Here is a 72,089-nt window from a genome sequence, read left to right on the forward strand (position 1 = left end):
AGCTCGTGATGTGTGCTGGTGAACTTGTGCAGAATGTTGCTTGTCTGCTGTGCAGGTAGCAGCAGGTTCATGTGCTTCTACACCATGCCTGCCTCCAGGATCCACAGCTGGTTGGACATCATCAAGTTGGGTACACATAGTACAATTACTGTTTCTAGTGCCTTGTTGGGTTTGATGTCTGGTTCTGTGGTTGGACCCTTGGGGGGCTGCAGCACTTCAATGGCAGGAGGATGGACTGCCTGGGGCAAAGATGGTTCCTGTGGCTCTGGCTAGGAAGCAGCTGCCTCAGGCTCAGTTTGGGACTCAAGCTCAACCACCAGCTCCTTGTATTCTTCATCTACTAGCTGCATGAGAAGCTCTAAGGCTTGAAATTCCATCTTGGTCCAAGCATAGGCCACCAGCTTCCTCAGGCAGCTCTGATCATGGGGCTGATAGAAATGCCCAGCTGCATTTCTATCTAACGCTGCAGCCAGGATTCCAGGAGGGAGCAGAGGGCCTCCTTACAACTTTGATTTTACTTTCTTCCTTCTTGAAAGTTGTGGTACCTTTCGAAGAGCAGTTCGGGGACCTGGTGGGTGGTAGTGAACCTGCAGTAGATCTTGAGGAATGTAGGCACAAAGAAGGGGTCCACCCTCTGCTGCGCAGGTACCAGCTGGTACACGATTTTCTTTACCATGTGTGCATCCCTGGTTCTCACAGGGCCAGTTGCAGCCACCGAGGATGCAGATGAATCGGCTCCTGGATACCTTAGCTCCACGACTTGTCCTAGTTCCGAGGAAGAGGGCACAGGTGACATTCATGCTGGTTCTCTGGCCCCAGGACTGGTCCTAGCTCCTCAGCTGCAGCCACCTTGGCAGGGTCAGGCTCTGCTGCAGTTAAATGTTGTATTGTGGCCAAGAGCTTGACCTCAGGCCTGCCTGTCTTGATGGTCTGCACTCCACTGGAGTCCTTCCTCTTGGGTGTCTTAGGGTCACTGTCGTTCTGGTTCCCTGGGTTACCCATGCTCTGTTCCATCATTGTCCAGGGAGTGATGTCACTTCCTATGCCCACTCAGTTGAGCCTCTCCTTAGAATAGCCCTCCCCTGAGTCCTCCCCGTCCTTAGATTAGACCCCTTACAGGCTCTGTCACAGGTGCCATGTTTCAGGGACTTGGACCTATCAGCAGTCTCTGTTCGGGCGCCAGTTCTCAGAGTTTTAGTCCATACCAGCAGGGCCCAGAGGATACCAAGTGTGAGGCAGACAGTGGCTTTCGACCGCAGAAACCACCAGAGACAGGCTGGTGAGGAATGTCTGATTCTGTCTTCTAAATGTCATTCAGCTCTGCTGCCTTTTCTCCATCACTGTTTCTATCGCAATGGCTTAATGTATCATCATCTTCTTCAAGAATTATGGCAAACGCCTCATAAATGTTTTCCTAGTATCCTTGTTCTGAAACCCTATTCCATTCTGTCCAACATTCAAGCTGAACACCTCCTGGAATCCTTGCTTAGTGGAGGGTTAATCTTGTGATAATAGAGAAAAGTGAAACTGTGACAGTCTAAAAATTAAAAGGGAAGTAAGAAGGAGGGCATGAAAAAAGAGAAAGGTGGGTGGAAATATCAATATATGCCTAAAACTATATATGAAACAAATGAAATTTATTTGCTTTTTATAAATGAATTTTTAAAGGAAACTACACCAGTATTAAATATCTATCTATCTATCTATCTATCTATCTATCTATCTATCTATCTATCCGGCTGGTGCCGTGGCGTAGTAGGTTAAGCCTCTGTTGTGGCACCAGCATCCCATCCCGTATAGGTACCAGTTAGTGTCCCTGCTGCTATATTTCTGACACAGCTTCCTGCTAATGGTCTGAAGAGGCAGCAGAAGACTGCCCAAGTCCTTAGCTCCCTTCTCCACCATAGGAGGCACAGAAGGTGCTGCTAGCTGCTGGCTTTGGACTGGTCCAGTACGGGACAATGAAGCCATTTGTTGAGTAACAGAAGATTAAAGATTCTCTCTCTGTGTAAATCTGCCTTTCAAATAAAAATAAACATGTTAAAAGGTTTAAAATAATAAAAACCGATCTGATCAGATTACATATGAACATTCCAATTTTGAGTATTTTAGTAGCCATACCAGAGCAGACTAAAATCCTGTGCAGCCCTACGTGGTCTTGTCTTTTTGTCTACCTCTCTACCCTCATCTGGAGTAGCTTTTGGCCAGTGTTTTGTGCCCTAACTGGTTGAATTTCTTTACTTCCTTATCAGGACTTGGCATATACTTTTCTTACAGTTGGGAACAATCCTCCCCTGCTCTCTAGCATGTCCCCTTTTGATAATTGACTCATATCAACTCTTTAAAAATACTTATTTTTTTATTTTTTTTATTACAAAGGCAAATCTACAGAGAGAAGAAGATCAAGCGAGAAAGATCGTCCATCCACTGGCTACACTGACTCACTCCCCAGTTGGCCACAACAGCAGGAGCTGAACTGATCAGAATCCAGGAGCCGGGTGTTTCTTCAGGGTCTCCCACATGGATGAGAGGTAGTTCTCCACTGCTTTCCCAAGCCGCAAGTAGGAAGTGGGATGGGAAGTGGAGCAGCCAGGACTTGAACTGACGCCCACATGGAATCCCAGCAGACACAAGGTAAGGATTTAAACATTAGGCTATCACGCTGGGCCTTCACATCAACTCTTTATCATTAGGTATATCTCATCACAAAATATATCACTTTCTGACTAAGTCCTCTCTAAGTTCCCAGGGTAAATCAACCTTCCTGCTTTATAGTCTCATTGATGATGAATCAAAGCAATAATTTATTTACATAGTAACTGCTTTTGGTTATGACATATAAAATCATCATTAGCCTCTGCAGTTATGTACAACATCTGTGACTTGTTTTACTTTAGTTTTTGTTTTCATTTATGTTGTTTATGGTGCTAGTCTGTCATAAAAATTTCTCTCACTTTTTTTAATATTGAGGCATAATATACAAAAAGTCAGTATGTCCATTTTAAGTGTGTGCTTCAAGAAATTTTGATTAAATGTAGCCATATAAATAAAACAACAATTAAAATGTAGAACATTTATTTCTTCCTAAAAGTGTCCAGCTTATTTCCCCATACTCTCAGGCAAAAATAACAATTTGTCTTTTTTTTTTCAATCATTACATATCAGTTTTGCCTACTTTAGAATTTCTTTACAAGTTAAATTATGAAGTAGATTAAGTTTTGAGTTCAACTTCTTTAATTCAGCATATGCTTGTATTTATGCAGGTTGTCGTGTGTCTCAGTTGCTTAATTCTTTACCTTTATGAATATAGCATACTCTAGTTATCCACCCACTGATGAATACTTGGATTATGTCCAGTTGAATAAGGCTTTCATAAATATGTGTCAACAAATGTTTTGTGGGGATATATATATATATATATATATGAAATATTTTTCTGGAAAAACAACCGTGAGTAGAATTGCTAAGTGACTTCATGAATTTGTATTTACCTTTGCAAGAAATTGCCAGACCATTTTCAAACATGATGGGGTCAATTTTCACTTTCATTATCACTGTATGAATGCTCCAGGTGATGACCAACTTCAATCACACTTGATATTGTAAGTTAATGTAGCCTGAAGTCCCCCCAAATGTCATGTATTGAAACAATCCTTACTTTCCTGCTATTAAGAGATAGGACTTCAAGTCAAGTCATCGATTTGTGAACAGAGTACTACTGCCTTTTTAACCAGCTAGAGAGAAATAATGTGGTCCTATTTTGTACTTTCTTCAACTATATGAAGACACAGTGTTCCTCCACTCTGGAGGACACAGCAACAAGGTACCTACCCTTGGGAGAGTACCAATCAGGTGCCAGACACCAATCCTGCCAGCACCTTGATCTTGCATTTCCAACTTGCAGAACTGTGAGAACCAAATCTCCAGTGTCATCAAATCCCACAATCTCAGCTGCTTCACTTCTGATCCAGATTTCTGCTTATAGACTGGAAAAGCAGCAGGGAATGACTGATATTTAAGTCAATATTTAAGTCAAAATTCCTTTTATTTTGCTTGGTTCATTTGTTGCCTCTGGAGATCCATTATCTCCAGCACTTCTTTATGAAAAGCTTTCATTTATCCATTGAAATGCTTTTGCATGATTGTAAACACTAAGTTTAGCATATGTGTGTAAATTCATTTCTGCTTTTTCCCTACTTAGCTATATATCTATGCCTCAGTAGCGCACCATCTTGATCACTGTACTAATAATAATAAGCTGTATTTTTTTTAGAGACTCAGAGAAACATACAGGTATAGAGGGACAGAGGGAAAGATAATTCTGATCTATTGTTTCTCTTCCCAAGTGCTGACACCAGAAGCCAAGAATGTTTTTAATGTTTCCTTCACAAGAGATAGGAACCCAGTAGTCATTACCACTGCCTCCTACTCTTCACAATGCATGGAAGCTGGAGTTAGGAGCCAGAGCCAGAAATCAAACTGAGTATTCTTTTTCCCCTCTAGTGAGTAAAGCAGAAATTTCACTGAAAGCAAAAATTCTCCTGATGCAGCAGTCAGGACAGATGGTAGGGGGGCAAGGAAGGAGTTGCCACAGCCCAGGTTCTCTAATGTTGGATATGGGTGTCTTAACTGCTATACTGTCTTTCATAATGGTTGTAATAGTTTACATTGCCAGCAAAACTGTATTAGGATACCTTTTGTCTCCACATCATCACCATCATTTGCTTTGTTTTGTTCCGTTTGTTTTTTTTTTGGGGGGGGAGGGGTGAGCCATGGATGATAGTCATTCTAATTGGATTTAGATGAAACCTCATTGTGACTTTCCTTTCCGTATCCCTGATGACTAGCATTCCCGGATATCTTTTCATGTATCTATTGGCCATTTGTATTTCATCCTGTGAAAAATGACTGTTAATATCCGTAGCATATATGTTAACTGGATTATCTGTTTTGTTGTTGAGTTCTTGATCTCCTTAAGTATTCTGAAAACTAATCCTTTATTAAATGAATAGTTGGCAAATATTTTCTCCCATTCTTTCAGTTGCCTCTTCGTTGAATGTTTCCTTTGCCATCAAGAAGCAGCTTGGTTTAATGTGAATCCCGTTTATCTATTTTTGCTTTTATTGCCTGAGCTTCTGGAATCTTATCCAAGAAGCGTATGCCTAGGCCAATGTTTTGCCATGTCTTGCCTATGTTTTCTTTCAGTAACTTGATTTGGGGTCTTGATTTTAGCTATATAGATATGAGCCATTGTGAATTGATTTTTGTATATAGCCCAATAAGATAGTGATCTTGTTTCATGATTGTGCCTGTGGAGATTCAGTTTCCCCAAAACTGCTTATTTAAGAGATTATCTTTTCTCTAGCAAGTGATATTAGCTCATTTGTGAAAGATTAGTTGGCTGTTGGGCCCTGCGCAGTGGTCAACTGGCTAATCCTTCCCTGTTAAGCACCCTAATCCCATAGGGAAGCCAGTTCATGTCCCAGCTGCTCCACTTCTCATCCAGCTTTCTGCTGTGGCCTGGGAAAGCAGAGAAGAATGGGTCAAAAGATCCTGGCCTTAGATTGGCTCAGCTTTGAGCATTGCCACTTGAGGAGTGAATCAATGGACAGAAGAACTTTCTGTCTTTCCTCTCTGTAAATCTGTCTTATAAAAATAGAGAGAAATCTTTTTTTAAAAAAGAGTTGCTTAAAAATGGTTAGTTGTTTTAGATGAATGAATGAATAAATTCCTTAGGTTTCCAATTTGTCCCTTTGGTTCATATGTCTATTTTTCTGCCAGTATATGGCTGTCTGATCATCAGTTCCCTAGAGTATGTACCAGAATCTGATATTGTGATCCCTCCAGTTTTGTTTAGGATATCTTGTTTTTACGTATAGATTTCATATTTTCTAAATCTGAGAAGAATGTTTTTGAGTATTTTGTATTTTATTTCAGTTTTGTGTGTTTCTACTCTGGTTTTTATTAATGTGTTTTCTCTCACTGTTATAGGTTTTATTTACTCTTGTTCTTGTAGCCTCTAGCAACACACAGGTAGATCATTCATTTATTTGAGAACCTTTCAGTTTGTTGATGTAGGTGCTAATTGGTATTAACTTTCCTTTTAACATTGCTTTTGCTGTATCCCATAAGTTTTCAGGTGTTTTCATCTTCATTTGTTTCTAGAAATTTTAGGAAAAATTAGGGAAATTTTATGTTATTCCTTAATAAGTACATACTAAGCCATTCTGTTTTTTCCATAGCTCAGAAAATCTTGAGACATGTGTTTTGGTCATTTGATAGTATCACGTAGATCTTTGAAACTATTTTCAGTTTTGCCAATTTTTTTTTTATCTGCCAAAGACATGTCCAAAGATGTGCCTTCCTACTTAGACATTCTTTCATTTGCTTCAGCAAGTCTATTATTAAGACTTCTGTATGTTTTTATTTGATATATTGAATGCTTCATTCTAATATTTCAGTTTGATTTTTAATAGCTCAGTATCCTAGGGTTATTTCTCAGCCATGGCATGCACAGATTTATTTAACTTATGCTTTTAGTTTTCTGTGTTTTTTGAGCATTTATGGTCATTCTTTGAAGGCGCTTCATCTTTTTCAGAGTCTTCCTTGTTTTTTATATTTCTACATTTGTTTTTCTGCATCTGGATGAACACTTGTTGATATCCCCTTTGAAGGCTTTGTTCTTTGAAGTGTTCCTCTATGGCTTAGTGGAATGCCTGCCCCTTTCCAAATATCCAGAGGTATGTGCTGCGTGGGGACCTGGGAATTCAATCCAGAGGTCCAATGAACAGCAGCAGAAGAAAAGGTATGATCAGTGCCATCTGGTGAGTTTACAACCCCAGACTCTATCTGTCATTGAGAACCAACTGCTCAGGGGCAGCTTAATTTTCAGGTATGCTTACCCCTACTATTAATTCCTAAGATGACCTAATGTCAACATGTTTTTATCCCGAAAGAGTTTGAGGCTGCAATACCATTGTATTTTCCTTTAAAATCATATAAGTATTCATTTGATATGATAGGTGTGATAAGGTATCTACTTAGGTTCTATTATCTTAATAGAATTTTTTGCACCACATAAAGCACAGATAAAACCAGTGGTATTGGCTCTCAGTACATGTCCTTCTATGAAGAGTTGCAACAGTGGGTTCAAGTATACTCTAAAGTATAGGGGCAGGAAAAAAATGGCTTTCCTTGACTCGCTTATATGCTTTGGCTGGGATACAAATAAGTTGATATAAGATAGATGAGCAAGAGAAAAACAGCATTTTAATGACAACAATTAAAGAAGGACCAGATGATTGAACCTTATATAGCGTATTGAGCTATGAAAAGGAAGGGCTTCAGAGAGGTGATGAAGACAAATTATGGAAGGGTAAATGGAGGAAGTATGTAGTGAATAAAGATTATCGTAGTATGCAGATTAAAGTTTCTCAGGTGATGAAAATTGTCTGGAACAGATTTCATCCTGATACATTTGACATTACTAATGAAATTTCTTACACAGTTAGAAATTTCTTTTAACGAAAGTTTTGGATTGGGGTAGGCACAACGGCTCAATTGGCTAATCTTCCACCCAAAAGCACAGACATACCAAATGGGTGCCAGTTCATCTACTAGCCACTCCATTTCCCATTCAATCCCCTGCTTAAAGCCTGGGAAAACATTGGAAAATGGTTCAGGTCCTTGGGAGTCTGCACCTGCGTGGAAGAACTGGAAGAAACTCCTGACTCCTGGCTTCAGCTCAGCTCAGCTCTGGCAGTTGTGACCATTGGGAAGTGAACCAGCAGAAGGATCATCTTTCTCTGTGTGTCTGCCTTTCCAACAAAAATAAATATATCTTTAAAAAGGAGTCTTGAGTCAGCAGTCTCTCAAAATATGCCAACAAAATATATTTCAAAGTAGTATAGTCTAGACTCTAGATGTATTCTTGGGCTATGTATCATGAGTCACAACATTACACAATCTTATGTAGTTTATTTTAATGCGTAAGTCACCTGTTTCCAGTAGACGCTAGCCACTTATGTAGGTGATATTTTAGTGTGTCCATTTTACAAAATAATAAACAGGATAAATGAATTGGTTGGCAAATTGCAAAGGTTATAAAACAAGCAAACAATGAAATTACCATTTTTACCTGGGCGGCTTGGTAACAGAACTACTGCCCTCTTGACTTGGTAAAGTTTAATTATTTAATAACTTAATTAGAAACAGTGAGATGAGAGGGAGAAGAGTGAAGGAGAGAGGGAGAAAAAGGGAGGGAAGGAAAGAGAGAAGGGATGCTCTCAAGATTTGATTCACCCTCAGATACTACAATGGCAAGGACTGGATCAGGCAACATAATCCAGATCTTTTAAGTGGATGGCAGGAACGCAACTATTTGATTCACCACAACGTTCTCTCATACTTGGCATTATCAGAAAGCTGCATCCAGGATACAAAGTGAAAAGTTAAAATTGGCTAATCCCCTATTGGCTGTATGAAACAATCCCAGTTTTAAGAGTTTGAAAGCTTATAAAATTCAGACACCTGTTTATTCAGTTAGGGAGCCATTAATGATTGTGTTAACATAAGTGTCTATTTTGTCTCTGTGCTCTTGTTCACAAGAGCATACAATAACCAATGAAAAGACCCAATATTGCATAATTTATGGAAGATTAAGAACTAAGCAAACAGTAATTCATCAATTGCAAGATAAATTTGGCAACCTGGAGTTTTAATATAAACAGGAATGACAACATTATCCAATTTCATTGCCAGTTTGAGTGACAATGTCCATTGGAGACATTTCCTTGAATTTAAAATGAATCTCAAAAGCAGCTTTCCTGAATATTGCACCAGGCAGAGGTATCACTAGAGGAAAATGTAATTCCTCTTCCAATATCACTGTCTTAGGTTTTAAAGGTGTTGATATTTAAAGCATATTCATTTATCACTGTCTTGTCTGACATTTCTTATCTTCAAGCCTCTGCAGAAAATAGCTTCATCAGGCGTCTTCATAATGCCTTGGAATTTCTGTAACAATTCTCTACCTTCACCTAATCACTAATCATGCTTACAGCTGTGTGTCTGTCACAGGCAGCTGTGAGGAAAGCAGAATGTTAAAAGTTAATCAGTTCACAGCTGGTTTGAAGTTACTTAATCAGATTCAGATAAAATTTATAGATTATACAAATCAAAAGCAATGTAAACAGTCTACTATGAAGTCTAAACAAAAAAAGATCTAAGTGAATGTAAATCCATCAGAAATATAAAAAATAAATGTAAATTCTTTCCTAGTGATCATATAAAATGTTAGTCATGATGCTACTTATGTAAAAGAGAAAATAACTAAAATGTGTTGAATTTTCTGGGAAATAAATGAGGCAAACATGAGTGGAATATGGCTTCTTGAAACATCTCTGAAGATGTAAGTGCCACAAAAATATAAAACTGTCTAAACGCTTGATTAAATGTAATCTTGCCCATTTTGTTTTCTTGACTTGCCAAGCTAAGTATGGGAACTGCAGTGCAGCAAGTTTTTACATAATTTTATGCATAATTTTGCAACTAAAAAGTACTTCTCAAATAATGTACCCCATGACCAATTTAATGCATACTATTGACTTGATTCATTCACATAATCATTTTTGGAATATGGAAAGCACAGAAGAAAGAGAAACAAAAAAGCAAAACTTATTCTGGGGCCTACCTGATGATTCAATTAGCCAATCTTCCACCTACAAGGACTGACGTTCCATATGGCTGCTAGTTCGTGTCCTGGCTGCTCCACTACCCTTCCAGCTCCTTGCTTATGGTCCAGGAAAGCAGCAGAGGAGGCCCAGAGCCGACCCTACATTTACATGGGAGACCTGAAAGAAACTCCTGGCTCCTGGCTTCAGACGGGTTGAGCTTTTGTAGCTGTGGCCATTTGAGGAGTGAACTAGTGGATGGAAGACCTTTTTCTCTGTCTCTTTTTTATCTATGCAAATCTGTCTTTTCAATAAAAATAAATAAAGCTTTAAAAAAACTTGATCTGATTGATAATGGTGAGATCATGATTTCAAGCATAAATAAGATATATAATCTATGTATTTTTTGAGAAAATCAGACTTTTAAACTGTATGTGATTTTCTGATATTCCAGAAATATTCACCAAGAGGTCAGAAACTCCAACATTGAATTATTGATTCAGCAAATCATTGTGAAAGTGAAATATTGATAACATGATTAAACCATACCAAAGTATACTGCATTATGAGTCTTCTAAAAAAATAAATGCATCATTTTACTCCAATGTATTTTGAAAGAATTATACATCTGGTCAAAAAAAGATACAACATGGTTTGTTTTTTCTACAGTTCTAAATTCGTTTCCATTTTAATGGTTACATAGCCATTTAACTCATCTTGAGCTTCTGTTTACAGAAGGGCCAACAAACAAACCATTTTAAATGATGATTTTACATATGATGTTTTCCCAGTTGTAGGCAACTGCCTCGGTTGCTTTGTATCTAAGCAAGTGTTACACTGCTAAGAGAAAAGCAGCCAGTAGCTGGCAGGCATTCTGGGCCTGCTTAATGCCAAATCTGTGTTAACTATACCAGTGTGCCAGAATTATTCCTTATTCAGTTTTTAATTCTTAAAGTTATATTGGGAAGGCAAGGAATGCTGGGTTGGGACATGCCACCCCAGCTCCAAGGTGGTGGTGGGCTACAGATTGGCTGGAAGAGGGAGTCTGGGGATCAGTTGGAATAGGAGCACTGGGAGCATACTTGACATGAGGAATGACTTCTGGGGTCTTTCATGGACTGGACTACTGCAATTTCAGTTAAGCAGGGGGGGTTGAGACAGAGTGGTTTAGAGGGGGAAAACTGTCTAGTTTGGGTCAAAGAACCCACCCGTGTGGGAGACCTGGGCTTGGCTAAGTAGCGTCATCTCCCATCTAGTGGCACATGAAAAAGCTGGGGCTTGGGCGCATGCCTGTCAGAGCTAGGCTTCAGTACCCACCTGTGAGTTTCAGAGCAGGGGGTAGTCCATGTCAGACTGGACTGCAGATCACCAGAATGCTAGAGAAATTGATCTGGGGAAGATTTTGTGGGGGCTTTGTGGCCCAGGCTCTGTGAGAGTGTGGCACCAGCTGGTTTGCATGGATAGCTAGTGACAGGCAGAGCCATGTGGAACCATAGAACTCACCTGACATGGGAGCCAGGGCTGGGAAGAGGCTGGGCTGGGTCAGCCCTAAGCATCTACTGGCACATGAAAATACCAGGAATGAGGGCAGACTATGTCAAGTAGGGCCATGACATCTGCTGGCATACATGGGATCCTGGGCAGGAAACAGGCCTGGTTGGAGAACTTCAGGAACTCCCTGCTAGGCTGCACCTCCTGCTGGGGAGCCTAATATCCATATCCGGGGCTGTGTGGGCCAGGCTAGGCAAGGTTGCAGCACTCAACAGCATTTGTGTGGGCCTGCTCTGGGAGTAGGCTGGACTAGGCCAGGCCTCATCACCTGCTGACATGCATGAGATCCAAGACAGTACATGGGGCATGCAAAACTGGGCTAGACTACAACAACCACCAGTGAGAGCTGAGACTATGGGTAGGTCATGTCAGGGTGTGTTGAATACCCACCAGCATGTGCAAGATTCTGGTTTGGGAATGGGCCTGGTAGGGGAAGTTGGGGAGCTCCCTTACTGTAGCTCCCACTGGCGAACACAGGAGGTAGGACTTGGGCCAGGCTAGGGCAGGCTGGGCAATGCTGTAACACCCACAGACATACATGTGGGCTGGGTCTGGGGATGGCCAAACTAAGCTAATTCAGCATTCACGGATGTACATGAGAGCTAGATGGGATGCAGGATGCATTAGTCCAATTTACAGTACATTCCAGCACACACAAAAACCAGGGTTGGGATAGGTCCATTGGGGGTTTTAGGGGGTCCTTCCAATTAGGTCATAGCACTGGCTGGTGTTCATGAAGATCTGTTCTGTGGCTGGCTATGTTGAACTAGGCCATAGCACTCATTAGTTCATATGAGAGATGGGGCTGGGACACAGAACTGACCAAGCAGCTACATCCAGCAATATGTGTGACGGCTGATGTAGATGATGGACCAAACCTGACCATGGCTAATCCACACAAGAGTTAAGTCTGACGTCACCCCAGGTGATACTTCTTCAGGAATTGCTCAACTAGATGGCTGGACTGAAATGCTAGCCAAAGGGAAAATGACAATATATGTGGTCTGACCTTGGAGTGCATGTGTTGGGACTCTCCCTTCTCATTGCTGATATGTGAGAAATGAACAGTATGCTGTGATGCACAAGGGGTAGCACAGGGGGTGGCATGCCATGTAGTTCATCGAGGTCAGTAGAAACTATGAAGTGCCGCATCAGAGGATGGAAAGCAGACAGGTTGGACAATTCTCCTGGCCGTGCTTAGCAGCATATTCCTGGCCTGTGGCTGCACTAAGGGGACTTGGTCAGCTAATAGTTCTTGGAAAGATTTTTTTCCCAACCTTAATGTAACAAAGCCAATTAGGACTCAGAACTATCAAAACTAATCAAGTCCTTGGAACATTCTTCCCCACATTAGAGGCCCTAAGGTGTCATCAGATTACCATACCTTATCCCTGGGTGCTAATGTAGTTTAAAAGCGGAGAGTAGCTCTGTCCTCCTCCCTCTTCGTGCACACAGGCAAAATAAAAATAGTAAGAATTTTTTTGAAACATTTATCCCATCCTCCTTTCTCCATACCTCAACCCTCCCTACCGTAATTTGAGACCCATATAGACATACACCACTCTCAAATAAGTAAAAACTATTAAAATAACACAAAATAAAATAAAAATGAAAAAGTAAATATAAATGGAAAAATAGAACAAATATGGTGTTAACACTAAGCCTGTTAAAAATAGAATTACAAATGGGATAAATTTTGGTGATGCATACCAATTTTAATGCAGAGATAAACATTTTGAAATTTTTATGTTTCCACAATAAAAGGCGAGTATTAGTGAGAATGCTATTAATGTGACAGCATACTCATTTCTATTTCAGTAATCAAATATTCTTTTAGAAATTGGTGTGAACTTTCTCAGAGTGATAAAGGCAACTTCATGGTTTTATTTTAAATGTAGTACTCATTTATAGTGTTAGATTCTACCAGCCACATCATATAGGGACTTTGATTACTAAAGCAATGTCAAAAAAGCCATGTGAACACATTGTGGTATTAAGTCTTGAAGAACCATGTAAATTAGAAATACATTTTCTCAAAAATAAGACCTCGACCTGTCTTGACTGCTGTAGAAACTTGTAAAATGAACTGGATGTTGTAAAATCTCTTCCTCTCTCTACCCTTTAAATAAAAAAGAATAATTTAAAAGGTATTTCCCATGGCAACATTGGCTAATAATTCTGACAGTACCATAAGTATATACTAGAACTGAACAACTAAATACATGGAGGACATACACTTGGAGCCAGGTTTCTCACTGTGAGCATTAAGAGCTCACAGATCACCAAAACTGGACTGGTTCATGAAGTAGTGGATTAGAGTTGAAGATATCAGAATTACCTCATTTTAGTTTAATGTAAATACAGATGTTGACATGTAGCAATTTACAGATATGTGAATATGCATGGATTATTATATATACAGGGTTCCTTGCTCTGTCAGCTGAATGAAGCTAATACCAACAATCAGAAGCAATGAGCCTGGTTATAGATCTTGATAGATGCACTCATTCCCCAACTAAGGCAACTGGGGAATCGCCAAAAAAGAATCATTCTGGGACAGAATATAGGGAGTTAGCATAATTTGTACCACAAGGTAAGAAATTTATTTTAAAAGTTCTTAAATGAATATCAAATGGATACAGGAAAAAGGTGAGGAAGCTCTTACTGTACAAAACAGAACAGTAATGCAGACTCTAGGAGGCAGCTGTGATCATTCAATTATGAAGTACTAAAAAATATGGGACCCAGAGGAAAAAATAAATATCAATGAGCTTGTTCTGATATAAAGAAATGATTGAGTGAATAGATGAGGAAAACAGGCAAATTTCCTTTGTGGAAGAATTTTAAACAACTTATGGGATCTATTTCACATTCAAGGAAATGGAGCTTAACTTGCCTCTTAACTGGGAGTGTGTACCCAAGAATATTTTTCAAGACTATGACAAGTAAAGGAGGGAAAGAGGGATAGTATAGTGTAAGATTTTGACAGACATTGCCTCAGCCTGGCTTTCAATGTCATCATGATCGATTTAAGTCAGACTGATAGTAAGTATTCTTTATATGACCTGATAAGAATTGCAATTTATCTCCAGTCCTTTGCTCAGGAACCCATAACACTACATTAATCGTCAGAAAACTTCAAATAAATCTCAACAGAGGGACAGTCTACAAAATACATAACCAGTATGTTTTAAGGTTTTGAAGATCATCAAGGGGCTTATGCTGTGGCATCAAAGGTTAAGCCACCCCTCATGTTGCTGGTATCCCAGAGTACCTTTGAGGTTCCAGCCGCTCCATTGCCAGACCCTTGAAAATGGACCAAGCAACGCAACAGATGATGATCTAAATATTTGAGACCGTGTCATCCATATAGGAGACAAAATTCTAGGATTCTGATTTTAACCTAAACCATCCAGAGCCACACAATTGGAAAATGTGTGTGTGTATGAGTGTGTGTGTGTGTGTGTGTGTCTGTCATGCTGCCTTTCAAATAAATAAATATTCTTAAATTTTTTTAAATTCAGAAACAAGGAGAGACTGAGAAACTGTCACAGCTAAGAAGAATCTAATGTGTCATGATAGTATGCTGTGTTGGATAAGATTTTCAGATTCAAAGAAAAAAGATATTAGACCAAATTAAAGAAATTTGAATAAAGTTTGGCTTTAATGAATTAGCATTAATATCTTTTGTTAGCTGTAACAAATGTAGTATCCTAATGAAAGGTGCGAACAATTAAGAAACAGGGGTTTATGGGAACTATGTAGTATGCTCATTTTTCTATCAGCTAAAGCTCTTTGAAATGCAAAGTTAATTTAAAATAAAATTAGGGGTAGATGCTTACCTAGTAATTATAATGTCTACATCCAAAGATATAAAACATCAGACTGAGTTTGATATCTTGCTATGAGTCCTGACTCCAACTTCCAGCTAATGCAGATTTTCAGAGGCAGCTGTGATAGTTCAGGTACTTGGGTTCCTGCAAACTGCATGGGAGACCCAGATAGTGTTTCCAGCATCCTACTTCATTCTAAAGCCCAGTCATAACTATTACTGAGCATTTGGGGAGGTGTCGCTGTCCTGCAGCAGTGGACTTGGTGCACGGAGCCGACAATAACATGCTTGGACTCTGACTGATGGTCAAAAGCCGAAGTTTATTAGGGGCATTAGACTTTATACACTGAAATTCTGTATGGGGTAGGGGAGGAAGTATTGAGCTCATCAACAAATCCATCAACTGTTTTCACACTCTAGATTGGAATTCCTTTTGTTTTGTATATTACACCAGGTGTTCTCATTTACATGCTGTTTACTCGACCCATAGGAACTATCTCCCAACAGGTATACAAAAGGTAGCCATTTGGTTGTTTTCATGCAAATACTGTCCAATGAACTGCAATCCTGTGCTCGCTGGCCTTCCAGGGTCACAACGTCCTCCTACAGGGAGCAAATCACAATATGAAAGACTTCTTCTCTCTTTCTCCCTCCTTCTATCCATCCCTCTCTCCTTGCATTGAAAACATACAATATTTTATCTTCAAGAGTTTTGTAAAATATATATATATATATATGATAGATTAACATTATCTATTATCAACTTCCTATCCAATAGAACCCTGGAAATTTTATGTATACCAATATATTCTTTCACCAGGCTGTAAAAATTTTTGTGCATGGTGTCATACTACAATTAGGGTTATGCAGCTTACTTGTTTTCCTCAAACTAGTGAGTTTTATTCACTTATGATTATTGATAAATGTAATGTTTACTGATAAATGTAACTGAAGTGGGTCATCTTGACTGTTATATAATATTACTCATATGATATGCCTCAAGTAAATTTTTTATCATATTTATTATTAGAAGCAATGCTGAACTACTCTGGTAAATATCTCCTTATGCTTAGAGGTAAGGAAACCTATAGTGTATATACTAAGAAGCAGAATTTCTGTAAGTAGTACATGCACATTCTTATCACTTCATGAGTGTTGCAATTCTTCTACACTTATGTGTTAGAATAACTTTATTAATTGTTGCAAATAAACCATATCACTTTTTGTTTTATTTTGATTCTCTTGATTCGCATTGAACAACTATTCAAATGTGTACTAAAGTTATTAGTTTCTAACTCTGAATTTCATATACTTTTGTTAATTCTCCCTTTGAATTCCTAATGTAGTTTATGGGGGTACTTCAAAAGGCTCACAGAGATTGGGATTAAAAGATATATTCATTCTGATACAAAAACTTCTAAATTCATGAATATGAAGATCCTTCATAAATGGAGTTGCTTCACAGTATCTTCAGATAATTCATAAAATATACATATTATTAAAATATGCTTAGATGTGAACATTTTCTCATGTAAGTAATTGTACCTTTTAATTAGGTTTGGGGAACTTTTGAAGTGTCATTGTATATTAGTAGTGAAAACAGAGTAACAAAAATCAACTAAAATCAGAATAGCAATTAATTTTTGAAAGGAATGATCAGGATTTAAAGAAATCTTTAGTACATTTTCTTTGGAAAAGACAACACACAAGGAGAGAAATGGTTGTACTATATTCACTACAAAACTTTATGTCCTTAAAATACACTTCTAAATTACTTCTTTACATATTGTTATTTATTTTATAGACAGACAAAAGTATCCACCATTGGTTCACTTCCCAAATGCTAGCAACACCAAGCTGGGCCAAAACCGGGAGGTAGGCACTCAATCCAGGTCTTCCATGTGAATGGTAGGTTCGATTCCTTGAGCAATCTCTGTTGCCTCACAGGCAATGCATCAGCAGAAAGCTAAAATGGAAGGCAGAGCCAGCCAAGACTCAAACCTAGGCACTCTGATATATTGATATTCCAAAGAGCCGTTGACTGCCACAACAAATGCCCATTACATAAAAATAGTACTTATTTTAAAAAGTGAACTAGTGGATAGAAATTCTCTTTCTCCTTCTCGCTCTCTTTTTCTCTCTCACTCCATCTTTCAAATAAATAATAAGACAACTCTTCAAAAAGTAGTAAATGATGCAAAATAAGAAAAACTGACTATGATGAAATGGAGAGTAAGTGCAATGCTTTGCCATCAAAGAAAGCAGAGCAATAAAATGGTTGCTGTAGAAACAAGTAGTATTGTAAGAAATTTCCTTATTTTGCTTTAATATTGAAGTTAATAGAGTACATCACTATGTAAGGCCACGCAGAGTGAGGACAGCCTTACCGACTCTTGAGAAGGTGTGTCTCCCCAATGATCAACGAAGACGAGGCTTGATGCAAAAGCAGGAGGATTTATTCAGATGCCAACGCGCTGGGACGGAGGCCAGTTCCTCACGCAGGAGGGTGGCACATCCGTACCAAGCCGCTACACCACATGGCTTTTATAGGCCAAAATCACTTATACAAAGGGCAAAGGCTACAATTATGAAGTTATAAAATTAGGGGCTTTCCGCTGACCATAGCCTCACAAGAATGCTGTTCCTTATCCCAATTCCCCTCGAGTTTGCTTTTCTCAGACCTTTGGAATGCTTATCGATAAGTCAGGGTCTTTCTGTCTCTGGGGACTTTCCGTCCCCTCTCAATTTCTTAATCTTGTTTCCTTCTGAGACACCCATCTTCAACTGCTTTTGTACTTTGTACCCTGAGTTTCGACTAAGCCTCATTATTTACCAAAGACATCCTATTCAGCTATTCTCAGCAAGCGAGATACAGAAAGCAAAAAAGCAAATAGAACATCTTTATTCTAAATTTTCTCTCCTTCAAGTACACTTATGTGAATAATCCATCAGTTAAAGAAAGATTGCTGATGCAACAAAGAATGGATGGTTGTGAAGCAAAGCTAATATGAAGAGAGAGAGAGCAGGCTCTTGAACACATTTGAGGAATTGGGGCTTTGATAGGAGAGTGTGTGTATTTTCTTTATATTACAGTATGTTAGGGGAAAAATAAGTGTGATTCAGTTTTTCTTTGTCCCATAATATTCAGAATTTTAAATCCTGTTTAAACACCCCAAATCACCTTCAGTTTGCAAGTACTGTTAGGGATGTAATGCAGCTATATAGCCCTTTCTCCAAGGTTCCTGTTTGGTTCCAAGCATGGCTGGTTGAATCATCCAGAACAAAAGGTTGCAACCTGATTATTGTGCTGAATGCATAGTGGGCAGTATGTTTTTCTCTGATGAAAGTGATTTCCCACATTAGCTGGAAACTTACGGCATATTCTCAACAGCCTGATTGTATGTTTAAATAAACACCATATGATACTATGTGACACATTCTTTTCTGTTCAAGCTCAAGCTCAAGTTCAAAGAGCAAAATGCAAAAAAAAAAAAAAAAAAATCACCAAAAAGCAAACTCCATTTAAAAAGTCATTTTCTACTAGAAAATATGAAGAAAATGAGTTTTGAAATATTATCTGTTCTTTCATTTGTATCAATCACTAAAATTATCTTACATTCAATGTTTGTATTCCCATGTTATATAGTCTTAAAATCAGAAAGAAATAATGAGCTCACATTGGCTATTTGGGAATGATTTTATCCAAATTTATTCATTTCCATGCCGCACATCCTAGCCTTCCCCAAATTGTGGAGAAAGACAAGAATTTTTTATGTTAATACTCAAACTGCAAAAGATTTGTCAAACAGGACAATATTCTTCCTTTAATTAAAATATAATTTAAAATAATTAAAGTATCCTTTAATTATTCCTTAAATCCCACAAAAATTCTTTTCACAGGAAGCTTAAAATTAGTCTTGCAGCTTTAATCACCACTGATTTTAGTGTTCTATTCACTTTCTCCTGTTTGACACTTCCAATTATAAATATATAAGGTCAGGAAGAAGCGTGGTTCAATGATTGAGCATGTGAATGCCGGGAACCTCACTTCTGGGGGTCAAATCAATGCCTCTTCCCTAACTGCATAACATGAGCAAAAATTTTATCTTTCTGTGCCTCAGATCCCAAATTTTTGAATGGGGAAAGGGATTATCTGCTTCAGAGCAAAAAGTGGTAAACAGCTGTGAAAGTTTCTCTACTGGGAGGGAAAATGTGCTGTTGAAGAGAAACAGAAAGAGTGGGAAAGGATAAAATGGGGAATGATGGAGGGGATTCAGTAAACATATGCTCATAAATTGCCTGGCTATATTTAGTACTCAATATATGCCTATTATTATTATTATTGTCGTTAGACAACCCAATAGGAAATAAATTGTTTTTTTTTTCTGGTTAACAGATCAAAATACAAAAAGACAGACACTATGCCTGACATGGGAAATGTCAATAAATATGTTTAAATAGTTTTTACAAACTTCTTACATTAAGCTCATTTCTGAAATTTTTGGAGAGTTCCAGCACAGGAATGCCAATGTCAATGCCAATAATAGTCTCACTCCATTCCACAGAGCAGTACTGGGACAGGGAAGGGTTACCTCCCCTAAGTTGGCGATGCTTGAGATATGAAATCTTAAGCAACTCTTTTGTAGCATATGTAGAGAGTCTGACACTCTTGCTACACTTGTTTTGGCATGAAACAAATTTTGCTTGCTCATTAATTTTCTTACTGGTAACACATTTGAATTTTACAGCACCGCTTTCATCAACAATGATGAAAAGTAAAGGTGTATATTTAGTGACAAATCCTGAACTTCTCAAAAACATGAATAAGGAACATGTGACTTATACCAAATGTTAAAGAAACAGTAGTAATGTAACTGATTATAACAACTATCTACAGAAGAAATATCAGCATCTACTATAAATGTTAATAAATATTTGAAGAAAATCATAATCAAAGATAATACTCTGAATATCTATCTATGGAAGACATATGTATGTACACATGACATTTAAGATATGACCTATCAAATAACTGCTCTAAATTAATTGGTTTGATTTTCTAATATTCTGCACATTTAAAGTGACTCAGTAGTTGTGAATGGACTATTTCATTGAAAGAACTCTATAAACAGTGAAATATAGCAGGTTTATATCATTGTAATCAAGTGCTTCAAATAGGAAACCACACAAATTCCAATGATCTTCAGATATCTTTATCCTATGAATGAATAGAAAACAGGAGAAGTCTTTCTTCTGAAGGCAAAACACTAAAATCGCAGCATTTAATATAAGGTTTTTTTCTATTATGAACTATAACTATTGGCAAAGCACAATAAGTCTAAATTTATAAATTTACATAGTCATGGTTTTTACACTGAAAATATTGAAATTATTGTGTTGGACACATAATTAATAATCACATCCAACCACATTACCAAATTCATGAATTTGTTCAAAATGACAACTCCTGTGCTCCATCCCAAATCCAATGAATCAGAAATCCTATGGGTGCAGAAATCTATGCTATGACAAGTCTTCCAGGGGATTCTAATGCTGAGAAAAGTTTAAGACTACTAATCTTGGATATCTCTGCCTCTAGCCTTCTTCAACTTAAGGTTAAAAATAGGTTGAGAAATCTGGAAATATGATCATAACTAGCATTCATTAGCAAGTGTTTACCAAGTGATAGGCTCACTGGTAAATATTTGTGAGGATTATTTCATTCCATTCTCTCCAAAAGAGAGATAGATATTATTGTTACCAGTACTGTATAGGCAACTGAACTGATACATAAAGAAAGTGAAGTGCCACAGAGCCCGTGAATGCAAATGAGCTAGCATTATCTAACGTACTCTGCAGCTTCTGTTTCTCCATCCGTTCAAGCTGTTGTTAAAGTAAATGGGCAAGAGAAACAAAACTCTCAGATGGATCCAGCTGTTTCTATTAAAACATGTCTTATGATAAGTGTGGCAAATCTTAAAGAAGTAATTAGTTTATTTGGCTCAATATAAAATAATTCACTACAGGCATTGTACACTGCTCCTCCCATCAATTTACCTACTGGCTATGATTTGAATGATTTGTATCACTCCAACCATGCATGTGCTGCGAATTTGATCGTCAGGGTGGCAGCACTGGGAGTTTCTGTGGCATCTTTAAGTGGTAGTGCATAGGGAGAGTCATAGGTTATTGGGGACAACCCTTCACTGAGCATACTGTTCTCATGGGTTGAATTCTTTTTTGGGGGAATTTTCACAAAATGCTGAGCCTGACTCCAGTCTCTCTGATTTTCTGTTTTGAGATGTGTTCTACTTTCCTAGACATTTTCTGTCTTCACAGAGCCTCAATTGAGTTTGCACAATATGGTTTGAAATTTCAGCCTCCAAAATTGTGAGCTAAATAAACCTCTTCATAAAATTAACCCGCCTAATGTATTTTTGTACTAAAATGAATAATATGTCCTTTATATGGGTCTCTAGATGACTGCTATTGAGTAGACTTAGTGGGACTATGACTTAATATATGTAGAGGGTTGTATGCAAATTAGAGTGTCACAAGAGTACTTAACATGATCTCTTATTATGACACATCTGTGAAGCAAAATATGGAGCTATTTTATGTAAAAACAATATAAGGATTTTCAAATTGCAGTAATATATCAAAAATATATTCTTTCCTATTGTAACATTATCGGAGCAAATCCTTTGTGAAAACAATGGAAGAAGCAAAAGTAAAAACAATCACAATTTTCAGAGTAGCATTAGAGGAAGGATTTTTTTTTCGTTTTCTTTTGTAGTTTTTTTCCATAAAGTGATTTAATTGCTCTTTCGTTTCAGTATTTCTGCCTAAAGCTTCAGTCACAGTCTTTCAAAATGTGCTCATTCTCTGTGTCAGAAAATACATTTTTCATTATAATACTCTAGGGTGTGAAATTAATTTCATCACCTAAAATCACCCTTTAAAATTTGCAACAAAGTATAAGTAAACTTCATAGTAGGTTTTTCTCCCATCTGAAGAGAAGATATTTTGTATTCTCAAGTTTATTCATGAGCTCCTGGGTTGTAAAAACATTTCTTCTTATGAAAAAGTAGCAATTCAATTCTTTTTTCAGCTAATAAACTTATCTATCCCTGAAGGTTTTATGACTAAGTAAACAGGCAGTAGATTTTGTCAAACACTGATCTAAACCAAATTAACTGTTTTCAGCCTAAATAAGATACTGTTTGGTTGGAAAAATATCAACAACTGTGTTAAGTTAGGTTGAATTGTTATTATTAGTTAAATGCCTTAGCTATGGTAAAATAAAAATGTTGGAACAGTGATAAATTTTAATCAAATTTTAAACATCAAGATTGAATTTTTAAATTTCAGAGAACTTTGAGACTATTTTCCTGCTTTCTCTTACAAATGTTCTACAGGAAAGGCTGCATTTTGTAAAGAGAAAAAAACTTGCAAAGGTAGTGGGATAGAAAAATTATACAGTTGCCACATAGTCCAGATGCCCAAAACACATGAATATGTTGTACCAATGAGATGCTTACACAAGCATGTTTATAGCAACACTGCTCACAATCACTGAAATTTGTAATCAATGAAAACATTCATTAACAGATGAAAGGAAAAGGAAAATGTGGTATATTCTCCCAATGGAATATTATCAAGCTATAAGAAGATTGAACTTCCACCATTTAAACAAAATGGATTCTCTGGGAGATGTCATGTTGATTGAAATAAACATATTCTCCCGCATACATGGTTACTAAAGTTTAGAATAAATAAAGAAATGTCTGTGTGTTTCAGTATCACTGCAAATTCAGTTTTTGTGAAACTTTAATACCTTTGCTGAAATCAATGGTTAAAAATGGCATATGACTACAGTTTTTTAAATCTGTCATTATTTTAAACTCTAATACCAATGGTTGAAATGGTCATTTTTCACATAGGTATATATGCACATATATACTTATAAATATGAAATTGTCATCTAACTATTCAATCATTGCTTATAAGAGTTTAGATTCCCATTAAACTAGGATCTTTTATTAAAAAAAACCAAATAATTGAATATTGTTGAAGTAATTAATTACCTATGAAATAGACCTCAATTGTTTAATATTCTAGCCTTAAATAACTTGCTGTTTAAGTTTTACACATATTTGATTTTTTTCAGTTCCAGCTGTAGTATTACCTGGGTTAAAAAGAATATACATTTTTAGGGCCTGGTATTGGTAGCCTAGTGGGAAAAGTCTTTGTCATGCACTGGACAGGATCCAATATAGGCACTGGTTCTAATCCTGGCAGCCACACTTCCCATCCTGCTCCCTGCTTGTGACCTGGGAAAAGCAGTTGAGGACGGCCCAAAGCCTTGGGACTCTGCATCTACGTGGGAGACCTGGAGGAGGCTCTGGGCTTGTGGCTTTAGATTAAAACAGCTCCAGCCATTGTGGCCACTTGGGGGGGCGGGGGGTGAATCAAAGGACAGAAGATCTTCCTGTCTCTCCTCCTCTCTATATATCTGACTTCAAAATAAAATTAAATAAATCTTATTAAACATAAATATATATTTTTAAGGTGTTGTATAAGACTATCCTAAATGTTGTCTTAGCTACTGTGATAACTGCTTATCTCATGTGTATTTTTAAAATTTTTAATTAAAAAATTTATATTGACATTTGTTCAGATTTATTGATTTATTTGAGAGGCAGAGAAGAGAGAGAGAGAGAGAGAGAGAGACTGTTCCATCTGCTGGTTCATGCTCCAGATGGCCACAATAGCAAAGTTTGGGCCAGACCAAAGCGATGAGCCAGGAGCTTCACTTAGGTCTTCCATATAAATAACAGTGGTCAAGATACTTGAACAATCTTCTCCTTCTGTTTGTGGTGAATTGTCAGGGAGCTGTATCAGAGGTGGAGCAGCCAGAACTCAAATTACTGGTCCAATTGGGATGCTAGTATTGCATGCAATGACTTAGTCTGCAATATGACAACACCAGTCCACAAAGTTTGTTTTAAATAATATGAAAAGGTGCAGAAAAACTCAAGCCATAAAAATCAGTTATAAAACAAATGGAGAAAAAAATGACTTACTGTTTATGTTTCTTCATATATGCTCAGATTTTGTACTCATTCATGTGTCTTTTTCAAAAATGCAAACTGAGTTCAGCAAAGAAATGAAGTATGAATTATATCATGAAAAGTTAGCATACCAATTCAGATAGTCAAACTAAACATTCTGATATCTCATAAATCATAATATTCAGACCAGAAATGCTCCAACAATTGCCAAAGGTTCTTTTTTTAAGATTTACTTATATGGGGCCCAGTGCAATAGTGGCTAAATCTTTGCCTTGCATCCGCAAAGATCCCATAGTGGCACTGGTTCATGTCCTGGCTACTTCACTTCCCTTCTGTATCCTTGCTAGTGGCCTGAGAAAGCAGCAGAGAATGGTCCAGGACTTTGGGATCTTACACTCACATGTGAGACCCTTTTGGCTCCTGGCTTCAGACTGGTTCAGCTCAGGTTGTTGTGGCCACTTGAGGACTGAAGCAGCAGACGGAAGATCTTTCTGTCTCTCCTTCTCTCTGTAGTTCTACCTTTCCAATAAAAACAAACATTTTAAAAATATGTATTTGTTCATTTTTATTTAAGAGACAGATTTTACGGAAAGAAAGCGATAGATCTTCCATCCTCTGGTTCACTCCCCAAAGAGTTGTAATGGCCAGAGCTTAGCTGGTCCAAAGCCAGGAACTCCTTCTGAGTTTCCCACGCAGGTGTGGGGTCCTGATGCTTTTTTTAAAAATCAAATTTAAATGCAATATCTAGGAAATAAATAAATCTATGGAAAATAAGTTATTCTTTCTGGTAGCAATCAGTAATCATGGGCACTTTCAGATCATGAATTAGCCACTGCTGAGTGACCTTGAATAATGCAGCTTATCTGACCCTTAAATTTCTCTCTTCAGCAATATGATTGCATGACATCTTGAAACAAAATCGTAAGAATAACATAGTAGTAACCTGTTTAAGAAATCATAGGAAAACAAATTCTATGTATAAAATAGATAGACATGTTTACATAGAGCTCTCTTAACAACCTGTTAACTTCTAGGTTATCTTAAATATGATATCATATAGTACTATTCAATGTCCGTATATTTTATGTATAAGCCATGGGGAAAATAGAATATAGGAGTCCCCAGTAGCACTTGTTTAGGAAGATCCAGCTATTGGGTAATGAAATAGTAGTAGATATCTGTTGTATGTCCATTGCGCATGTAATAGAAGTGCAAACTTCTTCAATGTCTCCAGAGTGTCACAAGCTTCAACAAGAGCATTCTTAAACCACTCGGCCACACTAGCTACCAGCCAACCAGAGCATTCTGAAAGGCATGCACACACAAATAAATGAAACTTATGTTTAGAGAAAAGAGGGTGATATTAATTCTAAACTATACAACAGCTTTTAGAAATATTTCTTGTGTGGATTACTATAGTAAAATGGATATGAACAGAATTTTGCTGTATCTGATATTTTTTTTTTTTGCAAATATCTGTAGACTATCACCATATAGCATAGAGTTACCCACGCTTTCATTAAAAATGTGCAAATGCTCCAGAATGGGCGAGCACAAAATGATAGGCCAAGGCCACTCATTTCTCTATTTTATGTAGTAAAAAAAAAAAGAAGTTAGGGAATACATAAGTCATACATCTAAGAAGTGATTTATTTCTATGGCATATAAAGAAATCATACAGCTCAATAATAAAGATATAAATAAACTCTGTTGGAAAAATTTTTAAAAATCTGAATAATGTTTTCCCAAAACATATGAGCAAATGGCCAGTTGGCACTTGAAATTATATTCAACATCATTAGCCATAATGGAAAACTAGGAGCAAGTCACAACAAAACACCATATGGATGACTATGATAAGCAAAAAAAAAAAAAAAAAAAAAAAAAGATTGATAATAGGAGGTGTTGTTGTCTAGAGTGTGGAAAATGTAGAACTTTAGTTTTATTTCTGGTAGGAATGCAAAATGTTACCATTATTTTAGAAAACAATCTGGCAGTTTCTCAAAATACCAAACATAAAACTTATATGTCTCCAAAATTTCACTTCCTTTTTCAAATATTTTACTCAATTAGAGTGAAAATACATACCTACACCAAGAAAAATCTTTTCTTTTTCTGTCTTTTAAGCAGCACCTGAGGTCCTCAACTGGTTCACGGGAACAAGCTGGCTCATTTGTACGTGCCGGGCATGATTCTCTTCACGGGAGCCAGCACAGGAGGTGGCATGACGTGCACTGTGAGCTCTGATGCCAGGACACACACTCTCAGGCTCTGGTCCTTGAGATTTGAAATCTTACTACATCTGAGACATAAAAATTCTGGTTCTTGGTAATTCCAAAGGCCGCCCTCCCCACACCACCCCTCCCCCACTCTTCAGGACCTTGACCACCAGTACCTGGCCTAGCGGGATAATGTGCTTCTCGTGTGACTGCTTAGGATCCGTTAGGGCCCTACACTGTTGTTCCCAAACCAGTATGGTGGAGTGCCACAAATGCAACCTTCCTGGGATCCATCAGGCCCACAGAGTGCCATTCCCAGACTAGTATGGTATCACATCATAGAATTTGACTGCCTAGCACCCATCAGACTTCTGATCTACCATAATGGGATGCCATGGGTATAGCCTGCCTAGGATCTTGGAGGCTGGCTCTGGGCATGCCGCTCATACTGCTGTGGTGGTGTGCTGTGATTATATCCTGCAAAGGACCCACAAGAGCAATTTTCAAAAATATGGTACTCTGTTTTGGAATATAATCAACATGTTAAACAATAGACCTCATGAACTTATTCCTCCATTCTAGCTGACATTTTGTATCCTTTCACCAACATCTTGACAACACTCCAATCTCTGAACCTCTAGCTGCCAGGAGTCAACCTCCATTCTATTCTCTACTTCAAAAACCATGATTACTTTTTATTTATTAATTTTATGTATCTATACAAAGTGAGTAAATTTCATGTGTGTCACAATACTGATTTAGAATAATAGAGGCTCCTCTCTCCCAACTCCTCCTCCTTCCACATTACCTCTTTTTGTCCCCTAATTATTGCAATGTCGTATTTTCCTTTTGCTTTGTAGTCACAAGCATAACCCTCCAATAGGTAAAGGGATCAAAACAAAGCAAGTGGAAGAGAAAAATGGAAATCCTACTATTACTCTAGAGTATAGGCACAGGTTGTAAACATTAATCAACTCCCAGATGTCAATCTTACTTATGAAGATAACAATTTTTGTGTTTTGTGTATTTGTTGTTACAGATCAGAGAAAAACTTATAATATTTGTCTTTTAGGGACTAGCTTATTTTACTAAGCTTTCCAACTGAATCCATATGGCTACAAATGATAAGGTTACACTGTTTTTCACAGCTGAGAAGTATTCCACAGTGTATATAGTTGACATTTCCGTTATCCAATCATCAGTTGATGGGTATCTGAGCTGATTCTATATCATAGCTATTGTGAATTATGCAATAACTTTTCAATCCAGTCCGAAAATCTTTCACTCTGCTCTCTGTATGCTGTTGAAATCATTCTATGGAAGGAATGCAAAGAACAGTAATTTTTATATTCTACAATAGAGAATCTAATGCATTACAGGTAATCTCAGTGAAATCTGACATTTTTCTTTTTTGGTAAAACTATGCACAGAACTTTGATGCCTCAAAACTACTTTTAGAAGAAAATTTAGACATGCTTATAAATGAGAGAGGCAATTTCTAATAAACCTCCAAAAAGAATTTAGCTAAAACAGGAACAATTACTGTCAAATTAGAAAAATCCAAACTTGAAAGCTATTGCTCTAAACAGCTCAAGCCTGGAGAAGATATTGACAGTTATACTCTAAAGACAGGCTGTTCCTCAGTAGTTCTATTATGAGCAATACAGTTAAATAACAGAAAAATTACCCAAATGCTATTTCAAGTAATTTTTATGATTCAAGTTGATTAGTTAATAAAAGCAATTATGATAATGAAAGCTTTTCAGAATTTCAGGTTAGAGAGTATCTTTATGAAGCTTTAACTACATTAGCACAATTCTAATTCCACAGGTGTTCATATAGTTCCTGACTGTAATGGCTTCAATATATTAAATATTAAATATTTATTTCCTTTCTTGTTATCTATACTGCTAAAAACAGAAATTGCTCCCAGTTTGAATTTTAGAATAGTACTTAGCATTTGTAACTCTTTCAGGTTTATTCATTACGTTTACATGTATCCATCAGTTAATATATAGAATGATTAAGAATCTATTACTTGTCAGCTTGTGCCCTTATACAGCTAATTTCACCTCCCAGACCTTCAGTTTACTATTAAACAAAATGAAAATAATATTAAGATCTACCACATAGAATATTATGATGCTATGATTCAGGGGTAGGGGGACACAAGTAATCATCCAGGACTCCTAGATGGACACCAAGCCCAAGTACTCTGATGGAGGATGCACGTGTCCTAACTGGACTCTTAACTGCTATGCCATAAGCCTGCCCTAGCTTCTATAGTATCAATCCCATAGTTAATTTATTCATTTACCTATTGTACAACATTTTTAACTGAAGCAAATAAAGCCGCTGTGACGATTCAGATAAAAGTGAAAATAAATAAAATCAATCATGATTCTTTTTATTTTTTACGAAAAGCATTTTTTTATTTCATTTCATGACACAGTTTCATAGGCTCTGGGATTCCCCCAACCCCTCCCCAAACCCTCTCTCCATGTTGGATTCTTCCACATCATTGCAATAGTATAGTTAATATCCAGTCATATTTCCTTCATTGCGGGCATGAACCATGCATAGAGTCCAGTGTCCTATTGTCCAGATAAATTCAACAGCTGGCAGAATATCATCCCCTCCAATATAACACCACAACACATTAGTAACAATTTATAACATAATGGAGTTAATTGACATGGTATTGAGTGATAAATATGTTAGAAAATGTAAGTTCTTAACCACATCCTGTGACTACTTCATTGACATTTCAGTTTTAGTTCATATACAACCGGCTGTTATACACCTTATAATTGCTATAGGGTACAATTCAGCTGTCTCATGTCTATTTTCGTTTTTATGTTTAGCAGCTTATAGTATTAAAGCATGATTTTTACTGAAATTAGTGAATTTTAGGATAGTCCAAACAAGCTTATAGCCCTAACAAGTTATATGTTAACAATTGAGGGGCAGAACAGTTTTAGGAGGGGTGTGCTGAGAAATCTTCGATACTTTAGTGAGGAGTAATTGATCTTTGTGTCCTACCTAGTAAGGTATATGTGAATCCAAGCTGACCATTTCCTGTCTGTTCTACACTTTCCTTATTGGTCTCTGTCTATCTGTTCTAATTTTTTTGGGGGGGAAGGGGAGTGGTTCCAGAGCAACCCTGATGGTCATTGCAAGAGAGGGTGGGGATCCAAAACTGAAACTAAGTAAGGACCAGAGTAAGCTCCTCTCCCAAGTCCAGAAGGAAGTTTACTGTTCTGTTTCTGCAGACCACTCAGGGCTCCCGGCTATTGTTCCAATGATATTAGATCCTGTGAGGAAGGATCTGGGCTTCTTCCATCCTATGTGGGAGATCCAAACGGGAGTGGATGACCTCAGAGTTCTCGGCCTCCAAAGGCACTCCAGTTCCCCGTGGTCTCCTTGGCAGTTGGGATGTAGTCCTTGGTGCCCGTACTGATAGTCCTTGGTGAGGATCCAGGAGTCTTCAGGGTTGGAATACAAGCCTCCTCCTGTCCTCCTGCTCCACTCTGAGGTCACCCCTGCTCTGTGCATATGACCTCCTGTTAAGAGGTTGTCAGGATTGCTCGATTCCCCCTGTATGTCTTTATACTTTTGCTGCTGTTTAATGCTGATTCGAGTCTGTTGTCTGTAAGTTACCTGTTATGTTCTTGATAGGTTATACTTAATGTCGTTCTCACACATTCTAAGAAAGTGAAAGAGTTCTCTGCTCTCCTGACCCATTATGGAATAACATAGGGTATTGGAAGTATATTAAGTTTAACAGTTCTTTGGTGTAGATCATAAGCAGTCTGACTCACATTGATTGTTCGTTCATTGGTTACATTACAATTACATGTGATACAGGCTGTTTGAGGTTGAAATAATATTACAATTTACAGGTACTATTTTTCAGATTAACATCCTTACATCTTAAAATAAGGCAAACATGTGGTATCTAACCTTCTGGGATTGGCTCATTTCTCTTAGCATAATGGTTTCCAGTTGGGCCCATTTGGCCGCAAAGAACTGAATATTAATAAATAAAATCAATCATGATTCTTTGTACATTACATAGGGCATTACCCCGGGTGGATTGTAAGTTATTTATATCAGAAATTGCAATCTCAAACGTACACCCATAGGAAATAGTAGTTGCCTCTGAATTCCATTTTACTTATCTCAAATGTTTTCACATTCTAAAATATATGATTTTATCTACTTCACAATGGAGTTTTGAAAATTACTTGTAGTCATATCTGCAAAATCCTTAAGACAGGTTTTTTGCTGCAGTGAACATACACATTGATTTCTTTTCTTCCTAGTCTGGATCACTGGGGTACTCCAGCATGTTTGAAGACTCACAAGCTGAATCTGAAGGGTTGAAATGTAGGGTTATAGCACCCAGGACATGCCTTGCAAAAGCTCACACCAAAACAATAACTGAGGGTCTTTGTTGATTCCCCAGGATGTACACTGGTGTGAGTCTATGGTGTAGCTGTTTCTAACAGTGCAAACACTGTGCTGGTTTCCCAAGAGGTTTCTCCTTATCTCTTGAATTAGGCTTTCTAAGCCATGTCCATATTGATATTTGGGGTGGCAGAATTCTTGCTATGGAATATTGCCCAGTAAACTGTAACATGATGCCAGAAAGCACCTCTTACAAAACTCTACACACTGACAAATGTTCTTGGAGAAACCAACGATTCATACTAGTGTGTATCAAAATATAGTGCCAATCACAGACAACTAAAAAATCAGTTAAAATAAAGATTATCAAGCTCCACATCCAGAGATCCTAATTCAGTGTGTGAATATGGTGCATGAGTATCATTACCCACACTTTAAAATCTGTTTCACTTCTGCAAAACATGCCTTTGCATACAGGTATTTGACAGAGTAAGATACTGTGTGGGATGCCTGTCTCCTATATTGGAATTCCCCGGATTGTAGTCTGATTTCTGCTTCCAATGGAGCCTTCTACCAGTGAGAATCCTGGGAAGCAGCAGGTGGTAACTCAAGTAGTTGGGTTCCTCACAGCTATATAGGAGACTTGGATTGAGTTCTTTACTCCTGGCTTCAACTTTGACCAACCCAAGTTGTTATGAGTAAATCACCAGATAGGACATCTCGGTGTTGTCTGTCTCTCTGTGTCCTTCTGGATCACTCCAGCTCCCCCAAATATAAATGTATGTTTTTGTAAACTCCACTGCTGAAGCAACAAAATAAACTACAAAGGGACTTGTAATATATTGAAGTCTTAGACACCGGACCTCTAGCCCTTTGGCCTACTAACCTTCAAGGAGAATAGACTTCTTTCCTCCAAAACTTAAGTGCTTAATAGATAGATTGATTTGGTGCTGTCTAGTATTTTCATTTATTGAATAGTACTCTTTTTAATCATTTGAATAGTATTCTTTTTAATAATTTGTGTATTTATTCCTATGGTTCCTCTCTCTCTCTCCCCTTCCTTCCTATCTTCTCTCACAATTTTTCCCTCAATTATCACAGTAATATAATCCCTTAGTGGCAGTTACAAGGTTAATTTTGTTATTTAAATGTATTATAAAATGATAGTTATATACTTGTACATTGTAGCATTTTCCACCTGGTTGTCTTTTTTGTTGTTGGTATTCTGCAAACATGCTGAATAGCTTGTATTCTATCAGTTCAAAGTTCTAGCCTGCAATAGCCATTTGGGGAGTGGAACTATTTATCAAAAATCACCATGGTATGAATGAAGATGAATCAGTGGGTCAAGATATCTCTGACTTTCCCTCTTTCTATCATTCCACATTTTAAAATAATGTTTAAAATATTTTTAAAAGATTCATTTACTTTTATTGGAAAGTCAGATATACAGAGAGGAGGAGAGACAAAGAGGAAGATTTTCTGTCTGCTAATTGACTCCCCAAGTGACCAAAACAGCCGGAGCTGAGCTGATCTGAACCAGGAGCCAGGAGCCTCTTCCAGGTCTCCCACATTGGTGCAAGGTCCCAAGGGTTTGGGCTGTCCTGACTGTTTGCCCAGGCCACAAGCAGGGAGCTGGATGAGAAACGGGGCTACCGGGATTAAAATCATCACCCATGTGGGATACTAGCACATGCACAGGCAGGACTTTAGCTGCTAGGCTACAGTACTGGGCCCTCAAATAATTTTTTTTTGCAAAAAGCAATCTGCAGTAACTCTGGAAGTTAAATGACTGCATAATCAAAGACTCATTGTGTTTCTTCATGTATAGCCAAAATAAATAAGCATTTATATTCACCACATATGTACATTAATGTTTATGCAACTCTACTCATAATAATCTCAGACTATAAATAAATCAAATATGAATCAAAGAGGATGCTCTCAAATCACACAAAGAATGCCGTATGATGATGAGAATATGCTATCTACATCTCTACACACCAATCAGTACAAATACCAAATGCAAAACAAAACTGTGTTGAGAAAGAGCTAAAAGAAACAGTTCATTACGAACAATTTCATCCATACAAAATTTTTAAATTATGCTAGTTGTTAAAAATCAAAATGGAGTTTGCCCTCAGGAGCTCACTGCTGTGATTAGAAAGGATTATGAACAGGGACCCTTTACAGTAATGGTAATGTTCTGTACATTGATCTGGGTATGTTTTTTACTCAGATGTGTGATTTTTTTTTCTAATTCTTTTATACGTTTATTAGATCCCAACATAAAGATAAAAGAAGAAATATTACACTTGCTTCATATATTGTCTTAAACACTGACAGTACATTCCAGTAATATTTTCTGCCATTGATTCATTCTAATACCAACTGACACTGAAACCCATTTCTCTTCCTTTATTATTGCCAATCTGCTCCAAATGCTCATGACCTTCCTTCTAGACTATTTCATTATGCTGTTAATGGTTATTTATCACAGCTATGTAGTTTATTTTATATCAAAGAAAAGTATGCGAAAGCAAAACTTTGATTATTGTAATTGTTCTTTATTTTGTTAACAAATATAAAGGATGAGAGACAAAAAAGCATACTATCACCTCTAAAACTCACTTACTTTATCATATGTCCTTCAATCCTTGTTCACAGTGTACAACTTTTCTGGGTAACGAATGTAGCATAAATAGAATTTTGTATTCTGATTGGGTCATTCATTATATCTTAAGCACCTGTAAGTATTATCACATCATTTCCAAATCCCTAATCTAATGTTTGCATAACTCATTGATTTGATATTCTGTAATTTTCTTAAATGTTCCTAAATTGTTAGATATTGAGGTCATTGGATGACTTTTTCTTTACTGAATTAAGTACAGTGTAAACTTCCTAGCATTGAATTATTTCAAATTTTATTTCCCATTTCCCCCACATCTGCTTTTCTATTTGTGCTTTATGACCCCACTAAACCATTCTATACTTCCAGTCTTTCATATCATTTTATTACCTCAAGCTTGTATTTGCACCATTTCTGTACACTACAATGTCCTGGCTGCCATTTCCTTGTACAAGAAACCCATATAAATCATTGTTCCAATTTTTTTTAATCTCCTTAATACTCATTGACTTTTAGAATCAGAGCATCTTAGACTTTGGGCATTCTGATACAGGATGTGAGTGTATCCAATTGAAGATTTACCACCACTATTTCCATATTATCACTGCAATACGTGCATTATCCCATTCCATGAAGGAAGAGTTACTCCTCTAACTAAATGTTGCCACCTTTTCTTTCAATTACTTTTTGCTTAAAAAAAAACTTATTATGTGATCATTTTACCAGATTTATTTTTCTTAATTATGTACTTGTTGTTATTGTATCTATAAAAGACTGAAAGAAATCAACTGACTACCAAAGGGTAGTCTTACAATGTTAGCTAACATATTTCAAAAATACATTTCTGGTACTTAGTAGCTTCAAGACAGCACTATTAACTCTTTGTATGTGTTAATTAATTTCTTATATCAACATTGGAAAGAATATACTTCTTTATAACTTCAGTTCTGTAAATGAGAAAATGGAAGCTTAGAGCGATATGTAGCTTTCCAAAGCTAATTTTATTAATTGCCAGAATTAGAACTTAAACCTAGGTAGTCAGAATCTAGAGCCTATAGTTTTTAATTATTAAGTCTTTCTTGCTGTTCTACTTCTGCCCTGGGGAAGGCAGAGGATGATGCCAAAAGTACTCAGGCTCCTGTCGTGTGTGAAGCTCCTGATTCCTTGGCTTAAGCATGGCCTAGCCCCGGATGCTGCAGCTTTTGGGAAGTGAATAAGTCAGTGGAAAATCTCTTTGTCTCTCTGCTTCTCCTCTGTAGGTGACAGGGAGGCAGCTCCTTTTCAGAATCTGCATTAGCAGGAATCTGGAACTGGTGGTGGAGAGAAGACTAGAATCCAGACACTGCTGTGTATGGAGTTGGTGTTCCAATCAGTGCCTTAACCATTAGATGAAATACTGTCCTTAAGAATTATCAATTTTCTTTATCTTTTCAAGTTTTTGGCTTCAGTGTCTCCATTGTTTCATCTATTCTTTTTTTAAAAAAAAAAGATTTGCTTTCTATTTTTTATCACAAAGTCAGATATACAGATAAACATGAAGGAAACAATATTAAAAAAAATACTAGTCTTACCCACTTTCCTGTAGCCCTTGAACCTTTTTACCCTAATTAACTATGTAAAGATTTAAAAAAAAAAAACACACACACACACGCACACACACACATCCTTCTGTCTGTTCAAGAACCAGTCTGGGATCTTGTACTGTCTGGGATTCTGCATGATGGTGATCACCCGCTCCACCTCATCCTCAGTGAGTTCTCCTGCCCTCTTGGTGAGGTCAATGTCTGCTTTTCTCAGCACCACATGGGCGTACTTTCTCCCCACACCCTTAATGGCCGTGATGACAAAGGCTATTTTGCGCCGCCCATCGATATTCGTGTTGAGGACTCGCAAAATGTGCTGAAACTTCTCAGGGATCACTGGAGACATGGCGATGCTGAAGGCGGTGGCGTGTAGGCCTCCTGTGGAAGTGTTTAAGCCTTTTCTTCTTTGCTGCCATGTGTTCCTCTCTTTGAGTTGAGTCAATTTCTCTCAGCCATGTGATGTTACTCTAGGGAAGTCATAGTACAAAGTAAAGCAAAAAATGCCACAAAATCTGCTACTGTTTGAAAGTGGCTTGATTTAGTGTTCACTTGGTAACTATGGATTTTTTTTTTCATTTTTAGAACTCAAAGTTATTGTAATCATTCCTTGCTGGTTTTCCAATATTTGCATGTGGACAAGAATGACTGAAGCTTCCTAGTCCAGCATCCTGCCAGACACATACCAACCTTGTTATGAGTTGTATATGTATTAACAGTGTCCGCCAAAAGCTCACCTTCTAGAAGCTTGGTCTCAAAGGCAGCAGTAGTTAGAAGTGGTGACTCTTTTAAACCTTTGGCCTAGTGGAAAAATTATTCTGTTTGCATATTTGGCTAGAGAAACAGCTGATTAAGTATGTAAAACTGGGTGTTATCACCCCTGCCACTCTCACCTACATCTCCACCCTTTTAACTATCAATAAAAATTAAGTTGTTCTTCCCATAATTCACCTGCTATATCTGGAACCTAGAGCACAGAGGATATAAAAGGAATGGAAGACAGGAAGTAGTTTATTTCCCATCACAGACCTTAAATCAAAGCACTGTACCCATCTTGGTGTTGGACAGCACATGACATTAAGCAGTGAATTACATGTTTTCATTCTTCCTCTTTTCAGAATAGAATGCTTTCACTCTTCCGCCTTTGTATTCTTTGATACATCTTCCTATTGCAGGCATTTCATTTTCCCTTTTTCCCTAATTCCTGTAGCTCATTGGCATATTCATGGCTTATTTCTTTGTTTTCTGTGGCCCAAACTCACATGTAAATATATATTATATAACCTCACTGTCAAATGAAACGTTCTTGGTTATACACAATACCAATCACCACTTGTTTCTCCTTCCCAACAAGTTATGACACAGCCAAGGAGCCCGCACAACACTACAGTACCATGTTACTTGGAGATGCTATTCAGAAGAATAGTGAGTCAAACTTTATAAAATGCATAGCCACAGATATTTTGTTATAGCAACATAAAGCAGCCAAAAAGTTCTTACAAAATATAGGAAAAGTAACATTGTACAGCTCCTTAAACACAGTCCTCTTAATCACTATTGACTCACAAAACTCATATCTGTTCATTTTAGACCACAAAAGTATCAAGATTCATACCAACTGAAATGTGCTCCATAAAGCATATATCACAGGGTGGTTCCCTTTAGTCTAGATTTCCAAATGAGAAGTTACATAGAGTTACATTAGTGTCAAGTCACAACTGACATACAATGACCTGTATAGAGTAGGCACAAAATATTTAATAAACTCCTTTTATTTGATTAGGTATTATATACAGAAGGAGAGAGCAGATAGGATCCAAATACCAGTGAATTGGTCTTAACAAGTATCTTTAAGATAGTTTGTTATTTGAATAAATAGAAATCTTTTAAAAACATGGAATTGGAATTTAACCAATTTTGTTAAGCCAATTCAAATGAATGGAAATTGCCAGTATTTCTGCTGTCTTTAGTGGTTTCTGTTTATTGCTTCTCATGAAAGTAAATACTGATCATAGAATGAATATTAAAAGCTAGTTAGGATAAATCTTGATTTTTAAAGCTTAACTCAAGATTTTAAAATGTAATATATTGAGTGTGATGTAAAATTGCACACATTGTACTGACAAAATAATCAAGCTACTCCTTCTTTAACCTAAGTTATACAGCCAATAGCTTCATTTGCTTGCATGAGGACATTTGTCAGAATGAGTATAAATGAAGTGTATAAGATTATCATAATTGATCCTCACAGTGTCTTTAATCATGAAGTAATCTGTAGAGAATTCATTGACCTTGCTTCAATTCTAATATAAATAGCTAGATTACTACAGTGAAATATATTTTAAAGCACCACCTTGAAATGCTATGTAATTGTCATTTATCAGCCTGCTCCAACAGATTTTTTAGAACCACTGTTCTAAAAAGTATAAATATTTCATTAATAAATTAAAAATTATAACATTACCTAGCTCCATTGAAGGCGTTCTTGTTGGTTTTATGTGTCAGTGATTAAGCATAGCCCTGGGGGGGAAATGTATTATTAAAACTTAAAAAGAAAACATATAGTAAATTACCTCTTTTCTCTCAGCCTCTTAGGTTGGAGAGTAAACTCATTCCAGCCCAGTGAGAGATCCTTCCTAGACATGTGTTCCCTGATTTGATGTTCAGCTCTCACACTTCTTAGGAAGTAGATCACCAGATTTGTGTACAATTAGTTTTTTGTGGATCTCATATTTCACAGACTGGTACCTTCACTGGGGGATTGCTTTCACCCAAAATTTGCCACATTCTGAGAATAATTGGTCACTTACTTGTGTTAGACTCAGTCTAGGAAAAAGCAAATTTATACAATATTAAAGGAATGTTGTTTTTTTTTCTTTTCCACACTGTGGAAAAGTACTTGGATTTCCCAGAAACATTGTTCCAGCTCTACATCAAGTTTCCAAAAATGCAAGTCATTCAATTTTTGAGGATCTTTACCTATTATGAAAGTGTTCTTTGAAGTTTAACCGAAATCTGTCTTTCTGAAATCTTTGGTTTGCCTTTATTAAAACAGATTGTCCTCTCAGAAACAGAACTTTCTATCCTTTATATGTAAAGAACTTCCCAGATCCTTCTATTAATATAATATTTATCAACATTTTAATTTCTCGTTGCTTTTCTTTCTGAACATTGTATTTACTTCTCTTGTCTGGAAAAAAAAAAAAAAGAAATTTAGAAATCCTTATTTCCACCTTTGTTCACCAAGACAGAATAGCACAATTCCATGACATTGCTCATCCCCAAACTTTATTCTACAGGTGAAGTTTTATATTACACCAGATTTTCTGACCACTTTCAATGGCCTATTGATTCATATGGGATTTACTGAATTCTACTGAAGCTAAAAGCTATTTTTTTTTTTCTTTTCAAGTAGAAAGAGGTTCCATGTGCTTTAACTTTTAAGGTCAATATTGGTAAAATTGGTGGGTTTTCTTTTTGCTGTTATTGTTCTATGGCAATATGCGAGAACATTTTTCATTTTTTCTGCAAGTCAGAATGCAGTAAACTTCGCCTAACTCACCTAAATGACCTGTGGGTGTAACTGTTTTGTCTTTAAAATGATGTATTACCTTTCTAACTTTTCAAAGAATTGATTAGAAACAAAGGAGTGATTATTTGTGAAATGACTTTAAAGAGAATAAATGATATCTATAAATATAGGAGGCAGTGTTATTAACGCTATTTTCCACTACACTAAAAGGATCATACTGATTGATTTTTTTTTTAGATTTATTTTTATTATTTTTTCATTGGAAAGGCAGATATACAGAGAGGAAGATCTTCTGTCCGATGATTCACTCCCCAAGTGAGCCGCAACGGGCCGATACTATGCCGATCCGAAGCCAGGAGCCTATTCCGGGTCTCCCACGTGGGTGCAGGTTCCCAAAGCTTTGGGCTGTCCTCGACTGCTTTCCCAGGCCACAGGCAGGGAGCTGGAAGGGAAGCGGGGCTGCCGGGATTAGAACCGGCGCCCATATGGGATCCCGGGAGTGCAAGGCGAGGACCTTTAACCACTTGCGCCACCGCGCCGGGCCCCATACTGATTGATTTTTCCAAAGAAGTGGCCAGTTGTTTGGCATTTTATGAGAGATAGTTTGTAACGACCTGATATTACATAACACTATGTGCCAGCTTTATATGCTTTTCTCAATGAAGGCCTTTCAAACTTAATGACACAAGGATATCAGAACATTAAAATAGGTTGACAGGAATGATTAATTCTTACAAAGTAGGCACTCTATGGTGACAAAGTAATGGGAGATTTGCATTTTCATTCTTCTGTATTTCAAGTCTGCTAATACATATTCTCAAAAGCTTTCCTTCATTCACATTTTTGACATATGAAATGTCATTGCTCATTCTGGTTCATAAATTTAAACTAATTGTGATTACATGTTTCAAACTATAAATACTTTGATCTACATTCCTCACCTTGTTCCTTTCTTATTTTCCATTTGCACACTCAGTATCACCAATACATGCTTATTTAACTCACACATGAGAAGAAATAGAAGGCCAAATGTAAAATGCGCTAAGGTGCCTTTTTTTCTTGGCAGATTGACAGTGTTTTCAAAACCTGAGTATGTCATAAAGTAAATATGTCATAAATTCATGCTCATTCAAGAATTGGATCAATGACATGGTCTCTGTGACTTTTTCAAACTGAAAGCTGCTCCCATTTCTGACACCACTGTTCTTCCCTACCCAATGTTAATAGAACACATGAAACATGCCTCTGGGATGCATAAAATTGCTGATAGAAAAGGCATTAATTTATTCCACTTTTATGTGTAAAAAACTATTGTAAATAATAATGTAATTTTGTATTTGTAGATTTTGATAAATCGTAGGAAGCAAGTTGTAACAACAAAATTCAGACGTGTCTTTGCTTCAGAGCAGGGCTATTCCTCTTCCAACAGAAATTTCACAAGTATCTAAAACTATTATTTCTGTAGGTTCTACTGACTAGAAGCTTGAAGGCCCCGTGTATTTTGGAGGAGGGGGTGTTTCCTGGAGACAAGGCAGCTCTCAGTTACATAACATAGGTGGCAGGAAAAGAAACAATTCTCTGGGTACCATTTTCTGCATCTTGATTCCTTAATAATTCCTCCTGATTTCACTTTCCTAATAACCTTGATCTGATCAAGCCTACATAACTTAACAAGAGAAAGATACTACGGCTGATTGTCTGAAGCATGATCTGGGCCATCCGTTACAGTAAGAAAAGATCCCCCATTAGTTTTTATTGTTTTGTTATAGTGAATCCATGAGTTACAACAGTAGCAGCTATGTCAAAAATTTCCCTCCTGCCCGTCCCTATCAAATGCCCCATCAGCAAATCAGATAAACAATGGCTCACATAAAATGGAACTCTAAATTACTGATGCCACTTCTGTGTCTTGACCTAATTACCAACAATAGTTATTTTCGGATATCAACTGAAGAAAAATGTTTTCTGTCAATGTACTTCAAGTTTTGAATGTCATGAGTTACTTTGTACTTGTATTTAAGTTTTAAATATAATGCTGTCCCTGTATTTTTAACAAGTAGTAGCAATAAAGGATTTTTAGTTGAAAAAATTTACTTTCTCTGAAGATAAAATTAAGCTACATTACACAAATGACAACCTAGTATAAAAAATGCTTAAACCAGAGAGATTGGTTAGAGGAAGATAGTAAGTTTACTATCAAGGTCAGTTTTTCTTCTGATGAAAAAAAAAGCACATATATCTAATCAAAGGCTTTTGTTTACTTTTCCATGCTTAGAAATTTCCTTTCTGCATATTTACATGGTTAAATATATGTACAGCCATGAATTTAACACGTATCATTGTCAATAGCTATAAAGTGGTTGAGAGTTTGTGTTATTTGCAATTCACAAAAAGCCCACATTTGGCTCAAAATTCTATGATGGAAACAGCCTTGGGTAGTCTAGTTTACTTCATTAAACAAAATATATAAACAAAGACAATTTTATTTTATTTAACTATATTTGTTTTAACTAAATTCTATTGTCTTTCACGTTCACAATCACTTTGATCAGAAATAATATCTACAAAGCAGTGGCAGAGAGCTCTTTCCTTGACCCAACTGAAAATAATTTTCAAAGTTTAACTCCAAGCAATGTAGGAAAAAGCTTAACTGCTTTTACAGACTTTGGAATCTTGTATATTGCAGTGTCTCAACAAAATTTCACTTTCTTCTCAAATTAATTTGGACTAAGATCCTGAAACCCTCTGTTGGGTTAGGATGCAGTGCTCCATCTGTCATCCACAGACTTTTTCCAGAAAGCTCATTTAACCTAACATTTTAGTCTAAGGCATTCTGTTATAAATAAATACAAAACTACACTCTGGCCAAGCACCTTGCTACCAATAGCTCGGAGCTGGAGGCTTATTGAAGCAAATCACAGCTATAAAGATCAAAGCAAAGGTTAGAGTCAAAGGAAAAACAGAAACACACAAATTTCATTTCTGTTATAAAAGTTTAGCATCAATGCTAACCATTTTGTTAAGGAATTAAAGGTTTGTGGGTTTTCCCCCCATTTACTATGGAAGTCTATTTCTTCCATTTACATCCATGTGTACATTAAGCTCTGTTGGATTTATCACTTGTACGGGTCTCAATACCTTTGCTTTTTACCATCTCCACTACCATGATCTGTGTGGGAGTATAGACCACCTCTTGTCTGAAGTACATTTCAACTGCCTCCAAACAGGCCACCTGGTCTTCACTCTGCCTCCTTTCTATTTTCACACTATACTTCTATAAGAGTGGCTTTTTAGAAACTATGCCTTGTTATGTCTCTGGTTCTTCCAACTCTGCCATACTTAAGAATTTTCAATAACTTCTTATTGCTTAACAGAAATATAAATGTTCTTAGTATAATCTCTAGGCATTGCTTTGGTTCCTTCATGCATACATCTGCCAAACCTTTATGACACTGTGCCACCTTGCATTTCTCCTGCCCCAGCCACACTGCATTAGTGCCTATGGATGCATATTTTCTATGCCCATATTCCTATAATAAGGATTTTGTGAATACCATCACCATTAATTTTAAGCTAACACATTAATGTCCTGGTGACATCAATTATAGTTTCCACAGGTAAACCCTTCAGCCTTTCAGTTCATTTCTGTTATGTATTCTTATGGATTCTTATAGCACATGTATTTTTACTTCATAACATCTACCAAAGAATTGAGTTTATGTTGTGTATGTGATGATTTTACTACACTTTCTCTCCACTACTAAACTGTGAGTTTCACAAAGGCAGAAAATATATCAACTTTGCCCTTTATTGTGTCCTCAAGTTCTAATGCATTACCTGATATGTAGCTGATAATTACAAATAATACTACTCATTGGCTTAGGTTGCCTTTGAGAAGTCACTTATAAACTCCTGTCTGTCCTACAGTTTGTTTATCCGTAAAAGGTAGATGTGGACAATGACTAATAAAATTAGCCTACTAATACATTGTGATGCAAGTACTTGTGGAGGTGTATAATAAAGGGAGTTATATTAATTGGGGTGAATATGATCCTTTGTGGGTGGTGTTGTCAGAGTAGAGATTCTAGCTTGATCTAAAGAAGAAACTTAAACCCTTTGAGCAATTAGTTTGTGCCAGGTTCCATGCTTGGCACTTCACGCACATTATCTCATTACATCTTCTCAGTTAGAAGCATGTAGATACTATAAGGAAAGCAATATGTCTCTCTAATTCTCTTAAATGCTATTCTACTACAATGTGTTATAAAGTATCACAAAGCACCACACTACGTTCTGGTGATTAGGAAAAATGAATCAAAACGCATGCCAATTATTTCAGCATATAATTCATATCAGTAGACCTGCTCATAGACCATTGTTAATGTACCATTTTCAGTGCTAAATTTAACTTCTGTGTAATTCTTTTTTTTTTCCAGTCACCTTAGTTAATGAATTAACTCCTCTAAAATGTTTTTCAGGTCAGCTAATTCTCTCCTCATTTTACAGATGAGAGAACAAAAACAATGAGATTTTCTTAATGTCATTGCTGAGTCACAAACTCCTCAATATAATACACCTTGGGGATATCAACTTTTCTAAGTCCTTCCAGAACATCTTTATTCAGTTTAGCAGCTCTGTATCATGATCTCAGTGATGTCAGATAGCAGGTGTGACAATAATAGGAATGGAAAATTCATGTTAAGTCATTGCAATCAGAATTTTAGGACTTCCATTTCTCTTGCAATTAGCTGTTGATAGTTGTAACATTATGATAAGACCAATACCCAATATATGTAAAGTAAAAGGTACATTTATGCATATTATTATGATTTAAGACTATTCATACCGCACTTACTTTATCAGAATATCAAACATCTCCATCAATTAGGATTAGTGGTATTTGATGAAAATAAATGAATGGCAGAATATGTAAGAATTTACAATTGGTTTTAGGTTATTTAAAAAATTGACAGGTTTTTGTCTTTATTTGACAGCAGAACAAATTGAGCAGGGATTTATTTTCAAAACTGATTTCTATTCTATTGCTGACAGTCGATTCCCCCTGTCTGGACAAACAGGATGTTATGTTCACTTTGTGAAGTAGAGAGTAGGAGGAATGATGCTATTACTTTGGAAGAGAGTCAGCCCCATAATTGCTAAACTTAATCAGCTTTTGTTTGGTTAGCTCTACATTTAGGCAAGCAATTTAGATCAAAAGGCAGTTTCATATCTGGAACTGCCTTTTTCATTTAAGAAAATAATGTGTTCTCAGAGTAATACTAGAGAAACCCACATCTACCTTTTTTCTAGCCCTCTGTACCAGGTAATAATCATGAAAGAATAAAATGATATAATATTCTCAAGGATCAAAGAAACAAGATTACTCTCAGAAAATAGAACTTCAGACATTTTGGAAAGATTAAAAGGAATTTTCTAAACAAAGAAAATTGAATAATTACTTCAGTTGGAAAAAATCTGGTTTTCTTTGCCCATTCCTTCACTATTTTGATTGAAGTATTGTATCCTTTTAAATGCGCTATTGAAAATTAAATTCTTCCTTACCATAGGTCTTCACCGTAAGATATTTGTGTTTGAAAAACAAATGTCAATTTGCTGACAAGAGATTTTTAGGTTAAGCTAGCTCAGGCTTCTGAAGAACTAAGAGGAGAAAGCAGACTTTTCTCAATTTAACAAATAACTTGCCTGTAACTTTAGAGTCATGAACTAGAATTTGAAAACGTGGAATTAGGAGGAACTCTTAGATGTAATAATGCTCCTTGTCTAAGAGTTCTCAGATTTCATAACAGGACCTGCAAGGACAGTTAAAAAATAAGTCACAGTTAGTCTGGGAAACAGGACATAAATACAAGGACCATCCTTTCTTTCACTCTGCCTTCCTCCCAACCCCCCCGCAAGATCTATAGAAGTGGGCCCAGCACGATGGCCCAATTGCTAGATCCTCACCTTGCAAGCACCAAGATCCCATACTGCCACCGTCTGTGTCCTAACTGTTCCACTTCCCTTCCAACTTACTGCTCATTTTCTGGGAAATCATCCGAAGATGGCTCAAAGCCTTGGGATACCAGCACAAACGTAAGAGACCCAGAAGCTCCTGGCTTCTGGCTTCAGACCAGCTCAGCTCTGGCCATTGTGGCCATTTAGGGAGTGAACCAGAGCATGGAAGGTGTTTTTTGCCTCTCCTCTTCATAAATCTAAACTGCCTATCGAACAAGAATAAATCTTAGAAAAAAAAAAAGAAAAAGAGAGAATGTGACACTACCATCAACAACCTGTGGCTCCCCGCCCCCAATCAGGAGACTATAACAAAAATAAAGCAAAACAAAACAAAAAAAAAAACCCACATTTATGTAAATTTAGGATATGGACAACAATGACAACATTTTATATTTATGTTTTTCAGAATTACTGATGAAAAGAATAAAGATGAGCCTAGAAGACAAAATAACATGTTTTGACTTTCGCAAGTTATTTTCATTCACTCAAAAAAAGTTATTATTTTTCTTATGAATTTCCTCGCTGACTCATAGGTCACACAATAGCATCATTTACTTCAGAAAGATCTTAGATTTTAAAAACATGTTATAAATTTTCTATTTTTCACTCTGTTGTTGATCTCTTTGTATTGCTTTTCACAAAGGGAATGTATAGTAACTGTGTAGTTGAGATGAGATTATCACACACAGCTGAGAAGATACAATGCAATATTCATTTCTACTTCTAAATGAAATATGGACTCCCAATGGAACTGTTGAATGTATCTTCACAATAGGATGCTGGACTCTCTGCCATTGTCCATGCCTACAATGTCAAGATACACTTAAATAGCAGAATGATGGACTTATGACTGATTGTGAAGGACTATTCCATTGTAATGATATGGAAAAATCATTAGGGGAGGAGGGAAATTCCACAGCCCATGGAACTGTATCACAAAATAGTAAAATAAACAAGGAATGTAAAAAATACAATAAAAATAGATAAGATTAAAAAAGAATAAATTGCTTTCTTATTAATGTGGCCTCTTATATCTCTGACTATATTTTCTCTCTCAGATTACATGACCACTTCCCCAAAATTGTAAACAAAACTCAAATAAATAGAAATGTGTTTGTTACTATTTCATTTTAAATTGGCATATAAAATAATGCAGGGTTATTGGGTACCAATGTGGTTTTTTTATAAGTATAGGCAGTATATAATGTCCTAGTAGAATAAACATATCTATGTCCTCAAAAAATTCACCATGTACAATTCTACTAATATATCCTAAGAAATCAACAAGGGAAAGTAATGCCTGAACCCATTCATGTGTTCACAGGAAACAACTTCACAACAGAAAAGATATGTAATCTGTGTAGATGTCCATTAGCTCACAGGTGCAAAGGAAGTTTTCCCTCTGTTTTTAAAATATGTATACAGTAAATTTTGATTACCTTTCATCACTTGACTGTGTGGTGTTACACCACAAAATGTATTTCTCTTAACTATAACTTAGTACGAATTGATCGGCCTTCCCAATTCCTTCCTCATCCCTACTTTCTGCCGTCTTGGGTAAGCACTATCGTAATCTCAACTTCTTTGAGAATAACTTTTTAGATATCATTAATGAATGAGATCTTGCCATACTTATCTTTCTGTTCCCAACATGTTTCTCTGAAAATAATGACTTTCACCTCCATCCATGCTTTTGCAAATGGCAGGTTTTCATTTTTATGGCTGTATAATATCCCCTCATGCATATATCAATGTATTTCATTTTCTTTATTCATCAGTTAATGTAGGCTGTTTCCCTTCTCTGGCTATTGTGAATAGTGTCACAATAAATGTGCTTCTTTGACATACTAATTTCTGCTTCCTTTAGATATCAATGCAGTAATGGGGTTTGGGAACCAAACAGCTGTTTTTTTTCTTTAATTTGTTAAGGGATCTCCATGCTGCTTTCCATTATGGCTGTGTTATTTTGCATCGCTAGCAGCAGAGTTCAAGGACTCTCTTTTCCACATATCCTCATAAGTACTTGTTATTTTTATCTTTTTGGTCACAGCCACTCTAACTGGAGTGAGGGGATTTCTCATTGTGGTTTTGATTCCTGTTTCCCTAAGTGTTAGTGAAGATCAGCACTTTTCTATATGTCTGTTGACTATTTGTGTGTCTTCTGTTTTAAAATATCTATTTAAGTGGCTATATTTTAATTGAATTATTTATTTATTTGCTATTGAGTTCCTGATATATTTCAAATATTCACTCTTTCTCAGATATGTAGTTTCCTAATACTTTCTCCTGTGCTATAGGTGGTCTTTTCAATTGTGCTGATTACCATACAGAAGCTTTTTATTTTGGTGTGATTTCCATTTGTCATTTTTTTTTTTGCTTTGGTTTGGGGATAATATAAGAAAATGCATGTTCATTACAATGTTCTGAATCATTTTCCTATGTTTTCTTTCAAATAGTTTTATAATTTCAGGGTTTACATTTTTAAGTCTTTGATCCATTTTAAGTTTATTTTTATATGTGCTGAGATATAGGGGCTTAATGTCAAGGAACAGAAATTTCATTTTTAAATGAATTCATTTATTTATTTGAAAGAGTTAGAGAGAGAGAGAGAGAGAGAGAGAGAGAGAGAGAGAGATCTTTCATCCATTGGTTTACTCTCCAAATAGCTGCAACCATCTGGGTCTGAGTTAGAATGAAGCCAGAGGCTTAGAGCTTCTTCCAGGTCTCCCATATGGATTCAGTGGCCCAAACACTTTGGACCATCTTCTGCTGTTTTTTCACACATATATCAGGGAGGTGCTTTGAAAGTAGAGCAATCTGGACATCAACTGATGCCCATGCATGATGCTGGTTTGCCAGGCAACAGCTTAATCCACTATACCACCCCAGCCACAAGGAAACTTAAAGTACTGAAAGTACCAACATCATCACCATAGCTGTCTGTATTGCCACTTACTCCTTATTTTCCTCTGTTGGCCTTCTTATATTTGGTCTTTAAATTATATTTAACAGTTTTGCAAAGATTTTATGCTTATTAGATCCCCTAGAGTTGATGTGCTATTGTTGACTGAATAAACATAATAAAGTGCTTATTCAGTTCAAGAGAATGCTATAACCTTCATTGAGCTGGATCATGCTTAACAATGCAATGAGTCATCAGTAATGACTCCAAAGAACATCTAAGTCATGTAAATGACTAAAAGCTATTTAGCAGCAACCAGAACGTAATGATTTTCTTATTTATGACAGTTAAGATTTATTGTGGAAACAAGGCTGATTTTAAGCAAATTATCTAGTTAATCAAATATATTTCAGTGATCCTATTTCTATGGGATTTGATATGCTTGATCATGGAAGTAAATAAATTATTGCATTATCCTCACCTTTTGTTTTTCTATTTCCAAATAAAAAGATGCATTGTTCTTTCTGGTGCTAAATCTTATCACTGGACTATTGATTGAATCCCATGGTCCCAAAATTCTTCCTTTAACACTATTATCACAGCTAAGGGCCACATTTATTTGTTCATTGAATTTGCTGCCCAAATCTAAGCTTTCCCTCAAGCTACTACTAATTCTCCCTTTTTATCCTTCACCATAAACCAGTTTAAGAAAGTAGTTTATATTTGCTGAACTGTCACACTCTACAAAATAAATTCCTTTATTTATCCAACAATATAAATGCAGTCTTATTAATCCTGCTCACATCTCTTTTTAGGTCTTATTTTTAGATGTCACAAAACACATTTAAAATGCATTTTTTTACCATTTTTTAATTTTAATTTTACTTTATTATTATTATTATTTTATGAGACAGTTCCATATTTCCCTTATCCCCTTCTCAGTTCCCTCTCGTCACTAAGTTCCTTATATAATTACTACAGTATAGTTCTTCACCTGATCTTAGCCAAAAGATTGAGAAGCAATATACTGTAGTTCTTTATACATAGTCCTATGTCCATCACTGAGGCATGGACAATGGCAGAGTCCAGCATCCTATTGTCAAGATATAAGAAATAGTTTCATTGGGAGTCCAACTTTGTCTGGAAGTAGGGATGCATACAGCATTGTATCCTCACATCTGCTAGATATGATAGTCTCCATTACACAATTACTATACATCCCCTAAAGTGAAAAGCCACAAAACAATGTCAAGAAGAAGAAGAAAAAGAAATTAACACACTGAAATAAAGTAACATGCTATTACCTAATCACTAATGTGTTGCTGAAGAAATGAAAAAGAAAATTAAGAAACTTCTCAAAGAAAATGATGCTACTGTATGACTTATGAGTCACTGAAGAATTTAATCAGAAGAAAGTGTTTGAAGAGATAAAAGTAACAAAAAAATCAAAATCCATTAGAAATAGCTTCCACTGATCTTTGTTGGTGAAATATGTCTCCTGTACGCAACAAATAGATGGGTTTTGTTTTTTAATCCAGTCTACTACTCTATGATATTTGATTAATGAGTTTAAGTCATTTAAATTCAGGGTTAATATGAATGGGTGGTTATTTGGTTCTGTCATTTTAGCAATGGGTTCCTCATTGGTTTAGACTCCTGTTGTTACTTTACTGGAATGTTCTTCACATTTGCCTTTGGTTTTGTTTGTGCTATTTCTTTTCTCTGTCAAGAGAATATCTTTTAAATATCATTTGTAGGGCAGGTTTGGAAGAGGCAAATTCTTTTCTATTTTCTTTACTGCGGAATAATTTTATTTCATTTTCAAAGACCAAAGAAAGCTTTGCTGGGTATGTTATCCTGAGCTGAAATTTTTTTTTCTTTTAGAATCTGGAATATGTTGCTCCAATCCCTTCTGGCCTGTAGAGTTTCCTATGAGAGGTCTCCTGTGAGTTTAATTGACATTCATTTATATTTCAGTTGATTTTATTCATGTGCACATTTAAGGATCTTTTCCTTATGGTCAATTGAAGAGAGCTTGATTATCATATGTCATGGTGAAGATAGCGTTTGGTCAAGCCTGTTGGAAGTTCTGTGCCCCTCCTGAATGTTATTTCCCAATTCTTTCTCTAGATTAGGAAAAATTTCCCTTATTATTTCATTAAACACATTTTAAAGCCCAGCTTCTCTTTCTGCACCTTCTACAACACCCATAACTCTTATATTTGGCCTTTTAATAGTGTTTTTCAATTCTTGAGTACTTTTTTTCAGCCTGATCCAGCTTGCTTTCAGATGTTTGTTTGTTTATTTCCCCCTGGTGACAGGAAATGTCTTCTAATTTTGAATTTTTTTTTCTTCTGCCTTCTTCATTCTATTTTGGAAACTATCCACCGTACTTTTCATTTGCTCCTCTGTATTCTTCATTTCTGATATATCAGCCTTCATTTGATTCATTTCCAGGGTGACATATTACTTAAATTCCTTGAATGCCTGCTTTACGTGCTTCTCATTGCTGATAAGAAGTTTTATAACAAGTGTCTTGAATTCTGTATCCCCCATTTTTTCTATGTCTTTCTCAGTAAAATCTAAGGTTGGCAAAGGGTTTTGTTCCTTTGCAGGGGAGTCTTCAGTAATACACATTGTGCCTTTGTCTCTTCTTTGGCTCTTGGTCATTGTTCTAGTTATCAGATTCTTCTCCTTGGGGCAGGTTTCTAAACTGTCACCCACAGGTCTACAGTTCGATTTTACTTATTGCATGGCTTATATACATGGCTCTTTTTGCAGTCAGTTGTGCCACTCCCTCCAGCGAGTACCAGGTCTTGGTTCTCATGTTAGATTTCCACCATGGCCTCCGTAGCCCCAGTTCCTGGTTCACTGCTCTCCACCTCTTCTGATATAGTGCTTAAGCTGCACCATTGTCTATATACCCTTTCTCCGACTTCTGGTTGGAGCAGGTCCCAGGATTAGTGAGACACCTGGTGTTCTATATAGCTAGGTTGTTGGTGGTGCTGATCTTAGTTGGTATTATTTTCCTGTGGGACCAGTGCAATGCACTGAGATCAGTGAGTTTGCTCCCAGCTCAGCACATGCGCAGCTCACTTTTTTTCTGCAGTCTTCAATCCTTTGACACACTGTAAGAAATGACACCTGATGTGTCACTACTAGAGTTCTTGATCTGCTGGCCGTCAGGTCTGAGGGTTATGCAGGGTTATGCAGGTGGAACCTGTAAGATGCCAGGTTGTTGCAGTTCACTGAGCCGGAGATGAGTTCACTTTCAGCTCAGTGCCTGTGCAGTACTGTCCACAGCCCTTGTCTCTTTGTGCAAAATGGCACCTGGTTTGGTTCTAGGGGGTGGACTGGACTGTGAAATCCACCCTCTTCCTGCACTGTCGGTCTGGCATCTGCGACTCTGTCTCCACTCCTGGTCAAATCAAATAGAACAGAAGGATGGGCAGTTCTTTGTCTGGGTTCACCTCCAGAGATCCCAGTAAATGCTGCTTCCCACTTTGTTGCTGGTGGAGTTTTACCTGCTGGTGGAGTTCAGATTGCAGTTCCCTGAATGCCGCTGGAGTATCCATCACTGCAACACCACAGGATTGTGCCTGCTGCTTTCCTGTGTCTGTCAGCCTCCGGGTACCCCTCTGCTTTTGTTCTGTCCTCTCCTATTTCATGGAATGTGTCCTCTCTGCTTCATCCTGATTAAATGTTTCTCTGTCCTTTTAAATACGTCCTTACCCTATTCCGCCATCTTGAATCTCTCGCATTTTTACCAATTTGTAATACACAATTTTACATTCATATATATCTGTCTCCTTGCTCATTTCCTAAATTGGTGATATCTCATTTTTATATACCTAGTCTAAATAAATATCTTAGGTGTACAAAAATGAAAAAATCAGTAATAAAGTATTATTTATTGACATTTACAAACATTTTCCCTCAAAACAGATCTGATCTGCCAGAAGGATAGCTTGTGTTTGGGGAAATAAACCACTGTAGCACTTGGCTGTCCCACATATTTGTACAGGGAACAAACTCCTATATTATGACTCTCATTGAACTCTCATTTTTCCTTTCCTATTATAACAAAAATAGAAAATCTGAAATGAACACTGTATTTCAAACTTTCATATAGGTTGGAAACATTTGACAACCAAAAGAATTGTTTGTAGGAAGAGAATAGATAAAAAGCAGCATAACCATACAAGAAGTGCTACTTGATAATGAAAGAAGAAATATATGAATGCATACAAAAATATTGATGCCTCCCAAAAACATTTTGCTGAATGGAATATGATTTGAACAAAAAGGTATTATTCCTTTTCACATGAATTTATAAAATATTTAAGCTAAACATACAGCGAGAGAACAGAAACAGAAAATTCTTGTCTCTGGTTAGAAAGGAAAGGTGCAAGAGACAACTTAGGATGTTATGAAAAGGCACCGTATTTAAACAATCTTTGAGATATACAGTTGTACACATTTTTGATAAAAACTATAGGATAGTACTTCATCTTAAAAGTGAAATATAACAGAAAAATATGAAAATATGTAATTTTTTATAGGCACATTAGTGCATTTAGTGGGAAGTATACACAACATCCATAACATGACTTTCCAATGCTTCGAAGTGCAACAAAAACTGTGGAAACAGAAAGGAATGGTATACACAGATACATGATCAATTCTAATAGTAATATGTGAATTACAAACTCTAGATGATGCAAGTTTCAGTATTCCCTCCACAAGTCAGTTTGCATTTTATATATTGAAATGTTTTATATTAAAATGTTGATACATTCAAGTAAAAATCCACCTAAAATTTTATTTTGGACACGTATTTAGAACATTTAATCATGTTTTAAACACTGCTTGAAATGTAGAATGACTTTACTGGATTGTAACACTATTATTAGTTGAGGAATATTTTTATTGTTCAATATTGGAATGATATTTATACAGGACATTTCCAGTACTTGACTAAGTAGAAGCTGAACAAACATGTGATTGCCAAACAAATCTCAATCATTGTTTGCTGATCATTATTTCTGCTTGAACTAGTTTTCTATTGAACCCAACTCTGTAGTGAACTTTTCAGTCAAGTTATTGTATTATTTACTTCTAAGATTCATGCTTGGTAATTTTATGTATCTATATTTTGTATTGTTAAAAATTTCATTTTACTCTATAAATTGGTCACCTGAGACCATTAAATACATATCATAATCATTTCAATTCCTTACAAGGCAAATCATATATCTTTTCCTGATTATGTTAATATTCAGATTCCTTTCATTCCTTTATTTGGTGACTATTAGTTTCTTCATTTTCCTGATTTTGTGTCAGTGCAAATAGCTTAAAGAAATCAGTTCTCTCAGCCTTTATAGGGTAATCTTTCAAGAAAAATCCATGAAGATCAGCATTCCTTCCCCACTAAAAGTGTAAATTTTATGCTAGGTCTGGTCAGGGAAAAGCAAACCAGTTTATTGTGAAACTCCTGGGGGGACTGGAGCATTGAATGAGAAGTGAAAAACTTTCCCTCATCTTGAAAAATGAAGAATCAGGGATGATGACGACGATGATGATTTTGACAACTTGTTCTAAGCTGAGTTGGTCTACAGAAACAGTCCAAACAGCTATTGCTGATATCTCTGGTTCCTAGGCACCTGGAGTATTCCAAATTCTATCAGTGCTGCAAAACAAACAAGGCAGAATCCAGTCTTCGTGGCAGTCCCTGGAGAAGTTAGGGCATTGGACATAGAGTTCAATTCTTTCCTTTCCCAGGGAGAATTTGAGAGCTGGCATTTTTTAAATATATATACCATTTACTCTACTGAACTGGAAGAATCAGTTCTGGCAACTACTAACCCAAATCACTGTCTTTGTTTTCACTGGTTTCCAAGCAACTATAGAATACCAAGACCCGGCACTTTTCTGAGACACGAAAACAGACTCCAATCTTCTGGGAAGCTCCAGGAAAACTTGAAGCTGGAATTTCTTTCTTTTATCAAGTAGAAAAAGAGTACCTGAGAGGTTTTCTCCTATTCACATGACAATGTGCTGGGAGTAGAGATTATTGTGAGAAGGTGCATGAATTTTGTTATCAGTACATATATGTATGGTGTCACAACTATATGCTTAATTTCCCACAGAAGGAATTTCACGTTTTCATTGTTTAATTAGTGTATTTGCTGGGAGAAAGAGTCCAAGGATTCCATGTCACCACCTCGTTGACGTCAGTCCCATTTTCATGGGTTTAAAGAATCATTGCTATCAAAATGTGTATACTCCCCAAAGCAATTTACAGATTTGACATAATCCCCATCATGATACCAATGAAGTTATTTGCAGATTTGCGGGGAAAAAAGCCCTAAAATTAATATAGAAACATAAAAGATTCCCTCAAGCAACCAATGTGACATTTAACAATAAAAGCAAAGCCAGAGTCATTACAACACCATATTTTAATACATACCATACGGTTATCATAATCACGCACAGGATGCTAGTGGTATAAAAAACCAACAGAATCAATGGAGTAAAACAGAAAACACACACACACACACACACACACACACACACACACACACACACACACAGAAATAAAGGCATAGATCTGTTGCCAGCTAATCTTTGGTAAATATGCTAAAAAATAGGTTAAAAAAAGAATATTTCCAGCAAATTTTACTGGTAAATTTGGATTTAATTATGCATAAGCTAGAAATAAGACCTCTAATTTATGCCATATAGAAACATTAACTCAAAATAGATCAGAGATCTAAATGTGAGACATGAAACTGTAAAACTACTGGAGGAAAATATAACAGAAACCCTCCAAGACATTGACATTGAATCTTTTGGATAAGATTGCAAAAGCAATAAAACAGATAAGAGAAGCAAACCAAGAAGCTTTTGCACATAAAAAATAAAAATTAACAAAGAGGAAACTGACAGAACGAAAGTAAATATTTCTCTTTTAAATGTTTACTATCTTGAATATATAAAGAGTTCAAGAAATTTAAGGATATTAATAGACATTTTTGAAAAGAATAAATACAAATGGCAGTGTACACATGGAAAATGCTCAGAGAAATGCAGATGGGAACATGGAAACCACAAAGAGATATCGCCACGCTATAATTAGAAAGTACAGAGAAGGCATCCTAATCACGTGTCTGTGGGCCTGCAAATTAATACAACCATATAGAAAACAGTAGCGAAAGTCCTTATAAAAAAAAAACCCAGAAAATAGATCTTTCATAGGCTCTGGTACGCCACTCCTAGGAATATGTGCAAAGGAAATGAAGCAAGCATATGAAAGATACCTGTACTCCCACGTGCATCTCAGCACTATTCATAATAATAAAGATACAAAATGAAACTAAAAGAAACTAAAAGTTCATCAATTAGTGATTGGATGAAGAAAATGTGATAAATATATGAAATGGACTACCTACTCAGCCATAAAAAGAATGAAATCCCGACACCTGCAACTAAATGGATGGAACTATATAACATTATGCTATGTGGAATGAGGCAGACACAAAAGGACAAATATCACAGGTTTTCTCTCATATGTGCAATTTAACATATATGTATATTCCTATATACATATATTAGAAAATGTGAATTATTTTATATACTGGTAGTAATAAACATTGGATCTGCCACGTTATACCCATTATGTAACCATACACCTTTCTTTACTTCATGATCATTGTGAATCACACACACCAAAACTGTTGCAGGTTATTCGACACAAACATAAAGCACAGCACTGAAAACATTTTCTTACAAGACTTGTCCGGATCATAGCGTAGATTGGCAAAAGACTTAAACTAGTTGTGAGTTAAAATAACCCAGTAGCTTATAGCATTCTAGCAAGATTTTACAAAACTTTACATCTTAGGGCAGAGGAAAGCAATCAACTAGTTCTATAGTTCTGACAAACCCTGTATTAACAATTGAGAACAGAAGAGTCTAAAGTAGATGAGCAGAGAAATCACCAATAATTTAGTAAGTGAGGAAGACATAAAATATATGCTTTCAAGAAAAAAGAGTATGCATAAATATTTACATATGAAGTGAATTTGGCAATAGATTGAAAATTGCTAAATTTTTGTTTGTTCTTGGAATTCTTTTATTCTTTTCTGTGACATATGGAATGATTTATGATAAATATAAAAAGGCAACATTTTTCCAAATTTTGAATCATTTTGATATACAATATTGTTCAGAGAGTCTTGATCATTGTTTTTGTGCCTCAAATAAATATCTTTGGGCCCAGCGTCATAGCCTAGTGGCTAAAGTGCTCACCTTGCATGCTCCTAGATCCCGTATGGGAGCCGGTTCAGGTTCATATCCCAGCTGCTTCACTTCAAAAATGCCTTCAGAAGCAGAGGAAACCAGGCTCTCTGAGATGTGCACTTCTCAAGTGGTGGCTTAATCTGCTATGTCTCAACAGCCAATTCTGCCTTATTTTTTTCATTATGAATTGTTATTTTACCCACTTTACTCTGTTACATCAAAATGTTACTTTTAAATCAACAATAAACATTTTCCTGATCTTTTTCCATTACTGTTGTAATCTGCACCTTTACTCAATTCTGCCTCCATATTATGCCTCTGCTTAAAATTTGAAATATGCTCATGTAGTTCTAAATGAGAGTAATGTAATTATATTTAAAATAACAGTATATCAATTATTGTTTAATATAAAATGACTGTAAATCATACTGTCTGCCAAAGATACGCAAAATAAGTGTTATCAGTGCCTTGTATCAGTGCATCCAATAAATCACTTTCACTGAAACTAAAATTTGACTAAATAGATTGATGATATAATTTGCTTAATATCAGAAATGACACATACACATTAGATGCACATTCAAAAAAGAATAGCATTTGTATGAAATGTAAAGCATTTAATCAAAACATATTACCTAAACAATAAATATGTATTTGATGAAAGACATTTTTGGACTACTTCAGTCTTTAATCTTAAATTAATAAAAATAATGTAAAGTTTAAATTCGGCTTAACATTCATCAGCATTTTTAGTTTCACACACTGTGCATGGAAGGTGTCTGAGATTTTACTCCATCAGCCTGAAGCCAACAGTCAAAGATCTATGAAAAGAACCCAAATCAACTATCTTAATGACAGAGTCTTTCAAATAAGCCTTACTGCTTCTTGCAAAACATACACTGGAAGAAATGACTTATATAGCATATAGTGCAATAAATATACTAAAATAGATTTTTTGAACCAATGATTAATATGATGCTTGTACATTAGCTGCAAGAAATACATGTACTTCAGAATAATTTATATTTATCAGTCAACTGGAAGAATTCTTGTTACAGTTTGAAATTGTGTGTGTAATTATCAAGAATTGCTGATATCCGGTAAATACCAAATTGAGCATTTTTTTAAATGGTTCTTAGTGTGCATTGTGGCAAGGCACAAAATAAACCTGAGTGGTAGATTTCAAGACAGAATTAATGACAAAAATAGTTTATTGTTGAATATTATCTTGTACATGATGAAGATATGAACTTCAGCATGGCTCTTACCAATAGTTTTTATTGCACCCATGCCTAATAATCTCTAACAACTATGCTTACTTACTGTCAGACTAACTCTTCCCATGCAAATCACACAGAGCACACACGCACATATATACCCACACACACACCCTTTATTCGTACTTTTTCATGTCTATTCCATATTTTCTTCCACCTAGATTATCTTTCCTTCAATTGTTACCAATTATTTCTTGCATGATTTTCTTCTTTGAAGAAATTTTCCTTAACCTTGCCTGTATTAATGATGTTTCCCTTCCTGTAAATTCAGGGTTTATAGCTGAGTAAGCTGCAAGTAAATACTGCCATCAGAAAAAAATTTAGTCTAGTGGCATTAAAATCTATATTCTACATTGCTAGAGTTTTCCAAAGAAAGAGAATCAGATGTTGTGTGTGTGTGTGTGTGTGTGTGTGTGTGTGTGTGTTTAACTCCTGATAAACAACTAGCTCAGGGAAGGGATTCAGCACAGAAATTAAGATGCCAGTACTACATATTGGCATGCATGGGTTCCAGTCCTGGATCAACTCTGAATTTCAGATCCCTTCTAATGCATATCTTGGGATGCAGAAGGTGATTGATCAAGTTGTGGGATCATTGCTTAACAGGTTGGTGGCTAAGATTGCATTTCTGGTCCCTGGCTTTGCCCTGGAGCAGCCTAGGTTATTGTAGGCATTTGGGGAGTGAATCAGCAAATAAAAGATCATTGTCTATCACTTTCTCTGTCTCTCACCCTTCAAATAAAAATGGAAGTAAGTAAATTAAATAAATTTCAAAAACGGAATTGGCTCATGTAGTTATGAAAGTTGCTCAGTCCAAATCTTCAGCACCAGCCAACAAATTAGTAGTGCGGATGCGGTGTGAAAGCAGTCTACTAGACTCATGTCTTGCTCTAGGAGGACAATATATTTGTTCTTGTTAGGACTTCAACTGATTGCATGAGGCCCATGCACATTTTGAAGAACAATCTGCTTTCTCCAACTTTGCCACCTTAAATGTTAAGCTCATCCAAAGATATCTTCCAATTTGAAACATGAAAACGCCCATCACATCCAGACATGTTTCTTCAAATGAAATATTTCAACATTATTATTGTTGTCATTTGTCACTACTACTATCATAAATAAATTGTGTTATTTGAAAGATTACTATGTTTTTGGCACTACCATTCTAGTTTTTTTTTAAATTCAGACAATTAAAATGTGGTGCAAGTACTATTATTACCATCTCTGTTGTATGAATGAAGAATATGAGTTATATCAGAGTCAAATAATGTATCTAGGGTTACATAGTTATTCAAGTACAGAATCAGGATTTGAATACAGATTACACAAGTTCAGGCTTTCTCTGAATGCTATTTTGCCTCTCAAGGAAATACAATGTGAAAATAACATTTTCTAAAAATGGGCATTGAAGTACATCAAGTAATATCCTGTTGCAGATTCTTGTTCCACAAATATACACACACTGCTCAATTCTTATCAGCAGTTTGCAATTGAAATTTTACTTTGGAGAAATAGCTAACAATTCATTGCCTCTCCATCTATATCTAGTGCTCAGGTAAGAGATAATCAGAAGGAGAAATAAAAAATGCAATGTCTGTCTAGATAAATGGTTAAAAAAACTCCTTTGCTTTGCCTTTATTCAATAAAAACTGGAAATCCATAGCTTCCTCATATCATAAGGCTTTTTCTCTAAGTAGATAGCTCTTGGAGAAGAAAAATCATACCTGTGTTATTGTAAAACACCCTTACAAAACTCAAGAATTATAGTATTTTTACAAATGAAAACTGAGTGAACTAAAACATAATGAAGAACTTTGTGAAAACAAGACTTTTTTTTTTAGTAAATTTCAACTGTTGGGACATTTCCGGGGATATATGAGGAGTAGGAGTGTAATAAAGGGGCTAAGTATATGTGCTGCTAACTTACTAGAGGCTGTTTATGACTACTTCTATGCTTCGGGAGTTTCACATAATGTTTAAGTCTTTCCCAAGGATAATAAATTCACACCAGGATGCCTGGTTTGAGGACTGGTTACTACAACCTAGGATGTAGTAGATGATGACTCGAGGGCTTGGGATATCTGCCAACTCTGTAAGGGATCAGATTGATTTCTGGGCTCCTGGCCTTGAGTTGGCCTAACTCTGAATGCTACAGGAATCAACATAGGGAAGATCTTATTCTGTCTTTTTCAGTCTCTCTGCCTTCCAAATAAATTGGAAATCTATAATTAGTAACAGTACCAAAATTACAGACTTGCAGTGAAAATTTAATATGTGAATGTACACAAAATTTTCAGCACGATATGGCACATAATAGCCCAAAATGTAAATAAATCAATTAATCTCAGTATTTAATGAAGTAATTACACATGAATCTGCACAAAGCAAGTGAGATAACTATAACTAGCCTTCACATTTTACAAGTAGAAAACACTGACAGAGTGACTTGCCTATCATGGGGACTTTTCCTGCCAACAGGCCCTTGAGACCACTAAAGGGGTGTGGCAACCATGTTTTTCAGCCACAGGAACCACCGGGTACAGCCTGATGGTGCATGTCCATTTATTGTAAAGTGAGCACAAACATACAGACTAGAAAAGGGAAAGTTAGAAGGGTGTTCCCCAAAAGTCCTCCCTCCCACAAATGACACTATAAACTGGCTAGAAGGCATGTCTATCTCTCTGAACTTCCAACAGAATCACTGATCATGTTCCAGATGCACAACTTCTAGCTATGTCTTCAGGTCACAACCAAGTAAGCTGTCAGGTGAGTCACATACCACACATAGGCTGGAAGCTATGCCTTAGGTCACATTCACCATGTGTGGCTGGCAAATAGGCTGTGGATTATATTTGACTTGTTAGAGTTACTTACCAAGCAAGTCCTTAACACAGCTCGTCCAAGGACAGAGAAGAGAGACTGGGGTGCAGCCCACTGCTCTCATTGCATGCCCAGTGAACAGGCCAGGCTGAAGTCTCAGTTAGCCAAAACTATTATCAAGGGGTTCCCCTGGGGACACTGTGTACCATGTGCATACGACCTCCAAGAACGACTAAACAGGGAGAGATCAAGGGGCGATCTCCCACAGCCTAGGATCTTACAACTGGCTAAGCTGAAGAGTAGGGTTTCAAACCCATAGTGTCTGTCTCCAGAAATCATGCATCTACTTAGCAACTGAGGTATATTGCTGTCAAGATGAGTTTCTGTTTCTATAATTTCTTTTACAGTAAATGAGATGTAACATCTCTAAAAATAGAGAATCTTTGTCCCTTAGAGGAACTCTACACTTCAACAAATGGGCAGTGATTATGTTTAGATTATGTTTAGGGGGAACAGAGGTCGTCCCAGGTTCCCAAAAGTTACTGGTGGCTTTTTTGAGAAGGCCCTCTCTTTCACTAGCCATATTTAGTGAACTTGCCTTAACTACTTTTCCTGCTGAGCAAGTAATTTATATACAGCAGCCACGGAGCTGTCATCATGTAAATGAAGCTTCCCCAGTTCTGACATGATGCATTAAAATACTCTTTAAATGTTTTCATCATTACATCAGCTCACTGAAGCAATCATTGAGTTACAGCACTTACTTCACCTGATGGGTGTTGCAGCTTTCAAGTGCAAAGAAACAATTTCTCAGTGCTTCAGTTATAACCAGACTCTCAGTCCAAAATCAATTTTACTTTTATATGGGCTACAGTCTTGGCATAGGCACATGCATTTGAACATTTTACAATTAACACTAAAGTCTCATCAGTGGTACATTTATGACTGGTAAATTAAAAGACATTGCTCTGTGAAGCAAAATTTCTTCAGCCTCCATCAGGATGGCTGCACTTAAAAATATATATGGATTCATGTACAGCAATGCTTTTGAACTGCTACTGTAGATGCAGTATTCTATTTCTGGAGTGACCTTATTTTGTCAATAGGTGAGTCAAACCACAGACTCCATCAGGATGGCTGAAGTGCAAAAGATCAGTCCCCAGCATAGAGATTCTCAGCCCCAAGCTACAGACAGCTAGCATTTCACTCTCCACCTTGGGAGCCATTCACAGTATTGCATGAAGCAAAATGGACTGAGTGAAGATTTTTGTGCCATCCACACCTCTGTTTCAGGTATATCCCATTTATCTATGGAAATATGAGGATTCGTCATATTACCTTTAAATTAAAATAATAATTTCATGTGACAAATTTTGAAAAATGATCTTTGAGAACAAAAAAGCTCACTATTTTGAGAGATATTGAAAATTTTAAGGGATTACAGAATACAGAGAGTACAAAATAATCTAGTGAAATCTTTAAGAGGAAAGGAATGATTTAGAACTCACTCAATGTTGCTACACAACCAGACAAAGCAACATATCTGTGCCTGATATTTATATCTATTATCACAATAAACCTTGACTAAAATCCTGATAATGGTCCTACCAAGCTCACTTTATGAAGCAATAAACTGAGTTTCTGAATGTTTAAATAATCTACATCAAATCACATAGTTAACCATCTGCAGAAAATGGATTCAAATTCATGTCTGTCTTCAAGCTCCAGGACCCATTAATGTTACACCAAGCAACATCATTCACAACACATATAACTACCACAAGATTGCATAAATGGGTGACATTACTGTTGGCCAAGAGAATTCTCGCTGAACAAGTTTACCATACAAAGAGTTGATTCTATATGTTGTGAGCATCGCTTTGGTCATGAAAACTATAGTTTCAAAGATGTTAAATTATATAACTTCCAAACAGACAGATCCTACAGTTACATTTTAGCTCACAGACAGGCTTTGTTTGGCCTGCACGGAGTTTAAAAGTCAGGATAGTATATCAATGATAAGTATTTCCAGCTTTTTTTTTAATGGAGTATTTGGACCACTGACCCCTATAATTCAAATGCAACTAAATAGCAGCTGCTCCAGTTAAATCAAAGAATTATAGCTTCTTTTGCTCTCCATGGTCCTCAGCATGGCCTTTTGTACTCCCTTGTCTTCTGTATTCATTTATTGCTACATGTTTAGCTTTTGTGAAAACTTATTTAAGGTTAGGCATTGTGCTGTAGCAGTTAAGAGGTTGTTGGGATGTCCACGTTCCTTAATGGAGTGCCTGGCTTGGAGTTGCTGTCCACTTCTGATCTAGCTTCCTGCTAATGAGCCCCTGGCAAGCAGCAACTATTGGCTCCAGCACTTGGGTCCTTACCCAATATGAGGAAGACCAAGGTTGAATTTTGGGCTCCTAGATTCAGCCTGGTTCAGCCCTGGCTATTTCAGGTTTATGGGAGTGTATCAGTGGATTAGAAGATCTGTCTGTGTTTCTGACTAATTATCCCTATTGTTCTACCTTTTAAGTAAATATAAAACTTTTCCAAAAAGATGATGATTTGTAACTTCTTGCTTGGGACTTAAGACCAAAGGAAAGAAAAATTTCCTCCAATTAGCAATAAGGATTCTATCCATCTGGAAATAATACCAGGCAGGATGGACTGGGATCTATTGAACTGTAAATGAAGGCTACCTTTTCTTTCCTTCTTCTCATTTCTAAAAGAGTAATCACATCTTAGAAAGATTGCTTCATTTGTATTGCTATGACTTTCCACATAAAACCAGAGAGATGATCAGTCATTTGGTTCAGTGGCTTAGACACCCCAAAATCACAATTCCACTCTTTAGCTTCTTACTAATGCAACTGGGAGGTAGCAGGTAATGACCCAAGTACTTGTGTTCGTTCTTGCCACATTCTTCATTGGAGTTATTGGTTTCTACCTTTTTCCCTGGCCACATGGGATACTAGTGCATGCAAGGCTAGGGTTTTAACCAAAAGGCTTAAATGCCAGGCCCCCATTTATTATGTTTTAAAGCTGTTAAGTTCTCTATAAGTCTTTTTCTTTTGTATCTTGAAACCCAAAATGCATTGTTGTTTTGTAAATAGCTAGGCTTTACAATCTTTGCAAAAATGTTTCTAAGAGTGTCTAACATTACTGAGTATATCTATCCATCCTGATCCTCACAAGATTTTTTTTTACAAATCCTATTTTCTTTCAGTAACCAGTAAACACAATGAAGAACAGGAATGCAAAAAGCTGTCTGTAGCATTTTCATATTTCACTTTAATAACAAAGTGGTCCGTTCAGAAGTGAATTATACTTGCTAAAATATCAACATCTGTGGCTTGTCATGTTTGATTGCATTCCACACCTTAACTTTGACTTTCTCTCTTTCTGAGAACATATTTTGACAAGCGTTTGTGTGTGTGTGTGTGTCGTTAGACATCCTAATCTTTGTGTTTTGTAAAATATTTGTTTCTTTTTACATTGGGATGGGAGTTGAGCTGAATATACTATACATTTCTGGCATCTTGCTTCTACTGTTGAGAAACCCAGACGTTACATTGACTTTTGTTTTCAGACCACCTGTCTTCCACAAGGATACTTTAAAATGTTTATGGAAGGGCAGTGTGAGAGTGCCACGTATAGCTGCCACCTGCCACACTGGCATCCAATATGAGCTTCAGTTCAAGACTCAGCTACTTTGGTTCTGATCATTTCCCTACTATTGTGTGTAGGAAAGCAGCAGATGACAGAAATCCTTGGGACCCTGTACCTGTGTAGGAGACCAGGAAGAAGCTCCTGTTTCTTGGCCTTCACCTGGCCCAGCCCTGTCTGTTATTGCCATTTGGGGAAAGAATGAATGAGCACATGGCAGATTTTTACTCCCTCTCTCTCTCTCCCCTCCTCCTTCCCTCCCTCCTTCATTACCCACTTTCTCTCAACTCTGCCTTTCCAATAAACAAATCTTTTAAAAAATGTTTGTGGAGTGGAATTAAAAGAAATGTTTATTTTGGTGCAAGAATATCTTGAAATTTATGATTCTTTCCACAATACTCATTTTCAAACACCTTTGAAGATCAATTCTTTGCAAAGATTTGAACAAGTTTTTAATATCAATGTTTTTGAATTGTCCCCAAGCATATAGTAACTTTTTAAAAATATCCCCTCTATTCTTACTATTTTGCCATACCATTCTGCAATTTGATTAGCTTGTATACTTGTCATATAATAGGCATTAGTAAATATTTATTTAATGATTAAGTAAGATAAGATGTAACAGTTTATTTTGTATTATTGTGTTTCATTGATACGTATAATTATGTTATTGATTTACCACCTATAAATTACATAAGAATAATATAGTATTGTGTTAATCAAGAAGTTACAGCTATATTTTCATTTCTACAAAGATCATGATTATGTCCAATTCTCATAAGAAAAGCAGCAATGCATTTTCTTCAGCATGTAAACAATTGAATAAGAATCACAGAGAATGATTTTCAATGAGACCATTAAAAAGTTAACTGTTGTGATGGTTTGGCTTTACTGCATCATCTAATAAATTGTTTTTTCAAAAATATCTGGTACTTTTTATAAGTTTACCATCTGCTTACATCGAAATAAAAACAGGTTTACATTTTTATGCTGATTCTTATATAGGAATTAGAATTTTCTGCACACCTTATAATCACATCTCCAGCATTTAAGCTGCAGAAATAACACTGGGAGACAGACATCATGCTGAACAGTGGCATTAACAAAGCTGAGGAACTGGAGATCACATAGATGAGTGTTAGAGGGGATATTTGGAACACTCATTTCATAACATTTCTTAATGCTTCCCTCGCTGAGTGCTGCTGTCCAAATCAAGACTTTCATTATCTGATGTTCTGTCACTTTATGGTAGTAAAATTAACAACAAAAGCTCTTGGCCAGGTTAATTAGATTTTTCATTAACATTTCAGCTCTGGTATCACTTTACTTTCATTATGATGGAGAATGTTTTGAAGTTGCAAATTTAAGTAAATATCATACAAACGTAATTTGGGAGGTGAAAGATATCCTTTAGCCAACTTTCATTAGATTGGGTTGTGATAAGTCAAAGGGGACGAGTAGTTAGAGCAGGATATATTCTGCAATTGAAAGTAGTTTAAAATGTGTTAACAGGATGATTCAGTAGATAATTTCATTTATACAATTAAATTAAATGGCATCAAACCTTTAGTACTCATCTTTTTGTATTAACGCTCTTGTGCTTTGAAAGCTACTCACAGCAAATCACATCATCTTAATATAATTACCAGCTCCACATGAAAGAAATGTGTGGCCAGAAGTAAACTAGGACCGTAGAATTTTATGGTCCAAAAAGAGCATTAGGCCATCGGATAGTCTACAATTTTCAAAGATGTTAATAGGAAACTCTTTTCAAACATTGTTTAAACAGGAAGTCTTAAATGTTAAAATAAGTAATAATGGTAATATTAGTGGTAACTAACACCTGAATAGTGTTAGCCATATGCCACAAAGTGTTCTAAATCCTGTATACATATTAAGTTATTTCATCTTCACAAATAAGAAAACCCCTAATATCAGGATCCTGTTTCAATGATTAGGAAAAATTTAAGTTAATGAGATGCTATTAAATGACACATACAGGATTGAAAGTGTGGCAGGCTTTAGTCTTGTCCAGGACCCATTAACAACCACTGCATCTCTAGGATGAAGGAGAGGTATTCAGGTTATGAGGCAAACAGAGTTTCTGCTTTAATGGATCCATGAGAGTAACTTTCTGAAAGTACTTCCTTACCCAACCAGGAAATTAATATTTAGTTGCAATACAGATGTGCCCAATACCAACTATTACATATCAAAATGTATCACTAGACCATGGATCTCCTAGAGGGATACGGACTTCACCAGTCAAACACTTGTAATGATAGAGTAATGTGAGACATGGCATACCATGGAAGGCAAATATTAGGGAAATAGTTATGAGCTAATCACAGAGAGAATAAATTGCTATCAAGTATTTAGGCAATAGATTACATTTGAACCTTCAAAAAATTACCATTATATTACAAAATTTATAATACAAAATTTGTAATATCTTTACCTGCATCAAGTCTTAAAAAGGTTTTTTTTTCATGTTTGAACTAATTTCAGAGTTTCAGGTTTTACATGTAGGTCAATGATCCACTTTGAGTTGATTTCTGAATATACGTAGAGGTAGGAATCTAGTCCCTTTCTTCTATATATGCATATTTTCCCAGTACTACCATGAATGATACTTCCACTAGCTTGAGTTGTGTCAGTCTTTGGGGGAATTGGAAAATGCACAATCAGCTAGATACTATCTTATTTTACTGAAGTTTTTCCTATAAAGGCAGCTCCCGTTTGTAAAAAATTGTGGTTTTATCCGTATCTTTCAGTGTTATTGACAATATTTTGCTTATTTCTAGTACAACTGAATAAAAACTCACAAATGGGAAACATCATTGAAGAACTGCAGAAATTGTCTTTCTTTTTACTGATTAAGTGATCTCATTTATACTGGTACTAGCTTTTTGGAAAGTACATAAAAATTCATCTTTACAACATGTCAAAATAGCCAAAGCAGTTACAGATACAAGGCATTCTATACTTATTAAAAGGAGACACTTGCCAACTGCAGAAATATTAAAAATTCTGTTTGGAAGATGAAGAGGCATCTAGGGCTTCCATCTGCTACTTCACTGTCCAAGTGCCTGCAATGGCTAGGCCTGGGGTAAGATCAGCAGCCTGTACTTCAGTCTAGGCTTCCCATGTGAGTACCTGGGACACAGTGACTGGGAATAAATTTTTTTTTTTATGAAAACAGTACTTTTTGAGAAACATAGTTTCTCAGAAAAATGCAATCAATATTCTTCAGGCCTCTGATTCTAATTAGGTATTTTCCGGTGCAACTAAATGTTCTAAGCTTCAATTGGTGAAATAAGAGAAAGAAGATAACAGTCATGAGAAGTACAGCTGTGGGCCCCCACTTCCCAGATTTGAATTCTAATTCCATTACTCACTATCTGACTTTGAACAAAGCATTCTTGTGTCCTTGTGTCCCAATATTAAAAAAAAAAATAAGCTTACTGACTATATAATATGGTTGCTGTACAGGTGAAATGATGTGATATATAAAAAGTACTTAGTGCAGATTACGAACCCAATAAATGTTACTCATTATATTTTATTGCACATTCACTAGACTGTGAAGTCCTTGAAAGAAGACAGGAACCATAAATTCATCTCGGTAGTCCCACTCCACAGCTAAGTATGAGGCACAAAATACGTGACAAATTAATGCACACTGAATGTACAAGTGAGTAAAGAAATGAGCAAATTAAAGGACATCTAGTCCTTCCACGGCCATGTGGGAGTCTTCTTGATACACCACCCATCAGCCTGATGAGCTAGAAAAAGGGCAATAAACAGAATCAGCGTAAAAGTGTTGTTCCTTTGCTCCTATTTTTCCAAATAATGTACTTGATGGCCAGGTACCAATGAACTCCTAACTTCAAGTAAGTTTGTTCTTTTTTTTTTTAACAGATTATTGATTCATAGACATAGATATATGAAGGGATTTCAAAATGTTGATGGCAAGTGCAATTAGTAGATATTTGTTTGCGATGCAACATTGTGCATAGCACCACTATCTGTGGTGCTGATATCCCATGTGGGTGCTGGTTTGAGTCCTGGCTGCTCCATTTCCAATCAAGCTCCCTATCAATGGTGTGGGGAAAAAAGCAGATGTTCCAAGTGTTTGAACTGCTATCACACATGTTGGAGACCAGGAAGAACCTCTTGGTTCCTGGCTTCAGCCTGGCCAAGTTCCAGGTTCTGCAGCTATTTTGGAATAAACCAAAAGATGGAAGATCGATTGTTCTCTCTCTCTTCCACCCAGTCCTTTTTGTAACTCTGACTTCCAATTAAATAAATAAATAAATAAATCTATAAACTATTGTATTTATTTTGATACAGAAAATTTTTAATTCATGTATTTTTTCTAAATACATACATTTTATGAAGTTTTTGAGGTGCCCATTCATAGATATATAAATACAGATATCGATAACTATGAATATATATACATGCACATACATTTGTTTTCTATTTTGCAAAATTTTATGTAAATATACTGTGAATTTAGAAAGAAAAAGTGGAGTATTCAATTCTATGTCAAGTTGCAATATTCAGTTCAGAAGGTAGTTATTTTAATGATTATACTTAATTGTTATCCGTCAACATCTCCCATCTTCAGTATAGAAACTTAATGATGTAATATACAAAGATTATTATATATGTAGTTTTTAATATAATGCACATTGGCTTAATTTTATTTTTAGGTGAATATAATTATTAGATAACAATTAGATAGCTAGAAAGATGTAGATCAATATGTGTTCATGTGTGTGTATGTGTGTGTGTGTATGTGAGCGAGAGAGCACGAGAAAAGGTATACACAGGCAAGGCTTACAATATTTCATATAAATGGTTGAATAATTAATATTAAAGGATGCCGGAGACCAGCTCCAGCTGACTGAGAGCTTGCAAAGGATGCGTGGATCGGCGAGATGATAGGAAGAGATAAGACACGGACCACTATGACTTGATGCTCATAATGGACAACTCACAAAAGTTGCCTTCTTTATTTATACACAAATCATCACAAGCTTTTGCACAATATCCAATTGTTTCATTTTTACTTCATGGTTAAGAGAATACAAAAAACAATCCTAAGGAAAATATTTTCAACAAACCATTACTTATTGAAACCTGCAGTCACCTGGCTGAAGCCAGGAACTCCACAATTGACAGTGCATGTGGTTACATAGTGACAAATCGTTTACTTATACTCAAAATCAATTTTTACTAAACACAAACTAACTAATATTGTTTGAAATATTAAGAATACAGAATCAAAAGATCATAAATGAAAGGATTTTATAAAAGCATATAACAGATTCTTTGCTAATTCTTATAATCAAATCATGCATTAATTACCATCACCTTCACCTAGTGCTGATTCAATTGTTTTTTGTTCTTTTGTTAAAGGGCAGTGAAAGTGATCAAGGCAATTCAGCTGATCTACAAATAGAGGGCTTTTACAAGAAACTTCCTTTTATCTTTATAAACTGTTTTCTTCCTCTAAATTTAAGTGCCAATATAAGATAGAGATTTTAAGCCATTTTGAGGGGGTTCACATTTGTTTCCTTTTAGAAGTTGATATTTGCTTTCTGTGGTGAGAAACTAAAATATACTTTTGCTTTCTGTGGTGAGAAACTAAAATGTGTCATATCATGCGTTGTAACAGTTCGAGGCACATGGTGAACAAACTCTGTGTACCTCCATGATTGCCATCTGTTCCAAGATATCATCAAGCCATTTCTTAATGAAAACATTAATTATATTAGGGTAAACTTCAGGACAAAAGTGGGCACATAACAAGATGTTTGGAAACATTGTGGGCTCAGTTGTACTATTGTATACTTTTAACTGTGTGTCATAGCCTTACGATACTAAAGGTGTTTTTATCGTAACATGATTGATCAATTTGAGGTGTCATACCAGTTACAGGAATCACTACACATTAGCAGAAAAACAACAACAACACCCTCAGGAGAATTCTATGAAACATCAGAGAGGTGATTGAGTGTCCACACAATGGGGTGAGGTAGCAATGAGGTGACTGGAGACATTCTGCCCGGCCTTGCCATGCAGTCAGAAACTCCTAGTAGCCTTGCTAACTGAGGAGCGGTGCTCATCACACACCCATGCCGTCTGACCCAACTGCACGGCTCCCCACGAAAGGATAAAGAAATAGTATATATTTCTCACCCTTGTATGAAGCTATGTTTAAAATCAAGCGTAGTCCTTGTTTTCCAGAAGTAGAAATTAAAAACAGTGTTCATCTTTTCACATCAAAGCCTGCTTTGATATCTTCATTTGGATGATTCTAGACACCAAAAATTTAGCATGGGATGCTAGCAGGTTGGCCCTACAGGGTCAATCCTCTGCCCTGTGGTGCTGACTTCCCATTAGGGTTCATTTCCTTGCTGCTCCACTCTCAATCTAGTTCTTTGCTTTTGGCTTGGGAAAGCAGCAGTGGATGTTCCAAATCCTTTGGACCCTCACCCACATCGAAACCCAGAAGAGGCTTCTGGCTTACAGTTTTGGATCAGCTTAGCTTTGACTATTGTAAGCCATTTGGGAAGTGAACCAGTGAATGGAAGACCTTCTCTCTCTCTATCTCTCCGTCGCTCTGTAAAATCTGCCTTTCAAATAAAAAACAAAACCAAATATCTTTAAAATTAACATGCTTTTCATTACTCTCCGAAGTGTTCCTCATTTCATCCTCATCTTCTTTCTCTGAAGAAATGTTACCACATTCATCTTCCAAGACAGAAATCCAAGATTTACTATTAGTTTCACCCTGTGGCTCCACTCTACATCCATTCTGCTTATAAAACCCCTTGACCTATCAACAGAATTTAACTGGTGCCATCAATTTCTCTCCATCTTCATTGACACCGTTGTCTTCAAGGCCACTATCATTTCTCTCTGTAACAGACAACATCTCTACCTGTCTATTTCCAATCTTGTTTTCCCTCATCCATTCTACCCAGAGAAGCAAAAATTATCTTCTTAAAATGTAAATCCCAATGAAAATGTTAAATCTATCTTGACGATAGAAAGCTAGACTCTCTACCATTGTCTGTGCCTGCAATGTCATCATATACTTAACTAGAAGATTGACGGATTTGTGACTAACTATATAGGGGGAAAAAATGGGGGAGTAAGATACATAAGCCTAATGAACTGTATCATGGATAAAATAATAATAATAAATAGAAATATTTTAAAGGCAAATGCCTTCATTTAAACCTTTCAATAACTTCCTTTTAACTTACAGTAAAATTTAAGCTTTTTATCAAAAGTTAGAATTCTCTACAACATATGGACCTTGACCATTTTCCAAATTCATTCTTTGCCCCTTTGATATTGACCAGTCTACTCCAATCACTTTCCTGACATTTTCTCTTGTATTTAACAACACGCAAAGGCTCTTCAAAAGCTCATATGAAAAACCATGTAAGTGCTTTAAAATTTCTGCTCAAAAATGAACTTATCTCTTAATTATATTGCCCACAAATTCTGAAAAGCACCTTCATGTTTTAAATAAGTGTACTAATAATAGAGACGGGAGATTATGTAAGCAGGTAGAGAGGGAAAAGGGGCCTGGGCAAGAATAATGCAATCACCAGATGAGGTTGCATCAGCCAAAGGTCCTGACCACCAGGGACATGTTTGAGCACTCTAACAACTTTCTTATGCAAAATTAGTTACTCCAGCTTTGACCTCCAGTGCTGGATATAGCCACTAATCAGAGAAAGTTCCCCATTAAAAACACATAAAAACTTCTAAACAGAGCTCTATATTGGCAAGCACTTTTGGAGAGCCTTCTGGCTGCCTGGAGCTCATTTTTTTCATTTTCTTGTTCTCATTCTCTTTCACTGAATAAACTTCATTTGCATTGCTCACTCTTATTTTTCCATGTACCGAATTCTTTGTGGTCATGAGACAAAATCCTTTTTCAGGTTTGGGAAGATAAGAAGCAGGAAGAAAATCTGTAACATAAAAGAACTGTACCATTTCTACAAATTTGGTGAAAAGAACAATCACCAACACACATGCTACTATTCCTTGATAATTAATTTTTAGATATCATCCATCAACTTTCTTACAAAAAATGAGGATTCAGTTCCCTTACTGTTCTTTTACTTTTTATAAAGCACTGAGCACTTTTCCTTCTGAATTATTTCATGGATTATGCTTCTTTTACCAGGAATGCTCTGTCACCACTATTCCTGTCTTCATGTGAAAACAGATCCTTGATGTTTGTTTCTAAGTTTTATTGTCTCTTCTACAAAATGTCATTCCCTGAACACTCAATCTGAGATTTTTTAAACATATTTTTATCATAGCTCCTGTTTATATCTTGTATTGAACATAATTTGTAATTCTTGTGTCTATATTGCCATCTTAATTTTTGTGTGTCTCCCTGACTTGAATGGAAACCTGTCGAAGAAGTGATAACGTTGCTCTCATTTTTCTTCATATCTGTGCCTGCCACATACTGCAAGTGACCAAAGATATTTTTAATATGTGAATAATTAAACACAATATATCAAAATTTGAAAAGCTTGATTTTTGACATCTCCCATTGTAAAA

The 72,089-nt window shown here is 36.3% G+C and overlaps 1 protein-coding gene across 1 annotated transcript; it reads right to left on the bottom strand.

Annotated features, from left to right (window-relative positions):
* Positions 1-24,730: 24,730 nt before the first annotated feature.
* LOC121169252 (40S ribosomal protein S18-like) lies at positions 24,731-35,351 on the bottom strand. Its single transcript, XM_040999783.1, has 2 exons — positions 35,048-35,351; positions 24,731-24,743 (listed from the first exon to the last, which is right to left on the bottom strand). Coding segments are annotated over exons 1-2 (273 nt in total). The 5' UTR covers positions 35,319-35,351; the 3' UTR covers positions 24,731-24,741.
* Positions 35,352-72,089: the final 36,738 nt, after the last annotated feature.

Source organism: Ochotona curzoniae, unplaced genomic scaffold (genome assembly GCF_017591425.1).
Source record: "Ochotona curzoniae isolate NIBS_2020 unplaced genomic scaffold, NIBS_Ocur_1.0 scaffold_1852, whole genome shotgun sequence".
Lineage (NCBI taxonomy): Eukaryota > Metazoa > Chordata > Mammalia > Lagomorpha > Ochotonidae > Ochotona > Ochotona curzoniae.

Bases quoted from the DNA above. Each gene is read 5' to 3' on its own strand.
- LOC121169252 (XM_040999783.1), bottom strand. From the start codon at position 35,318: ATGTCTCCAGTGATCCCTGAGAAGTTTCAGCACATTTTGCGAGTCCTC.